General features: G+C 37.1%; 2 protein-coding genes across 2 annotated transcripts in view; one reads left to right on the forward strand and one right to left on the reverse strand.

Moving 5' to 3' along the window:
- The first annotated feature begins 2,808 nt into the window (after positions 1 to 2,808).
- On the forward strand, positions 2,809 to 55,660 carry LOC131056387 (guanine nucleotide-binding protein subunit gamma 1). The gene is made up of 4 exons (XM_057990757.2): positions 2,809 to 3,552; positions 54,746 to 54,798; positions 54,913 to 54,957; positions 55,114 to 55,660. The coding sequence occupies exons 1-4, from the start codon at positions 3,400 to 3,402 to the stop codon at positions 55,196 to 55,198; spliced, it is 336 nt and encodes a 111-aa protein (XP_057846740.1). The 5' UTR covers positions 2,809 to 3,399; the 3' UTR covers positions 55,199 to 55,660.
- A 15,115-nt stretch (positions 55,661 to 70,775) lies between these two features.
- Positions 70,776 to 72,089, reverse strand: part of LOC131056394 (uncharacterized) — a 2,971-nt gene continuing 1,657 nt past the window's right edge. Inside the window, exon 2 of the mRNA XM_057990765.2 lies at positions 70,776 to 71,369. Within this exon, the coding sequence (XP_057846748.1) occupies positions 71,185 to 71,369 (185 nt within the window). The 3' untranslated portion in view covers positions 70,776 to 71,184. The remainder of the gene's footprint in view (positions 71,370 to 72,089) is intronic.

Genomic DNA, 72,089 nt, shown 5'->3' on the forward strand with positions numbered 1-72,089 from the left:
CCATAGATATGGGGGAATTTTTTTTATAACTATCCATCTAGGAGCCGACAGAGCAAGCACTTCTTCCTGTATAGCTTCCGGGGTCCAAGCTAATGCGCGGAAAGAAGTGTTGCCCATGGTCCAGTATTGTCTTTTGAGGACAACCTCTTGTGCATCGGCGGATTTAAAGAAGATAACAAACAACCCCTTCTGCAACTGCCTACAGAAAGAGATATTGTAACCTAATTTGATATTCCAATAGTTATAAAACCAATCATCCAAAAATTTTCTTGCAGGGCATCTTTCCACATCAACAGCAGCAAAGAAAATGGCAAGGTTTTGTAACCTACTTTTTTCCTTCGCAATCTCACCAAGCATTTCAGTGTTAGGGCATATGGTAAAAGGTCTCAAGGCGTCCAGAGATCCCTTACCTTGTTCAGCCTCTTCATGGTGATGAACAACACTAAACTTAGCCAAAGCAGCGACGACAGAGGAGTTACCCACCGCTTCGAAGAAAGTCTTCGTGTTAGAGGAAGCATTTTGTTTAACAGAGCCGAGGTCATTATTTTTAATTGCAGGGGAGGAGGTGGTGATGGAGTTAATGGGAGTTAACGCAGGTTCTACGGCTTCTGCCGTGGGTATTAAAGGCGGACCTGACATAGCTAATTAAAAATGAATCAGAACGCGCACACCTGTTTTCATCGGGGAGAGAGACCTCGCCGTTCGGGATGCCACGTCGGAGATCAGACCACCTTCGCCTCGCGAAAAAACGCAGAGCAAAACCTTCTTCTTCGCAAAAGATATCAAAAATCCTACGAAATTGTCTTAGTTAAAATCTATCTTAATTTTCTTTTCAATAAACTTTTGAGTAAAATTCTTAAAAAATTATAAGGTTTAAAGAATGATAATGCATAAAATAATTTTTAAATATATATTTTAATTATTATTCAAATATAAAAAGACTATTAAATGTTTCAAATTAATTCATAAGGGTTGGGGGTGTATTATGGATATAGTTAGGGTTTAATTTTTATTAAGGTTAGCGTTAGAATAAAGGTTACAAGTAATATAATTTTAATTAAAAGAGAGTTATGATTCAATTACATTAGGGATAGAATTAAATTAGGATTTGAATTCAATTAAGGTTTGGGCTAGAGTTCAATTAGGGTTAGAGTTCAATTATGGTTAGACTAAGGTTTAAGTTGTAGGTAGTGTTTAATTCTAGAGTTATAGATAAGTTTAGGATTATATTATGATTAGGTTTCAATTATGGTTAGACTAAGGTTTAAGTTGTAGGTAGTGTTTAATTCTAGAGTTATAGATAAGTTTAGGATTATATTATGATTAGGTTTCAATTATGGTAATATTAAAAATTAAAAATTATATCACTCAATATAAATGTCTTCCTTTTAAGTTTTCAAATCGTAATCACAAATTATTATCAATTAATTACAAATTAAAAAAATTCGCACACAGTATAACTATCTTCCTTTCAAAATTCACAGTCAATATGTGTTTTCCTCTTAGACATTATATATATATATATAAAACAAGTGGAGTGCCTTGTTTTTAGTATAGTTTTAATAATAACTATGTTTTAATTTTAATAATGGTTATATTTTAAAAATTATAATAATTAAGATAAAAAAAATTAAAGAAAAACTAATATAAATTAAAGAAATCCTAATAAATTTTTAATTTGACAAAATAAAGTTAAATAATTGAAATAGTTTTAGATTTAAATCTACTTTAAAAACTAAAATATAATAAACAAAAATGTGTAAACAAAACTATATAAAAAATTAAATATTAAGAAAAATTAAAATTAATAATAAATAACATTAATATTGATAGATAATAATTTTATTAAGTCAAATTAATTAAATAAAAATAGTAATAATTTTTTTAATTCATTGTAATTTAAATATAATAAAATATGTATAAAAGTATAATTAATTTTAAACATATTAATTCAAAAAAAGAAAACTGTAACTAAAAATAACAAATCAATTTATTTTATTATAACATAACATTTTTTTAACTTATGTAATTATTATTATAAATATATATCCCTTAAAATTTTATACAATTTGATACTTTTATTATTTGATTTGATTATAGATGTATTTATGTTATTTTCCTCTATAAAATATCTATAATACATATAGCAATATGTGCCGGAGTGAGACCAATAAAGTTAAATTAAATTAAAAAATTAAGGAAAAAGAATAAGCAATAATATCGATTAAATTTTAGTAAAGACTTTTGAAATGAAATGTCGTTTGTTATAGTGAATAAAGAATGTCCATTAAATTTGGTCCGAACACCTTCGGAAAGCTTAAGGAAACAAACATCAAAATTATCCTAAATTTACATATATTTCTAGCTATATAGTTGCCACTAAAACTAATTATTTTGCTAAATTGTACAATTAGACTTTGGTAAATAAAAAGATTGAAAAAATTAAAAGTTAAAATTTATTTGTGATTGGTTCAAATTAATTTTTTTAATACTTAATTAACTGGAAAAACAAAAAACTCATTACAAGAGTATTGCCTAAAGACAAGTACTAATAACAAAAAGAAAGATTTTTTAAAATTTATTTGCCAATACTAGCTGACAAATTATTCATCACAAAGACATAGATTTTTTAAAGATTTACATGCCAATAATAGCTGACAATTCTACATCACCGTCCTATTGAAATGACTAAAATCTACGTAAAAACAAATGCCTTGGAAATGATAAAAAAAAAATACATTGGATACTTAATGGTGACCGTGAAAGCTTAACGGCTGACATCCAAAGGTTTAAACAAGTTTCCATAAAGCAAAAAGCAGCTCAGCCGCCTTACCTCAATGTCGCTGGACATGCTGTGGCCTTCAGATTTGTAACAGTTACCTAGTTAACACAACAACAAGAAGAAGAAATCCATTATAGGAAATAAAATAATGGCAATGAAAAAGACCCCGTGAAAAAGTAGGTAACGAAAAGACTGTAAAAATTAAAAAACAAGAACAGAAACCAAGGCAGAATGCTTTCTTACGTAACGGGCAACTAAATGTCCTTAAATTATTCTTCATTTCTCAGGAATGAAGTGTCCCAGGTAACGATATCTGATGGTAAATTCTCTCATGGGGAGAAAGAAGGTCATGATTTTTCGCTTAACTTCAACCTGAGCGCTTTTTCTGCCATTTTTGCAGCCAATTGTTTTTACTGTTATGTTAATGAGCTGCCACTCTTGAGTGCTCAGATCAGCCTGAAAATTAGTCACTGCAGCTATCTATTGGTGTAAAGAGAAGAATGAGATGGAATTGACATAGCTAGGTTGTAGAAGCTTTATTGAGGTTTATTGCAAACATCATATGAGAATACCCATTTGATTTTTAATTATTTTTGGGTTAGCATTTGTTGATTTTCATGGAGGAGGAAAGAGCTCAGTCTGTGAGTACAGAGTCTCAGAATGGTCAGCAACAGGATTCGAAACCGCCATGTACGGAAACAGACGGACGCGGCAAGCATCGCAAGCAAGTAGAACTGAACAGATTGAATCAGGAGATTCGGTATCTGGAGGTCAGTGTAAAGCTTAGTTTTACCTCATTGTAGTTTTTGCTTGAGTTTAATGGAAAGGCGTGAAGATTTTATCATTAAAATAGTTATTGAATTTCTGGTTTTGGCTAGAATTGGAGGTTACTTTTCTGACCATGCAAAGTGGGGTTTCAGAATTTATCTAATTCAGGGTACCCAATACTGTTGTTTTTGAATGATGAAAGTATAACAATTCCTTCCGTTGATGGTTCGTGTAAGGATTTTGGAAAGTGTTAGTGGTGTTGAACTTGTTAAAGTGTAAGTGGTATTGTAGTTTTTTTTCAGCTGGTAAAGAGCAGGCAATAAATCCTGGCTATCAGAATTTTTCAATGTCTGGCTTTGGATAATCCTTACTGGAAGTATGCCACCTAATTCTAGAGGAATCACCCAAATCTCATAAACAGCAAAAGCCGGAGAGATTCATCTTTGTAAACCCACCAAGATTGTTCTCCCTACCCAATTGAGCAGTTTCAATTGTCATTAGAGCAGATTCACTAATCGTCTATGGCATGAATCACACAAGGAACCATGGTGCATGTACTAATCGCTAGATCATGGCCCTGTTTCATTATAGGTCTGATGCATTTTGTGCGAAAGTGGCAGAATGAAATGGATTATCGTCTAGTTGTGAATATTAGCTAGTATATTTGTTTCCTGTGGTTGTTACAGGCAATGTTGTTTATTTTGAGAAAAAAATTAAATCTATGGGAATTCATTCACACGTTGAGTGACAAAGAGAACTACGGGTTCAAACTTTTCGGCATTAGGCCACAGGTGTATGTTGCTTTGTGCAGGTAACTGTGCTGACTCAACTGTTGCATCTAATATCAGAGGATTCATCTAAACCTTGCACACAGTAAAAGTGAAATAATCTGATGTCTGTAAACCCACAAAATTATTTTGCCTACACAATTTGAGCATTGGCTAGTACCCAAATCGACTTGCAAGCTCAGCTTATTTACTCACTAGAGCTTGCCTAATGCAAGTCTTGTTTATCTTTTGGAAATCAAATTCATGACCTCTCAAGGTGCATATGCTTAGGGTTAGATCGTGACCCTATTTCACAATAGGTCAGGTGCATTGTGTGTGGGTAAGTAAAGAAACAAGACGGATAATTGTGTACTTGCATATTATGCTTAGTAGATATATCTTTATGGCATTATGGATTATGCAGTTTCGTTGGAGAAAGCATGCCACACTAAGGGATTTCAATCACATGCCGAGTGACAAAAGTAACCACTAAATCAACTTTAAGTTTATTTGACATTAAGTCCAGGGGTCTATATAAAAAGAAATTATTTTAATGGTCCCAAATGGCAAAAGTAGCTCAATGGGACCCTAAAGTACACCCACCACCAATAGGAAGGAGACAAAAGTGAGTGCCAACTTTTAAAAAGAAACAAGAGTCTATAAGTTACAATCTATAAATATAACAAAAAAAGAACCAAGTGACTGTATTTGAAGTGAGTTCATTGTCACCAGTGCTTGAATGTTAACCATTGATTAGTTTTTACGGCTTAGCATTTTTTACTGTGTCATGCTATATGTGGAAGGAACATGACTTCCTTGTGAATTGACTTTAGCATGTGTGGTTGCCAAATGGAAATTGCTGCCTTCTAAACCGTTATTTCATATTTCTCTAGCTGTTGAACTTTAGTGGGAACGTGATTTCTTTGTAGCCATTATAAGAAAGCTAATTACTAGACCATTCAACCTTTCTGGAGGGTTTTCAGTAACTGAATTCATGACATTTGATTGGCAATGTGGGTCTATTAATCGGATCAGGATAATCCAAAATTTTCTTAGCTTTATATTGGGAGCTCATAATGTCAGGTCAAAAAACAGTGCATGGTAACCACTAGTTTCATTTTGGTTGATTTTGTGCATAAAACTTAGTAATTTCTATAGTATCACTTAGGATATGGTGTCTGCTAAGTACAAAACCAGCCTTGTTATCAATTTTGGTTTTATAATTGTTAAATTTGGGTCATATGACATATTGCTAATTGGCTCATGAGGGGCTAGTTAGAATTGTCGAGTTATAGGATGCTAGACTAATCGCTGGCTGGGATGTTCCACTGGACCCACTTTGTCTCAGTCTCTCAACCTAGTAGAATTGGTCTCCTAGGTCGCACGTTGCTGAAATGTTCTATCCGGTTGGGGTCATTACTTCCCAACGTAAGGGTATAATTCTCAACCATAGGGCGTTAGATGCTCATAGAAGCGTGTCATAAAGACACAGCCGCAGTCCCCTATGGCTTCATCGAACTTGACTAAAGGTTGCTAACTCCTTCCGGTAGTGAGCACGCCTCGAGGCCGCCGTAGCGGGGACGCCCTTACAGTCAACCCTTGGACTGCCCCTGGTCTGCAATGATCCTCCCTAATTTAGTAGCTGCGGGTCCCCTCTCCATGCCCGCGATGAACAAACCAAAGCCACCCCAAGGGAAATTTCTGGAGCGCAAGAGCTCTATCCCTGTGCTCAGCTTCTTGTTGTTAAGTTAGTAATTGTAATGTGAACTAGCTTTTGTGTCTTCATATTGAATGCAAGTCCTCCTTGAGAGAATTTTTCATCTATTTGACTTTCATAAGTTATCAAACTAATTCTTGCCACTTATTTATAATCAGAAGCAGAAAATGAAAATTTCAAGGATTTATCTGATATAACCGTGCTTTTTTGAAATGCTTTAGTCACAGTCATTTTGATGTGTTTTCATCTTGAATTCATACTTATTATCCAGAGTCTCTTTGGTATTCCTGTGTATGGCCTTGTTGGAAGGAATGTAGAATATTACTAAGCCATAGTTTTTATCTTACATTTGTCACTTTTCGTGAGCTTTTACCTTTGTGGGACATTAAATGAAACTGAAGTCAATTCCAGTTAGGATATTCCATCTCTTAATTGTTTGTTTTTATTTGGTTAATTTAATGGGGGTTGGCAATTGGGGCTCCGTGGTCCAAGAAAACACATTAGAAAACCTCATAAATAATCATAAAACGTCATCTATTTGAACTAGAGTTTAAGGTCACCATGAAGCTGGTTCAGCATCACATGGCATAGCAAAAAAGAAAAACTATCATCTTCCCAATCAATATATTGAGGTAACTGAACATTAAAAGAAAAGAGTTTCTAAGATTAGGCAGTAAACCTAAAAGCATAAAACAAATAAACTGAGAGACAAAGAAATCCCCAGGGGCTATCAACAACCCACAGATACCCTGCCAAAGTCTGCAATATCCAGGCCCACACCCTTCTTACAAATACCAAAGAAATTCTCTTCTGAAGCAGGGGCTGTTATTTCCTGCAGCACCATCTCCTTGTGAACTTTCTGGAGAGCTCTTATGATAGGCACTCACCTCCTTTCAGCACCAGAGAGGTAGAGAGTGCCTCAGAGGGTTCCACCTGCTAGGAGGATGATGCACAATTCAGGTGGGCTGGGGATGGGCAATCACCTTTGACATGATTCAAGAAGCAATCTGGGATGAACTTCCTAGAAAGTCATATGAGATTACCTTTAAGGGATGCAAATAATCATTACCTTTGAGGGATGTAAATAATCATTACCTTTGAGGGATTTTAAATAATCAAAGAGTTCCTATATTAATTGCTTGCAAGCCTCTAAATTTGCCTCCAAAAGACTTATCTTTGCATTTAGCCCAGGCATATAATGCTCAAAAATACCATAAATTTAGCACCCACATCCTGTACATTCAGCAGAACGTAGTGAAGGAGTTCAAATGCCTCTCCACATGACTCATCTGCAAAAAATCCTCCCAATAATTTCGTGAAGCTCTGATGCTGGGTGTTTGTGTGAAGGTTGTTTCTTTCCTATAACTGGGCAAACAGATTTCAGGGTTTTTTTAGTCAGAGATGCTGATTATTCCTTCAAATCTTTGGTTGAAACAAAGCTGCTGGCCACAATTGGGGGCTATGGATGAATGCTGTTGATAGAATTGCCTCAAGCAACATGGATGGTAAACAAAACTAACACAGCCAAAAGAGAGAGGGTGGAAGAGAAACATGATCAATCTGGACAGTGTTTTACATTAATGATTAAATCAAGAATTAGGAGAGCCTTGTGCTTGCTGAAGAGCACCTCAAGCAATAAATGATTGCAGTTCTTGGTGTATGTAAAAGATGTTGCTACTACATGTGGAGAAGCATAAAATCCTAGGATACTAAGTTGGGCACTTCCATTTGAAAATAGGGACTTGCCATAAGTGAGGGATTTGAGGAAGGATCTAGGGGGAAGCTTTCTCTCTATGATGATGTCCTGTAGGCCCTTTCAGGATGATTTGGGAGAATGAAGTTTCTAATCCTAGATGATCTAATCCAGGGTTTCCTAAGTAGTTTATTGCCTTATTGCCTTCTCAATAGCAAAGAAGCCAGTGTACCTTCTTAAATTTTGCAACGGAAAGTGCCAATTAATGTAGCCTCCTTTTGTGAATCACCTTCCACAATCAATTTTTCCAGCTTGAGACTCTCTCCACGGCTCTAAATTTCTAATAGCTTCAACCATATTGCTTGAAACAATATCAAGGTTAACTGAGAAGGTACTCAGACAAGAGTCTGGAGAATGTTTCTGTAATGTCCCCTTATGTTAGTTCTGAAGAATTTGGGATAATTACTCAGAAATCAGTGTCCAGAGACTTCTTCTTGTCAAGGACACAAAACCTTATGAACGCTGATGATAAATATTTAACATAATGGTAGTATATCAATTGTGGAACATATGCTCAACATATGTTAATACAAATATTATATAGACTGCAAATAATACTGGACTGATCGAATGTAGTATATCAGCTGTCTCAGATATGACTTTGAAAATTATGTGATGATAGGGTGATCAATCTGCAATATGGCGAGTTCTCTGCTCCTCCGCCGTAGTGATGTGAGATAGGCTATGAGACTCCTTTTGATTCGATGATGGCAAGAATGCTATGAGGCTGTGTCTGCTCACCCTTTGGAGAAATATGTGAATACAGTGGTGTCGTTTCTGATCTCCCACTGGTAGTATTAACTTAATGTCGATGGCTGTTGCTTAGTCCTGTGATTCAAGGAGGAATACAAATAGCAATTCTTCTTCTATTTTCTATCTGATGCCCCTTGAGAGTGAGATTGATTCCATTATATATCTTATGGACCGGATGGTTGAATTTCTCCTTGGGAATGGACACCTCTTTATTCTTCCCTAATCGCACCTTTCTAGATGATCATTAGTTTGTTTACACATATACAATTCCTAATCATTGTTCATTAATTCCACCCTTTAACTACTTACTTATTGATCGGATTTTTGCTTGATGATTAATATACCCTCGATCTGCTGATCCGTCTTCCATTGTGGCGATGATATGTTGCTTCTATATCATCGGGTATGATGAAATAAATGATCGATGCATAAAGGAATTCCCTGTGCTTAGAATCGTGAATATCAATTATGAGATGTATACGTCTACATATAAGTGTTGCCTCCTTTGCAATTTCGTCTCTTCTTAGAGACTTCACGAAATTGACGAATCGCGTCAAATCAGTCGGGTGCTGACAAGGGTGGGAACATCACAGTTTCATTAAAGTCCCTGGCCCACCAGGTAGACCCAAATTGCCATGGAATTCACCATTGAAATTTAGCTTCTGAATGTTAGTTTTCATGATCAGATTATCCACAACAAACAGAAAACTAAAGTTGCACAGTAAAGCATACAAATAGAGAATCACACAACACAAGACTACCCTGGGAAAACCTCCCTCTAGGAGGAAAAACCCAGCAACTACAGATCCTCAGATCTGATTATGTTATATTGAATTTGTAAGTACAATAACAACCCAGCTAGGGCACAATTGGAGCAGACTTATCTGAGACTTAAGTTCTGATCTGAACTTGATGAATTTCCAAAATGATGAAGAGCAGACCCCTAGTTCATGTTCACAGTCTGCAGGAGCAGATTTAGGCAAATATCTTCTACACAAATGTTAGCCCAGCATGAGGAGAGATTCGCTGTCCTTTAGGAAGAATTCGCTGTCTTCTGAAGTGCAGATCAGAATTCGCATCTAGCAGAGGATGATTCCATGAAAATACAATATCTGTTTAAGCCTTGCAAGTGGCTGAGATAATATATGAGGTTCATCCTTTAATTTATCTCTAAGTTGGCCCATTTAACCTTGGGCGCTAAAACCTTTTACATATTACAATGATGGATAGGTCCACACGTTTTACATAGACTTAACTTCGCACAAATATAGGGTCGGCCCTATAAGGAAGCATGAGTTCTTTTATGTTTGGTGTGAGGATATAGAGGGACCAGCCCTATTTGTTTTACACATAAATATAATACAATAGATAGGGCCCTGCCCTATAAGGATTTGGATGATGCCTTAAGGCAATCCGAATCCTATTTAATTTTCTAACCTAGTTACAAAATCAACACTCCCTCTTAACTAGGAAGGAAAATAAATACATAACCAAATTCACATGGACAAATCCATGGCATGAACATTTACAAGTTTTAGGATTAGGGCCCAGCCCTAATTGTTCAATCAATATACAATTCGTGATTTGATCACGCAATTACATTACAATGAACCTTTACATGATCTTTTCTAGAAATGCCTGCAGAGGAAGAAGCCAACGCTTCACACTTTCCTGAGAACCTGCATATAACACCATTATCTTTCATATAACACCATTATCTTTCATTATGCACATCCACAGAGGATGAAAGAGACCTTTCCATATGCACACTTGCAATAATTAATACTCAAAGATATACATAACCATATAACATAAATCATGCACAACCGCAGAGGATACATAAACTTCTCCCAGAGAAGGACAATTTGTCACCTTGCACACAGCAGAGGGTGAACTCACCTTGCACTCCGTAGAGGGTGAGAAATAACCGCCACCTTGCACTCCGCAGAGGGTGGGAAATAACCGCCACCTTGCACTCCGCAGAGGGTGGAAAGAACTGCCACCTTGCACTCCGCAGAGGGTGGACTCACCTTGCACTCCGCAGAGGGTGAGAGAGAACTGCCACCTTGCACTCCGCAGAGGGTGGATGATACACCTAGTGTATCATGGTTAGTATCATCATAAATAAACATTTTGCAATAGACAAGGAATATACATTAGATATATATTATCAATTCCTCTATTAAACCATAATGATTAGAACCCAAGAATGAAATTGAGATATTAAAAGATATCAAGACTCCCTCTAAAACCCTATCTAAATAGAGAATTCATAGACCTGATGATTCATTCTTACTTACGAAGTGGACCCATAGCATCTTAAAAGAGAGAGATGAAAGCTAGACTTTCATAATTAGTCCGATGACAAGATCTGATTGAGGGAGGGCTTCTCAGGTCATGCATGAAAGCTTTCTTCAGAGAGACATAATTTGAAAACATTATCTTCAAGAGTAGACATTAGGTTACCTTAGAGACATGATATGGTAAAACAAAACACAAACCCTCAAAACACAAATTCAAACATATAGATAGAAGTCATTTACCTATATTGGGATCCTAATACACATCCATATATATATACTATCACTATTCAGCCATGAATACATTGAATATATAAGTGATAGCAGGTATATGATAGCAGAAATATATAAGGATGACAGCAAGTATCAAAATAAGGTAAGTTTCAAATCACCTACAACTTCACTTACCTATCTCCCTTGAAATAAATTGAGATTCATCACCTTTGAAGGTTCTAAGATGCTAAGAGGATGAGGAATTCATTGATGCAGATGAAGGACCTTGACTGTGCATGTAATCATCTCAAAACCCTAGCCGTCACACAGAAGTCCAGGCTGTAAATCTGATCATTGCACATGCAAACCTAGGCTCTGATACCATGTTAGTTTTCATGATCAGATTATCCACAATAAACAGAAAACTAAAGTTGCACAGTAAAGCATACAAATAGAGAATTACACAACACAAGACTACCCTGGGAAAACCTCCCTCTAGGAGGAAAAACCCAGTAACTACAGATCCTCAGATCTGATTATGTTATATTGAATTTGTAAGTACAATAACAACCCAGCTAGGGCACAATTGGAGCGACTTATCTGAGACTTAAGTTCTGATCTGAACTTGATGAATTTCCAAAATGATGAAGAGCAGACCCCTAGTTCATGTTCACAGTCTGCAGGAGCAGATTTAGGCAAATATCTTCTACACAAATGTTAGCCCAGCATGAGGAGAGATTCGCTGTCTTCTGAAGTGCAGATCAGAATTCGCATCTAGCAGAGGATGATTCCATGAAAATACAATATCTGTTTAAGCCTTGCAAGTGACTGATATAATATATGAGGTTCATCCTTTAATTTATCTCTAAGTCAGCCCATTTAACCTTGGGCGCTAAAACCTTTTACATATTACAATGATGGATAGGTCCACACGTTTGGAAGCATGAGTCGGCCCTATAATGATGGATAGGTCCACACGTTTTACATAGACTTAACTTCGCACAAATATAGGGTCGGCCCTATAAGGAAGCATGAGTTCTTTTATGTTTGGCGTGAGGATATAAAGGGGCCAGCCCTATTTGTTTTACACATAAATATAATACAATAGATAGGGCCCTGCCCTATAAGGATTCGGATGATGCCTTAAGGCAATCCGAATCCTATTTAATTTTCTAACCTGGTTACAAAATCAACACTGAAATCCCCACTGGGACAGTGAAAAGACAGCTCAATCCTTTTCCCACATTTCAATAAGAAACTTGTATTTTTCTACAACAGATTATTGGAATGGGGGGTTGGTTGGTTTACCATTTTTTTTAAGACCTTAGGGTGTGGTATGGATTAGTCATGTCCATAAATAAATATAGAAAGTGCGGACAAGTAAACAAAACTAACCATAATATCAATGTTATATGCAAGAAATGGAGCATGTTCAGTATTTGTAGTCAAATGCAAGAATTGTGTGCATAAATGTCATATTGATCTTCATTGAAAGTACCCAAATCAGCATTTGGTTCATTAGAGCTAAACAATAGGAGTAGCAGCTACTTAGTTGCATTGTTTTAATGTTATTATCAATGTTCAATGGAAAACTAAACAAAAGCATACTAAAGCAGTATTGATAAATGATAATTCAAAATATTAAATGATTCATTGTTGAGACATGGACCAGCTAGGACTCGAACCTAGGACCTTCCATACGCTGCTAGAGTGCTCTACCACTGAGCTACTAGCCCCTCTTGGACCAGTCCATCGTCGGTCTGGGTGTGGCTTATTTCCAACACCAACACCCCCCCTTAAGCCACACCTCTCGTGTTCTTGGGGCTCTGTTGTGACCATTTCACACATCGCCCCATTTAAAATGGGGACCCCCTCTTTTTGCTCGTTTTTCGCTTGCCTTTCGCTTCGTTTTTTAGGGTTTTGTTAGTCAGTCAATTGTCTGGATTTAGGGTCAAGCCTTAGGGTTTTAATTGGCGTCTTTTCAGGCTAGAATCCAGTCAGTTTTGAGAGCTTTTTGAGCTTCCTCTCGTAGGATGCAATTTTGATAAAATGAATTCGCCAGAGGCTAAGTGAGTTGGTCTATTTTCAATTGGAATTTTGAGTGCAGAGCTTAAATTTGTCTAAGTGTTGATGATGAAATGTGAATTTTTGTCCAATTGAGGAATTCTGACCAAATTTTGAGTTTTTTGATATTTGATCCCGGGCATGGGAAATGACTTATTTTTGCCTTGTGAAGTGATTAAAATCCCGAAATCATGATATTTTGGCCTGTAGGAGCAAAATCGCTCCTGTCCCTCCCTCAGTGAAGGACCGGAGCTCGTTTTCAAAAATCTTACTGTCTTTGCAGAGTCAAGATGAATTTCGAATTGGAAGTGGTAGAGAAAGGCGTGATCTTTCCGTTGAATATAAATTGAAGAATTTCACGAACACGGAAATGCCTCCAGGAGTCAAAATCGCTCCTGTCCCTCAGTGAAGGACCGGAGCTTAAAATCAAATATTGCTTTGTCCTTGCAGGATTTTAACGACTTGATGATTTGAAGAGGTCCAAGGAGATGTGTTCTACCAAATGAATATAACTTGAAGTGTCGTCGTGAAGGAGAATGAACTAAAATGCCAAAATCGCTCCTGTCCCTCTCCAAGGGACCAGGGCGAAGTTCTTTGTAGCTCCTGTCCCTCTCCCAGGGACCAGAGCGAAGTTCTTCATAAGGCATGTTTTTGGCGAAAATCAAGCAAGTTTTACGTTTGAAGGCAAGAAAAGATATGAGTTAAACCCGTTGAAGACAAATTGAAGATTATGAAACGTCAACAAGGGACCCAAATGCTCAAGTTCGCTCCTGTCCCTCAGGCAGGGACCAGAGCGATTTTTGTCATAGATGATTTTCTTGCCAAGTTTGAAGGAATCCCAAGGCATGGATGGATGAAAGGAGTTATGATGAATTCGTTGAAGATAATTTTTGAAGGTGATAAAGCGAAATGAAGCCTACAGGACCTAGATCGCTCCTGTCCCTCTACAAGGGACTAGGGCGATATAATGATTATATTGCCTTTTCTCCAAGTTCAAAACACTCCAAGTACCGGATACAAGGTGGCAAAGGCGTTTCGAAGCATCTCCATCAAGCACAAAGCATCAAAGGTCACCAATATTGAAAGAATTTCATCAAGACACCTAATTCGCTCCTGTCCCTCAGGAAGGGACCAGAGCGATATTTCCATAAAGGCTTAGATTTCGAAAATTTGTCAAGTGTCAAGCAACCAAGGGGATCAAGGGGACTCCATTTTACACAATGATAGCAATTACAAGTTGATGGAAGCAAAGACAAGCTCAAAACCATGAGGTTCGCTCCTGTCCCTCTCCAAGGGACTAGAGCGATATCTATTATATTGGCCAATTCATGCAAAAATCACGTGAGGTTAAGGTTTTGCAAGGTGGTAAAAGGTCCAAGGCATGATTAGAGGATGATGTTCGAAGGCTTCAAACGTTAAACGATCATCAAATTGAACAAAGAGGCTATATCGCTCCTGTCCCTCAGGAAGGGACCAGGGCGATTTTCATAGGATCCTTCATTTTCCTTCAAGTGCATGTCAAGGCAAGTTCACGCGAGATCAAGGACGTCCTTTAAAAGGCAATGAACGAGGAACCAAGGTTGAAAGATAACGCATTTTGGCTAGAGCTTCAAGATCGCTCCTGTCCCTCTCTAAGGGACAAGGGCGATGATCCTTCCAAACATCTAAATGCCTTATAGAAGTCAAGAAAAACAAGTATGGAGTAAAGAAACAATGTTATTATTCACCTTATGATGGAAATTTGAGATCAAAGATGCAAGATTAAGGAGAAAACACTAGGATCGCTCCTGTCCCTCTCCAAGGGACCAGGGCGATATTGGCTAAAACACTTGTTATCCTTTAAAGATCACGTTAAAGCAAAGTTGCACGAGGTTTAAAACATCACTTGGAAGGCGATACAAAGGGGGAGAACGTTAAGATGAGCTTGAAATGGAGAAAGCATGAAGATCGCTCTTGTCCCTCTCCAAGGGACCAGGGCGATGTCACATTAAAAGGGTATTCATTCGCACAAGCAAGACACTCAAGCTCGAAGGACCCAACGAAAATGCCAAGTTCAACGTGGAGATGAAGACTTTGGACGTCAAAAATGCAAGGATCATGACCAAGGTGATGGATCGCTCCTGTCCCTCAGTCAGGGACTAGGGCGATGAGGTTTGTATATTTCATTTTCAAATTTTGGCGCTCAAGCAAATATTTTTGAAATTATTTAAATGCTAGAAAATTCGATAAGTTTGAAAATCCAATTAAAATAGCATTTAATATTTGCGCTTAATATTTATTAATTATTTTTGCCTTTGTAAAAAAAAATCGAATTTGACAACTTAAATAATAAAGGCATTTAATAATTAATTATTAATTAATAAAAAAATCGAGTGGAGCGCTAAGATATGAAGGTCGGCTTTATTTATTTATTTAAAAATCGTTTAAATTGCTTTAGTTTTACCAAAGTCGGCCTATATGGAGGTGAAAGGTGAGCGCTATAAAGAGGGTGGTGAAGATTGTTATTTTCACATTATCATTTTCATCTCTTACATGCGATTTGAGGAAGACAAAGGAGAAATGCGATTTGGAGTATACAAAGCAAAGTGGTGCGAACTTGTCAAGTACATTGGAGATCACGCCAATATTATCCAAGGAGGTGCGAACTTGAAGTTTAAATTGTGCGAACCTGTCAAGCATTGGAGACTATGTCAAGGACATACCAAAGGTGGCGAAATTGCTATTTTGAAGAAAAGATCACGTTGAAGGCCATCTAACGTCAATTTTGCCTAGGCGATTTTTATTCATTTGCATTCTAGAGTTAGCTCTCTCGTGAGGTATGGCGATTTGGTTTTATTGTTTTAAGTTTTAGATCGTCATAGCTTAAATTTTGAATTTTGAATTTTGAATTCCTAGCTCGATCGTTTTTTTAGGAAATGATAACTCAAGGACTTATCATGAAGTTTCCTAAAATATTCTCTAATCTATGTTATTTATTGCAAAATCTAGTTTCTCATTATGAAATGTTGTGTAGGTATGGCAACCCCGAATGCGGGAGCATCCACCAGTCGTTCAGCTCTCATGAAAGAAGATCAGAAGACCGAAGAAGTGGAGACTAAGATCGTGTCGAAGTGGATCAACATTGGGGATACTAACTTGGGTAACTTCAGCACGAAGAAGTTTCGAGAGGTCCCTTACATTGGCAAGCCATCACCTGTCGCCCGGAGAATAATCGAGAGTGGCATCATTAAGGCGGCCGGCTTTCCTCCAGCTGTTCAGTGCCATGAGTTGATGATCGAGTGTGCTCGTCACTATGATCCACAGTCCAGAACGATCGTGTCCAATGAGGGAAACACTTTGGCGTACCTTTCAGAGGAAGCTATAAGTGAAGCTTTCCATCTTCCAAAGCACAGGGACATGATATACAAGAGCATAGAAGGAGCCAGGTCAATGTACGAAGATGATCCAGATGCTTGTCTAAGCATTATCAATAAGAACTGGTTACTTAAAAGCCGTCCCCGTCTAAGCAAGATCCCGAACACACCACACAGGATTGATTTCCAGGAGGAGTACAGAGATTTGATTACAATGCTCAACCGAGTTACAGGAGCCCCTCATGCCTTCTACTTTGAGAAGTGGATGTTCTACTTCATCCAGGTGATTGTTCAGGGAAAGGGGACGATACATTGGGCTAGGATGATTAGCCATTGCTTAGACGTACAGTTGAGGAGACTCAAGGCTACTAAGTCCTTCCACATGAGTTCATACGTCATCTATGCCTTGATCAGGAGTTTTGAGTATGCAGGACTACCTCACAGAGGAGTGATTGGAAGAGGACCCGGCGAAGTCAGAGCTTGTGATTCCTATGCCTACTTGCATCATCCGCCAGGAAGCAACTACAAGTTAGTTAATGATACCTTCACGATGAACATCACAAGGACGTTGCAAGGTGGAATTCACAACAGATTATCTCAGGATGCACAGGAATTCATAAAGAGGTACGGTGCTTGGTTCATTCAGTTTCCGAAGTTCACTTATATTAGAGTGCATGGATGTCCTTTACCTCCATACATGTTGCCGAGATATCCGACAAAGAGAATTGTGTTACTTGAAGTAACAAGGCAGTTGGCAGCATATGCGAAGGCATTCAGACACAGACATCAAAATGGAGTTCCAGTACCTATCATTTTGGGCAATTCAGTTGAGGTATGTCCTAATGCTTTAGCCATGGATGACCCAGAGAAGGAGTTAACCTTGTATTCTTTTTCATCTTTTGCTTTGAGAGAAAGCTTTGATCCACATGGACATTTAGAGGAGACGGTCGGCAGAAAGTTTAGGCATGAGTACCAAATAGAAGATTTTATGATGAATCTCTTAGATGATCTTGAAGTGAAACGGAAAATGCATTCTAGATTGCCTTTGGATTTCATCAGGAAATGCAGGATTTACAGAGTGGCCGACCAAGCACAGGACAGTGGCAGGCATATCCAGTCATCCTATGATCGAGAAAGCAAATCAATAAGGTTAGATTGGAATGAGCCCGAGGTCGTGGATTCAGATGCTTTAATGGCTCCAGTCTTGTCTTGTACTCGGAGATGGGTTGACGTACAGCATCAGAAGTTGAGAGAACAAGGTATAGCTATGACTTTCACTTTGGAAGAGAAACCAGCCGAAGGTGGAGCTAGTGTGAGTGAAGGCAATCCTAATCCTAGAAATTCAGGTGAAGGTAACCTTCGATGTGCCAGTGAGGGCAATCTCCATCCAAGAGGTTCGAAGAGGAAAGAGAGACCTGGAAAAGAGAGAATCTTCCAAGAAGAAACAAGAGGCCAACCGAGATCGTTCATCCGGTACATCTTCTAGACCAGAGAAGAGGACACTTCAAGTGGAAGAATCCATGGAGTCGATGGTACAGAATGACGGGCAGGAAGAAGGATAGGCACAGCAAGGGTCACCAGATGGATCTCTCCAAGATTATGAGTTAGATGAAGATAAAGAAGACAATGAAATAACATCTCCTCCCAGACAAGAAGAAATAGTGCATAAGGAAATTCGAGTTCAAGAGACAAGATCGGCTATCCCAGATTGGTTGAAGGAAAGATTAACCAAGGTGATCGTAGTAGAGGACGAGGACAATGCAATTGATTTAGAGAGCCTTGTTGGACGTTCACACGAAGTAACAGAAAAGAGGAAGGCTACCAAGATGTCCAAGATGATTCGAGATGAGACTGGATCCAGAAAACTGCAGATAGCTACACCGGCAGTAGACAAATATGAAGGTGAGATCCTAGCAGAGGAATATGATATACAGACATTTGAGCTAGGACCATCCACAGCAGAGCAGACATTGGATGATGCTACCGACTCATTTGAAGCATTAAAAGACAAGCTTAGAGAAGAAATGGAGAAGAATAGAAAGCTTGAGAGAGAGGTCGGTGCATGGAGGACATATTTCAGTCACATCAATGAACCTTTGGGACGTCAGGATCCAGCTAGGTCCCCAGTGCAAGCACTTCCACTTCAATCAATCAATGAGGCAGAAAGATTCAGGAATATGGTCCAACGTACAAGTAATTGGATGGAATTTGTAACAAGGATGATGAAGATTATTCATCAAGCTATCCAGGTTCTTGAGATAATCCACAATTTGATGATAACAGTAGCCGCATTTGCCCATACCAAAGATGTTGTCATTCCTGTCTTGAAAGTAATTAGACACACATCAAGGAAGGTCTTAGCGCAAGAGAAAATCATGGATGGAGGACCTCACAGTTTGCTTCAGTGGTCAACCTTACTCCATATGAAGAGTGTTCTCTTCGAGGACATCAGTACTAAATGTAGCCAAGTTGAGGAGGTGATCAATCCTATCCAGGACAGAGTATTTGAGGTACTTCGTACCATTCTTGGCAGAAGGATCGAGGTCGAGACAGATGTGGATATGCAGGAATTAGAGGATAGAATCAAGGTCATCTTTTGCAAGGACGCTAATGTTACAGATGAGCAATATGATCAGATGTTTGCCACCATGCTCTTGATTGAAAGAACAAAGGAACTTGAATCTTCATGGGACGCAGCTCTTCTAGATGCATTCGATCAAGTCATCCATTTGGAAGAAAGTATGAAGAATCCTCCCGAGATTCCAATTGCAGAGATCGAAGGAATCGTATCAAGATTCATTGCATATGCTAAAAAAGAGAATTGGAAAGGGAATAAGATTCTAGATGAGAGGTTGTTATAGATGACATGGCATCTTATTTGTCATTGGTTTATGTCTCCTAGGTTTTTGTGCCAAATTTAATATTTGGCTATGCATTTAATATTGTTCAGTAAAAAGGAGGCCATTTGTAACAAATCCTAATTAGGGTTTAGGTGTCATGATCTTGACCGTTGATCTACTTTCAATCTGGACCTTTCATTGTAATTGAGGATGCTATTTATACCCTCATTTTTTCATTTCATTTGTAATAGAGTAACTAGAGTAATAGAGAAGAGAGATAGCTAAGAGATTAGAAGTTAGAAGCAATTTTATTTTGTAGCAAGATTGAGTTTTGAGGAAAGGAATTCAAGCAATTGTTGTATATGATGACTTGGAAATCAATGAAATATTGAAGTTATGGTGTTTTGTTGCAACTTTCTTGGTTATCTTCATGGTTGTTCAATTTACTTGAATCATGCTCAATCAAAGTAGTGTGTTAGTTTGAAGGACATTGTGTGAGACTTGATCTTTGGTAGGATTCACTTTCCATACCACTAGCTTCTTGCTGATTGTAGGAACGCCTTGCGTGGTCGACTGGATATACTTGAATCACTTTACCTTCAATCATTATTGCATCTTGGATATGTACCTTCGTGGTAGTGTCTTTGATCTTTGATGTATTGAAAATCATTTTGTTACCTTAGAAGATCGCACTAATTTCAATTGAGTTGTTATCTTATGGCAAAATTGAAGTTGGTTGAATCTTGCCAAGTCTTGTTCACACGAAGTCATTCTTAGGGTTAGATTAGATTAGACCTCTTTCAAACCCTACTCTTTTGTTATTTTTTGAAAATTTCTTTAGTTTAGCAAATCTTGAACTTTCGGAAGCGTAAGACCCCTTGAGGAAACAACAAATCACATCATACCGCTGGAAGCTTGTCCACACGTAGAGACCCTACTAACTAGAACCTTGGAGTCATCCTAACTGATCCTTTATGCGAATCTTCAGCAGTTAGAGGCTTTTTTTCAAGAGAGGATAAGATGCCTTTAGGTATTTTATTCTGTGTATGATGGTGTACAAAATACACGTCAACAGGCTCCTAGCCTGGACCTGGCTCTGATACCATGTTGAGACATGGACCAGCTAGGACTCAAACCTAGGACCTTCCATATGCTGTTGGAGTGCTCTACCTCTGAGCTACTGGCCACTCTTGGACCAGTCCATCGTTGGTCCGGGTGTGGCTTATTTCCAACACCAACATTCATGACATATGATATATCTCATAAGTTTATATCGTTTTTTCAAAAGAGAAATTATACAATGGTTCTTTAAGGTTTGGCGATTTTTTTAATAAAAATTTGAGGCCTCAATTTGGAATGTTTTCCAGAATTTTTTTTAATTGTTTTTTTTTGAAAAAAAAATTGTAGTCTCTGCATTTTTTTTGAGGATTTTTTGAAGGTATTTGGTATTGTTTTGAAAAATCACGACCGTTTTTTATAGTGGTTTTTTTTGCACGACCTGCATTATGTTGTGTTTTCTATGTCCGACCTAGCTTGTTTTTTGGTTTTTTTTTGCTAACGGTGTTTTGTAGGAAGCCCTTTTTTTTTTCCTGCAATGTGCGGATGGATTTTGGGTGCAATTTCAACTTGTGTACCCTAGGACTTTTTCTGCCTCTATTCATTGTGCCGTTTTTGGTAGGTTGGCAGTTTGGCGATGGCTCTGGAGGTTTTAGCCTGCGTTTTTGGGGTTTTTGCAAACCCACGAGAGCTGCAATTTGCAGCAAATTGTGATGTATTTGCATGCCTCAAATCCATGAATAAGGTTTGATTCGTGGTGGCTCTGGTTTCTCCATGCATTTTTGCAACCTAGGGTTTTGTGGGTCCTCTTCAACGTAGTGAGACTTCTGTATTCTAGGTTTTTTCACTTTTTTTTCCAAAAAAATGTGGTGTTTTTTTTTGGTTTTTATAATTTTTTCCTCAAATTATATCTGGGGTTTTATAAGTTTTTCAAAGGAATGAAACTCTTATTTTAAGGTGTAAATATGTATGTATTTTTGTTTGTTTTCATGGTACGAAGTTTCAACTGTTGTGTGATTGATGCAATGTAAAATAGTAAGTTTGGATGTAGAACATCAAGACAACAATCGCCTTGGTTGAGAATCTTTACCGTATCAAAGCGTATTGTTGTAAGGATTGCATAGGCAATTTTTCCAAGGGGTTGTATGGAATTTTCTATGAAAAATCAAGACTTGGTTTTAGAGGATACCACAAGTTATTGTTTTGCCTTGGTTGAAACTCTTCATGATATCAAAGTTTACTATTATAAGATTGCATAGGCAATTTTTTATCCAAGTACCGCATGGAATACTCGTAAGGGAAATTAAGATTAGTTTAAGGATATCGCAAGTTATTGTTGGTGGAAATCACACCCAAAGCAAGAGAAAAAAAAGCAACTTTTTTTATTGCAAGGGTGTTTGAAGGCACCAAGAACAAAAATAGGAGATTTTTGAGGAAAACGTTAAAAAACAGAATATAATTTTTGAGGAAAAAATTACAAAAATCCAGAAAAACACCACATTTTTTTGGAAAAAACGTTAAAAGCCCATAATACAAAAGTCTCAGTATACTGAAGAGGATCCACAAAACTCTAGGTTGCAGAAATGCATGGAGAAACCAGAGCTGCCACAAATCAAACTCTATTCATGGATTTGAGGCACATAAATACTTTGCGATTTGCTGCAAATTTCAGCTCCTGTGGGTTTGCAAAAAACCCCAAAAACTCGGGCTAAAACCTTCAGAGCCATCACCAAACTTCCAGCCTGCCAAAAACGGTGCAGTGAATAGACGTAGAAAAAACGCTAGGTTGCGCGAGTTGAAATCGCTCCCAAATCCGTCTGCACATTGTAGAAAAAAAGGGCTCCTACAAAATGCGGATTAAAACAAAATGCCGCCCAACAGAAAACGAACCAGATCGCGCCAAAAACAACCAAAAACAAGCTGGGTTGGGCCTAGAAAACATAGCAGAATGCAGGTCGTGCGAAAAAAAACCACTACGAAAAATGGTCATGATTTTTCAAAACGATACCAAATACCTTAAGAAAACCCTTGAATAAAATGCTGAGACTACGACGTTTTTTTTTTCATAAGAAGAGAATTAAAAAAAATTTCTGGAAAAATATTACAGATAGAGGCCTCAAATTTTTATTAAAAAAATTCGCCAAACCTTAAAGAACCCCATCAACTTGCTTTGATACCATGTAATAGTAATTCTATAATTTCTCTTTTGAAAACAATAAAAAATTTAAAGAAATATATATAATTGTAAAACCAAATACATTTGATAGTATGATATTTCATCATTGATCACGAAATGCCAAAATGGTAGTGATAAAGATAAAATATTAAATGCCAACTGATAGTTTAGAATTTCAATATTCTGTCATATGCCATATAATATATATCAACTGCCCTTCAAAATGCCAAAATGAGAAAAGAGAGAGTGAAGAGAGAAAAATCATCTTTGTATTGGGCAAAATAATGCTTTTAGGGATTTTGGATGCAAAAAGGAAGTTAAAAAAAATCTGTTTTTGTTACTTTTTAGCACTCAGCACCTTTGTGTAGCCTGGGCATACCCTTGGGCAAACCCATACCTAGATGTACTACCCCTGGGTGAACCCATACCTAGACGTGCTTGGTATGGGTGCAGGAGGCCTTAAGGGCGTACTTGGTAACTTCGAAAAATCATCTTTGTATTGGGCAAAATAATGCTTTTAGGGATTTTGGATGCAAAAAGGAAGTTAAAAAAAATCTGTTTTTGTTACTTTTTAGCACTCAGCACCTTTGTGTACCCTGGGCATACCCTTGGGCAAACCCATACCTAGATGTACTACCCTTGGGTGAACCCATACCTAGACGTACTTGGTATGGGTGCAGGAGGCCTTAAGGGCATACTTGGTAACCTAGATAAAAATGTTAAAAAATGACAAAATTCAAATGCAGTCCTTGAGTGGATGTCAAATCTTATCAACTATGATGTTTCTCTTTGTTGATTGTTGTTACCCTAAGGAAAAATTCAATCTGCATACCTTTTTTTTGTCAAAGTTGTTGCCAAATGATCCTCATGTGGTTTCAATATGTTAGCACCCATAGTATTCCTAGTCAGCTTGCAATGTTTGTTTTGTCCTGGTCACTTAAACAACTTTTGCAGGGGTGGACTGGTGTGATGATTAACAATTTTCATCAAACAAAGGACCTTCAAAATAAGAAAATGATGAGCTCCTCATTGATTGTGGATGTAGCCAAGGCATCAAATCTGGATCAGCAAGCTTCAAATCATGGCAAGGAGATTTCCATTTGATCTTGAAAGGTGGCTGAAACTTGTTGACAGTTTGCCTAACATACAAGGGAGAACTTGGGTGAATCAGTGAAGTGGCCACCATTTCCTAGTGGGATAGCCAGCCCAAAAATGAGCCAGAAGGTGATAGAGACACTCACAAACTGTGTGAATTGTTAAGGATGAGTTATAAAGTCTGATTGCCCTTCTTGGGTGATGTACATGAAAGTTCCGACAAGGATGTGGTTATTGGTTTAGTGATTTGTTCCTAGGACAAATGTGAATGTTTCAAGTTAAGTGGAGCACCATTTTCAGCTGGCAAAATCCAGTCAAAACTGCAACAAGGAAGTGGCAATATCATTATGAAATTGTGCCCATGGAAGATGAGTAAATGATCAATGAGTTTAAACACTGTTTCCAAGTAGCAAGGCTAGTAAAAAATGGTGCTAGAGATTGCAAGGAAGTTAGAGATTGACACCATATTAAAAGGCATGAAAAGCTTTCAAACTTGGCTCTAAAATTAGGTCATAGCACCAGTCCAAAGTTCTGCCAAATACTGGCAACATGATTAGTGAAATGTGTCAGCAGCAAGGAAGGGGTTTTTTAATGTCATGAAAGCATGCTTTTGAGTGGCAATAGCCATGTAAAACTCTGCTTACCTTATAACCCTTTTCAGCCAGTACTACAAGCAGTGCATAATGTTTTGACAGCAAATAACAGTTCAGTGCCATGAAAAAATGTTTTCTAGCCTTGACCCATGGTTGCAGCTCAAAAAAGATTGTTTTCCCTCCATGTTCACAGGTATATTGCTCGATGGTCAACTCTTTATGACAAGAGTTTTAGCTTCTTTAAGTAATTGTTGGAACAGTTTCAAGATAGTTCTACAACTGCCTTCTGAGGTCATGGTAGTTAGATATTTTCATCACATCTAAGAATTCAATAGGTTCAGCACCCAGTAGTGTAGTGATATAAGATGTTTGTGCTGCAATTTGCTTGTTCATCATGGTGCCGAACTGGAAGATTTAAATCAAATTTTCACTAAGGTTGAAAGTCAAGTATCAGAGTGTCAAAATTGGCAAGAAGTGTCGTTCAAGTCAAGTTAGGAGCTTTCAACTATTTTTATTGGCTCTAGGGAATAGTTTGCTCAGCTTAGAATGTTCAAGCAAATTTGGAGGTCAAAGCTATTTTATATTTCAAAAATCATGGAAGTGGCGAAAGTTGCTATTTTTCTATAGGGATAGAGATGAGAATATTATATTGATATTTTTATTCTTTAAAGCTACCTCTTGAGAGCTTATAAATAAGTACCTTGTGCATATAATTTCTAATAATAATGGATGCCAAACTTATGTTGCAAAAAGTTGTTAGTGAAATTATTTTATTTTCATGGACGTTAATGAATATTTGTGGAAGTCAAGCTTACGTTGCAAAAGATATCATTGTAAGTGTGATTGCATGTTTTTAATTTCTTGAAGACAAAGATAGACTGTTTTGAGTCAAACTTTGTATTGGAGAAATCTGTCTATTGAAATTGTAGCTTTGAATGTGGTAATGCTTTCCTTTTTCCTTCATGAAATGTGATGTCACTTGTCTAAATCTTTTTTGTTGATGTAGATTGGTTGGTTGTTGATTTAATAAATAGTCAACATTCATCGATGTTTTCCTTCAAATATTTGTCTGTGATGCTGCACTAGTCCCTACTCTAGCTGGCAGGAAGTTGTTTCCATTTGAGCTTTGAATTAGTCTATCCTTAAATTTGAAAATCTTGCTGCAGATCTTGATTGTTGATAGTTTGGTTCTTGGATTTGGAGCAAAACCATAATCAATTAGATATTAATGCAAAACCTCGTTGAAATCTTGTGCAATATGCATACTTGTAAATTCTATTTATGGTTGTAGGTTATAGATCTTAGGGAACTTCCTCCTATGATTTGAAGAATGGTCCTATTAATGTGTTCTATTTTCTGTTGTTTGGCAACAAACAAATTGACATTCTAATAGGTTTTGGTGACTTTGGTAGGGAATGAGATAGAAGAAGCTGAGCTTGCAAGCAGAAAATCTTATTGCCTTTAGTTGAAATTTTGCCATCCTGGTTGATAAGGTATACATCAGATCACGAAGGAAGGCAGGGCTTCCTGTTTTTGCTTTTTAAATGCCTTACCAAGTGCATTCAGGTGAAGGTTTTATTCATATTTGTAGGAAATCTAGATCTCGATAAATAATTATTTAAAGTAATGGGTAACAACACCCATGACAATGATCTAGCTCCACTTCCATTCCTATAGGGAGCCACTATCAGTCCCCTGGTGCTTGTAACTCAACATGATTTTCCATCAAGTCCAAGGAATTTTTTTTTCTAAAATGTCATGGTTATGACACAAATCATCTAGTTGAGTATATCTTAGCATACATCACAACTTGTGGCATTATAGGGTTGGTACATGAAGATGTGTTCAAACTTCAATCTTTTTGTTGAAACCCTACTTGGACCAGCAACAAAATGGTTGATCATGTGCCTACAGTTTCCATCATCAATAGAGGACAGTTATGTTCTATTTGCCCAACTCTTCAAAGCAAGGAGGATAATGTCTAATGATGAACCCATGAGGGAGTTTGTTGCACAATTCAACTGACTTGTTGAGAGAATCAATAGTAATTGGTATAAGTTTTCCATGGTTCAGTTTGAAAAGATTGCTTCTGGATATCCTCTGTATGTTTTTCTGATCGACGTTCCAGATTGCACTCAGTGATCCATCATCAGGAAGAGGAAAGTGAAGGTTAAGGATGCAGACATGGTCTTAAAAAGGAGTAGGGGGGTAGGGCCCAGAGAACAACGAAAAGGACCTCAATATTAAACATTAATCAATAGGGATACTATTATTCTCTTTTCCTTATGTATCTTTTTATTTAACAATAATCATTATTTTACAAACTTGTTTAAAACTTTAAAGTAATTTCTCTGAACTTCTATTTTAACCATTAGAGATATTTTAGTAGAACAAGTAAATGTTTACTAATAATTTGTTTTTTCTTCACTTTTTCTTCCTTTTCTCATTATTTCATATTGAGGTCCTTTTTGTTGTTCTCCAGGCCCTTCTCCCTGCTTCATCTTTTTAAGACCATGCCTACATCCTTAACCTTCACTTTCCTCTTCCTGATGATGGATCACTGAGTGTGATCCGATACGTTGATCAGAAAAACATACTCAGCAAACCCAGAAGCAATGTTTTCAGAGTCGACAGTACTTTAAGGCCTTCTGCACAAATCTATTTGAGCTTCTTCTTTGAGCTTCTTCATTAATGATATTCCATCATTGATTGCATTCTTGATCAAAACTTGTGAAATTGATGAGCTAGATGAAGCCCAAATACGAGCAGTCAGCCTCAAGCCTATGGTTCCAACTTCCATTGATCTTTTGTTGTAGAGTGTGGTGATCAATAAAACTAACATGAAAAGGCAATTTCAGAAGAAAATCCAGCACAACTGTAGTGGAGACATCTTCAAAGGAACAATAAAAATAATCACATCAGAATGCCTCCTCAGCTTGAAATGCTTGCCATGCAATAAGTGATCACAATGCTAAACATTGTTTGGAGATGCATGACATGATCCAGCTCTTGGCAGCTACCAGGGCAGATTACTGAAGGTTTTACCTCATATAATATTCCAGTTTAAGCTGCCTTGAAAGAGAATTTACAATGCTAACAAATTTAAATTGGAAAACTGTAAGGCAATTTTTTTGTAAATTATTTCATCATGTCCACCCATGATTGACAACTTGTGAATTGACAAATTTCACTTGCAAGATGACATTACGCTGCTGCATTTTTGTCCTTGGAATATACTCTGGCAGCTATGACCCACTTCTGGTGGACTTTCTAAGCAAATTGTGGAGTATTTGATCTGCTTTAGCTGCTGGGTTCTAGAGTATTCAGCTTTTAGTTGCTTTTGTAGTGTCATGCAGACTCATGGACATTTTGCAGATTTATTCTCAGATGTTTCTCTGGAATCTTTCAGAAAGATTTTTCTCTGGAATCTTTCTCTTCTAATAGGACTGGGGTTTCTCTACTCTAGGCTGACCCCTTCTTTTTCCTTGTCATATAGTCTTTCAGTTTTTTTATTATTTTAGTTATCTTTCAGTTGTGGCTGTTGTTTATAACTAGGTAAGAGGGTTCGGATTGCCTTAAGGCAACATCCGAACCCTCATAGGACTGGGTCCTATCCATAAGGCAACGTGCCCCTCACATAGGACTGGGTCCTATCCATAAGGCAACGTGCCCCCCACATAGGACTGGGTCCTATCCTAAAAGGTAACGTGCCCCAAGGATAAGCCCAGCGCTATCCTAAATACCCCACGCTATAACAATTATTGGCGCCCAAATTAAAGGAGGCTGACTTGCAATAAAACAAAGTTAAAGATGCATATAAAGATAAGACACCTTGCAAGTCAACATAATGAATTCATCATTCAGCGAAATAGCTCTGCAATTGAAGGAGCGAAATAAAGGAGGAACAAATATAGGAGAAGATTGGGCGAACTTGTTCAAGAAGGCATTTGGTATTCCTTGATGAAGACTTGGTGTATTTAGAAGGGCAAATCTGATATGATCAGATCTGAAGAGTCAAGCTAAGTATTGTATTTTTGCAATTAAGAGAGTATATAATCTGACCTGTGGGTCTTTAATGCTGGGTTTTTCCTCCTTGGAGGTTTTCCCAGGGTATTTGCGTTTGTCTCTTGTTTACTTGTTTCATTTCTGAGTTTACTGAATTATGGTGTAATAAAATATTACAAATATGATAAAAGACATAAACCTGATTACTGATCTAGGGCACAAAATTAACATGGTATTAGAGCTAGGTTATACTAACCCTCAGATTTCAGTAAGCTCTTACCTTCAGGTTTCTGTTCGTCCTTTATTAAATGACAGGGGAGAAGTTAGAGGGCATCATCGAGTTCTCATCAGGGAGTCATTTTTAATTCATTGTGGAGATTCGAGTGAAGAACCTCCTTTCAGATTTTCAGATCTCTGGAATGCAAAGTGTATACTGTGTAGTTATTACCTTCTGAGTTGTTGATTTTCAGAATTGGTCTAAACTCTAGATTGCTGACTGTGCTAATAAACTCTAGATTGCTGACTGTGCTAAGGCACATCAAGAGGAGATTGCGAATTATGGCTCTTGAAGATAGACTGCAAAGATAGTTTCTTTTGGGGAAGCCTTCGGTTCCAGTGTCAATGTTATCTAAAACGTCAACAGGTGCATTTTCCTTAATTCTTTATTAACTTCGTGATGAGAGACTTTATGCCTTCGGTTCCAGTGTCAATGTTATCTAAAACGTCAACAGGTGCATTTTCCTTAATTCTTTATTAACTTCGTGATGAGAGACTTTATAATAATTGAAGGTTAAGTATTCCTGTTAAATAACTTTGTCAATTTGTTTACATGGGGTTCTTTGTCAAGTTGTAATTGTTGATAAAATTAAATGTTAAATTGGCCTTAAGGCCTTCAACATTTAATTATATATTAGTTAAGTCATAAACCGATTATAAGTGAATCGGCTTATTAGAAACCATCAGGACTCTTGAGAGTAAAGAGTTACAACTTCTCAGGAAGTCGTTTAGTATTATATATCAATATGATACGATGTCATTTGAACAAAGATTGATCATTAATTAATAGATGCAGCGAATGTAACAGGAGTTCAATCAAGTTCCTACAGCAATAAAGATAGAGTCGTGGTTCAACCATACATTAATCAAATCTACAGTTCAATCAGAATTCGTCTAGGATTGGAGACAGTCTGTAACACACGGAAGGATAAATAAATCAAATAATTATCTGTGCATACATCCATGATAGATTGAACCACATTCATCATCAGTGGTATACACTCAAGGGAAAGTGAACATTGACTATTCTTTGCTTGTTGTCTAGTCACTTTCGTGGGAACTTTGGAATAGTAAAACAGCATAAACTGTATGCTCTCTGATAAAATTAAAAAAAACTATATTCCTCCGTCTGATCACAAAATCAACAGCAAGTTGATGAGGTTGTTGTCTTTGACCATGAGCATGAGAGGAAAAAGGCAACAAGAACATTTGAAGGAGGTCTATGACAGACAATATATGCAATGAACAAGAATGTAATGTTCCCATATAGAAATATAATAAATGCCCTCTCACCTGCCATACAAAAGAAGATAGTCAAATTTATTTTTTAATCAGTAATACATGAAACAAGATAGATGTTAATTCTGATCCATAAATTTAACAGTAATAATAAGGGTTTCATTTGGGTTTTTGTATACTTAGTTTTGTAAAACCCTTGTTGGTTTGTGTGAAAGGAAAATGATATTCTCTTTGAATTAACCCGTGTTGGGCCAATCATGTTTTGAGGTTCCCTGTGACAGGTGTTTATCCTTGTAGGTCTGCAAGCAAGTTTGTGCTTGTGTTATCCCGAGTTAACATCCTTAGATCATCCCTGTTGCATTTGAGCTCATTAAATGTTGTGACAAATGCAGTGTCAGTTATTTGTTAAAATAACTGCATGACAGGTTGCTTTCAGTTAAATGGTTATGATGATGCTCTTTCCTACATAGTAAAAGTTAGAATGTATTGTTGATTTCCTAGGATGTTCAATAACATTTATTGGCAATCTTCTTGTATAATCTCTTGATGGAATTTATCCCCATCTTATCTCAACAATTGTGCTATGGGTCCACCTCATTGAAAGATAGATGGACAATATCCTTGAGATTAATATGAAAGATTGATTGTGCAGGAGGAGCACCTCCTTCTGAGTTGGTATACTCTAACCCATGTTGATTGATTACCTTTTATTATGAGTTTGAGCATGTAATTCTGTTCTTGAGTCAAGCATTTTCAATCTCATCATAGAGTATGATTTCCTATCCGGGAGTACAGGAAATTGATTGGATCTTTTAGTGGCTTGGAATGCTTCTGAAACAGGGCATACTAAATCTTCAAGAGAAATTATTGGGATGAGCATACACTCAAAGGAAGTTCAAGTACTTTGGAAGCTGTGATTAGACACAACTGCTGCTGAGAGGGAGTTCCAGCTATTTTGGTATATCTTAAGGGGTTATGAGATTCAGGTGTGCAGATTGAAGAAGGCCCTGTATGGCCGCAAACAGGACTCTCGTGCTTGGTATGAAAGAATACTTGTTAAGTTTAGAATTTTGTAAAATGATGTTGACTCTACCTTAAGTCATCCAATGATGAAATGCTAATTATAGTTCGATATGTGTAAAGATGTAAGATGTAAGAAAGAACTAGCTTCAGAATTTGAAATGAAGGACTTAGGTTTGAATGTATTATTTTCTAGGTCTAGAAGTATGGCAAAGGTCTAACGAAATTTTCTAAGTCAAGGAAAGTATACTATTGATATTTTGAAAAGATTTAGAATGATGAAGTGTAATCTAACTTAAAGAAGTTAAGTGTTTTTGCAGCTAACTTGGATTTTGTAGATCCATCAGAGTACAGGCAGTTGATTGGATCACTGATGTATCTAGTTAACACTAAACCAGACATATGTCTTGTAGTGAATGCTCTCAGTCAGTTTATGAGCTTGCCCAAACATGTTTATCGTGTTGCAGCCAAGCACATCCCAAGATACTTGCAAGGCACAGTTGATTATGGACTGAAGCTGCTTAAGTCCAGATTAGTCAAGAAGTGTTACAGACAAGGAAAACTCTTCAAGCATTCACCCACTGCGATCTCTTGGACCTACTGGGACAGTCTTCAGTGGCATTAAGTAGATAAATACATTGTTGCAAGTGTTGCATCAAGAGAAGCAGTGTGGTTTCTCAAAATTCTTGTTGTGCTATTTTGATTTATTATCAGGGTTATATATTGATGCCTAACAATTCAATGTTTTATGGCAGGTCAATCTTGTGTTGCAGATGTTCTCTTGAAGCTTGAGAGAGACTTGGAGCTGTGGAGAACATCGCCTTGGTTGAGAGGGAGTCTCAACCTCTGTGATACATTGTGTTGTATCATCCTCTGCGAGTGATGAAAAGTGGATCCAGTCTATACTTGTGTGCGAGCTGGAAGACTATGTTATGTAGTTCCATTCTATGCTTGTGTGCAAGATGGAAGACTACAATATTCTGATTATGTCTATTCCATTTCTTGCTTGTGTGCAAGATGGAAGATTATGGTGTTACATTCTTCTTTGAGAGAAGATTGAGGCAGTACAAGGTGGACATTATGGAATACTTGCTCTGATACTCTCTCAGGAGTATTTGAAGTTGTCAGCTAAGTTCGGATTACAACTTAAACATTGTATGTATTACTTAGGGTTGGGCCCTAATCTTGTAACCTGGTTGTAAGATTATCACTTCATTCGGGATATGGTGCAAAGAGGCACCATTCAGCTAAATTATATTAGCACAGATGAACAGGTTGCAGATACTCTTACCAAACCCTTATCCAGAGTGAAGTTCGAATACTTCAAGAGACAAACTTGGTATTGTGGAAAGTGAAACCTTGGTTGAGAGGGAGTTTCAATCTCAGTGACTCTACCTGCAGCATTTTGATCATTCTTTGCTTGTGTGCAAGAATGAGAAGTATCCAATCTATGCTTGTATGATAGATGGAATATTGTAATTATGTAAAGACCCACTTGTGTATTACATTTTCTATGCTTGTGTGCTAGAACCATCCTATGCTTGTGTGCTAGGTGGAAGATGTAATTCTATGCTTGTGTGCTAGATGGAACTCTAAAGGTTCAGAGTGTGTATTCTCTTCTTCCCTAGTTAAGAGGGAGTGTTGTTTATAACTAGGTAAGAGGGTTCGGATTGCCGTAAGGCAACATCCGAACCCTCATAGGACTGGGTCCTATCCATAAGGCAACGTGCCCCCCACATAGGACTGGGTCCTATCCATAAGGCAACGTGCCCCCCACATAGGACTGGGTCCTATCCTAAAAGGTAACGTGCCCCAAGGATAAGCCCAACCCTATCCTAAATACCCCACGCTATAACAATTATTGGCGCCCAAATTAAAGGAGGCCGACTTGCAATAAAACAAAGTTAAAGATGCATATAAAGATAAGACACCTTGCAAGTCAACATAATGAATTCATCATTCAGCGAAATAGCTCTGCAATTGAAGGAGCGAAATAAAGGAGGAACAAATATAGGAGAAGATTGGGCGAACCTGTTCAAGAAGGCATTTGGTATTCCTTGATGAAGACTTGGTGTATTTAGAAGGGCAAATCTGATATGATCAGATCTGAAGAGTCAAGCTAAGTATTGTATTTGTGCAATTAAGAGAGTATATAATCTGACCTGTGGGTCTTTAATGCTGGGTTTTTCCTCCTTGGAGGTTTTCCCAGGGTATTTGTGTTTGTCTCTTGTTTACTTGTTTCATTTATGAGTTTACTGAATTATGGTGTAATAAAATATTACAAATATGATAAAAGACATAAACCTGATTACTGATCTAGGGCACAAAATTAATAGTGGCTTGGAGCCTCTTTTTGGTTCTTTGTTGCTTCTGCCTCTAGTTGTATTTCTGAGTTTGATTGAGTCATTTGTGGACGTTGTTGTGATGTTTTCACACATCGCCCCATCACAAATGGGTACTTCTCTTTTTTGCTCTTAGTCTTAGGTTTTGCTAGGTTAGTGTGTTGAGTCCGATCCTTTGAGTGATTGAGTTTGAGTTGATAGCTCATCTAGAGACTTGAGAGTTGGCTATTTGCATCTCTTTGACATGGATCAAGTGCAGATTTTGTTTGGATAGGGTATTTCCCTTTGGACTGATTACCTTTAGTTTGATTTGAAAGGATGACTTAGGGCATTTTATTACTCCACCCTTTGCTTGGACGCATCTTTTGGACAATCTGTCCCATGACCAAGGATATCAGCGAATAAGGGGCCTTTGTGTTCATTTTGATTTCATCTCCTTGAGAGTTTTTGAAAGGCAAACTTTCGTTGGCCAGGACTGATTACATCTCAGCCCGTCCCTTGTCCTTGCAAAAGTGCGACTTAAGCATCATACCCAAGTCAGATCAGCGACTTAAGGTTTTCAATCCGTCCCTCCTCTTGCCAAAAGTGCGACTTAAGGAATTTGATTCTGTCCTTGATCAAAGAAACGTGCAACTTGAGAAGTTCAACCCATCCCTTGATCAATGAAATGTGCGACCTAAAGAATTGATCCATCCTTTGTCCAACCAAATCAGCGACTTAAGGAATTTGAATCCGTCCTTACCTTAGTGAAATCAGCAACTTAAGGATGAGAAGATGTCCTTACCCCGGGCAAATGTGCAACTTAAGGTTTCAAGGCATCCTTATACAAGTGAAATGTGCGACTTAAGCAAACAGAGCATCCCTACCTCTCTCAAACTAGTGACTTAAGGACATCAGCCTGTCCTTACATCACAACCAAATCGGCTACTTAAGGTAGCCTGTCCTTACATCACAACCAAATCGGCTACTTAAGGTATCAAGGTGTCCCTTGATTGCACAAAAGTGCGACTTAAGAGATTAAACTCATCCTTGGACCATGCAAATGAGCAAGTTGGATATTAGCCCGTCCTTGGACACATGAAAAGTGCGACTTAAGGACTTGGGAACTTCCTTGGCTAAGACAAGACATGTCTTAGGCAATGCCACCCCCCATGGCATGCGATTTGATGAATATGACTTGCAAAAGATATATTTGATTTGAGTGCTCCTTTGAACGGACCCTTGCAAACCAATGCAGATCAGACCTGTCTCAGACCTGAAAATTATCAAATCAGGCATGGGAAAATGAGAAATCAGACATAACTCAGGCTTGAGACACAAAATCAGACTTAAAATCAGATGTTTCTATGATCAGAAAATTCATTTCCAGAGTTAGAGAAGATAGTAGGAAGCTTGATTAAGTACTTTTTGCAATGTTTGATTCAAGTTATGTTTGTTTCCAGGTTTAATGCAAGTAGGATGAACATGCAAAGCAAGTGATGAAGATCAGCTCCAAAATGAAGGCTTATCAGCTCACATACAACATCAAGATTTCACCACATGAGCAAAGACAAGGGCCCATGGGAGACATAACACTTCAAGTCTCAGGCTCATACAAGGTAGCTGATGGGATCACCAAGCACAAGGCACTACAATGCAAAGGGGCAGGTCAAACTTCACAATCAGGATGCAACCACACAAAGCAGTGCAATGTGGTGAAGGTCATCACAACAAGAGAAATGTCAAGATTAGCATAAGGATGGCGAAGGCAAAGAACATGATCAGCATGATGATACGCTAGCACACTTCAATTGCAATAAATGATAGGACATACATAAAAGGCTTCACCAGCAGGTAGAAGGATACAAGGGAGCTGCTTGAAGGAAAGGATTTCATAGAAGGAATAATGGAGATCAATGCATTCAAGGCAAGAAGGACTGATTAAGTATAAGCATCACAAGGTCTACATCAAATGCAACACTAAGGCGGAGTTCCCAAAGAAGAGATGAAAGGTGAAATGATCAAGAAGAGATATGCCTCATTCATTTACAACTACAACTTGTGATGACTTACAAAGAACAAGCTGAGGTGACGCCTTGTCATCACTTATCCAATCACATTATTTCAAGCTAAGGTGTCTTTTGTGACCATTTCACACATCACCTCATCAAAGATGAGGATCCCCCCTTTTTTTTTCGCTTTCCAGCAGCATGAGTCAATTGATGAAATGGCTAGCAATCCAATTTAGGCTCTGAATCAAGAGTCTTTCCTTAGGATATGATCAATGAACTCATTTGCAAGTTAGAAAGTCTTAGGGTTTGAAATGGTATGAATTAGGGTTTTGGGTTGATATAGGTCAAAATAAGGAAGAGTCATTAAAAATTGCTTTCAAGGATGGATAAATTGTTAAATCTCATGTCCTAGGTTAAATTCAGGTTTTGATGTAAAAAATTGGACAGGTGCATGCATTTGCTCCAAAAGATTATGAAGTATTTGCTAAACAAGAAGGTTTTTATTCAAACAAACCTTAGAAGGCCGTCCTAGTTGATTAGATGCAATTGATCCTCCAAGTGCTGCCACCTTAAGCCAAATAAGCAAATTCATGTGAGTCAGAGGGTTTCAATCATCAAGACAATCACCGATTAGCAATGGGAGAATTGACACTTTGGTGAATGAAGGCAAGTGAAATTCAATCTTACAAATGACTCCTGTGCAAATAAAGTTTCAAAAAACCGATTCACTTAATGGAGTAAGGTTATCAAAAGTTGATCAATTGATCATCTGCTGCAAATAAACCTTGGAATAGCAATTTGACTAAGGAACGAATGACCTTGCAAAAGCCGCTAACTTTAGATGTGGATTTGATAAGATAGGAAAGTGCGAATGAATGCAAAAACGCTGATCCACTTTGAGGGAACAAAGTGAGTGAATTTGGATTGCTCAAATCAATTCGGTACAAATGGAGGCAAAATTTCCGCCCTTCAAGCTGAGGTTTCATGAAATGAAAATGGTGCAAATAGAAAACGAAATGATCTTGGTACCAATGGACCTCAAATTTCCGCCATTCCAAATCTGGATTTCACAAAGTAAAATGAGATGAACAAGATGCAAAATGAATTTGGTACAAATGGAGGTGAAAATTCCGACCCATTAGGATTGAGATTAATAAAATGAAGGAGGTACGAAAGAAATGAGAAACGAGTTTGGTGCATACAAATCTCAAAATTCCGCTCCATTCAAGTTTGAGATTGAGAAATTAATATGATGCGGATGAAACATGTAATGAATTTGGTACAAATGGAATACAAAATCAATGAGGTACAAATGAAGGTAAAAATCCTACCCTATAAAATTTGAGATTGATGAAATGAAGACAATGCGAATGAAACTTGAATTGAATTTGATACAAAGGGACCTCAAAATTCCACCTCATCAAGTTTTAATTTTATAAAAAAAAAGAGGTATGAACAAAATGCAGAATGAGTGAGGTACAAACGAAGCTTGAAATGCTGCCCATTAGAGTTTAGATTTGATGAAGTGATAATTGTACGAATGAAATATAAGACGATTTTGGTGCAAATGAAAGGCAAAATCCCGATTTTCCTAAAATGATTAACATTTGATCACATTAAAATCAAAATATGCAAATACCGATTTGATGTTGCAAGTGCGAATAACAAAGAAAATGCCAACTAGTTTAGTACAATTAGAAGCATGAATTTTTATCTCCCTTGAACAACAAATATAACATTTTATTTGAAATGATGTAAATCGTCTGTCAGAAGGGCTACACTGAAAACCATGAGCAACCAAGTACTGATCAATCTTGATGTACCACACTCGAGGAGCCTATTTGAGTCCATAGAGTGCTTTCATGACTCTACATACTTGATGTTTTTTGCCGACAACCTTGAAACCAAGACGTTGCATCATGTAGATTTCTTCCTGCAACTCATCGTTGAGAAAGGTACTCTTAACATCCATTTGATGGACTTTCCATCCAAATTGAGCTGCAATAGCGAGAAGAAGACGAATTTTACTCATCTTGGTAGGAGCAAAAGTCTTCTCATAATCAATGCCTTCTCGCTATGTGAATCCTCAAGCAACCAATCCGGCCTTGTATTTATCCAAGGTACCATCTACATGATACTTGACCATACACACCCATTTGGAGCTAATGGGCTTCTTCCTTGGAGGAAGATCAAAATGAACCCATATGTTGTTCTGCAGAAGGCTCTTGTATTCTGTGTCCATTACTTGTTCCCACTCTGGAATCCGTTTTGCCTCTGCATATGTCGGAGGCTCATAAATACTATGAATGTTGGCCATGAGAGCAAAGTTGACTATATTTTGCTGCTTGCTCGTGTTTCTGGAAGATCTGCCCTCAATGAGCTCATCCGGATGAAGATCGTTGATGGTCTTAGCCCACCATTTAGGCCAGAGAGTAGAAGAACTAACATCAGATGTAGGAGGAATAATTGGAACTGGAGGTGGAACAGGATCTAGAAGAGGTGGAAGATTAGCATCATCTAGAGGAAATTCAGGTAGTGCATCATCAAATTCCGAATCTACATCATCCCTCCCATTAGGTGAACCAAATGGAAGACAGATACCTAAATCAGAACCTTTTAAAGGTTGATCCTCAGAATTCTGCTCAGATGAGGAAAGCTGAAATGGTCCTCGTTCTGCATCAAAGACAACATTGGGACTGAAGATAAGATTATTAGTGTCTACATTAATCAGTCAGTAAGCCTTGTGGTTGTCACTATACCCTGTAAACATAAACTTCTGACTCTTGGAATCCAACTTGGAGCGCTTGGCATTTGGAATCCAAACATATGCTAAAGAGCCAAAAACTTTCAAATGACTGATCCTGGGTTTGAGACCAATCCAAGCTTCCTCAAGAGTCTTCCCCTTAACAGCATGTGTGGGAGACCGATTAAGAAGATAGATTGCAGTGTATACTGCTTCTGCCCAATATTTCGTAGGAACATTTCTGTGTTCCAACATTGATCTAGCCATTTCTATTATGGCGCGGTTGCAACGTTCTACAATGCCGTTTTGTTGAGGAGTGTACGGTGTGGTTAATTGACGTTTTATGCCATGTGTATCACAGAAAGTGGAGAAAGCAGTAGAACAAAACTTCCCCCCATTATCAAACGTAAGAGTAATAATAGAACAACCAGACTCTTTTTCTACTAAGGCCTTAAATTTTTGAAATACTGGAAACACATCTGATTTCTGTCTAAGCAAGTACACCAACATTTTATGACTGAAATCATCAACAAAAAGCAAGAAATACCTGCACCAAGTAACAAAAGGTGTATTCATTGGACCACATTAATTAGTGTGGACTAACTATAGTACCTTAGGGGCTCGCCATGAGTCACCATCCTTGAATGGTGTCTTGTGTTGCTTCCTAGCCTGACAAGCTTCACAAACTCTACTGATTTTGAGTTTGAATTTCAGGTAGGCCATGTACTAAATCTTCCTGAACAAGCTGAGCAAGGTAGTGAATGTTCAGGGGACCATATCGTTGATGCCAGAGATCACTGATAGAGGAGGATTTAGCTGCAAAAGCATGCTCAAGAGAATCACTCGTATCCACAAGTCTGTAAAGACCACGATCCTCAATGCAAACAACTACAGTTGTACGAGATGCACGATCAACAATCGAACACTTATGTGCACTGAATATCACAAGCAGCTGAGGAGAGTGCTACATAATCTCGGTCACGGAGAGAAGGTTCAGTTCCATGCCAGGAACGTAGCATACATTGAGGAATATAAGATTCCTCCCTCCAGACTGTATTTGAACGTTGCCCTTGCCGACAATGGTATACTCTTCACCTCCTCCAAAAATGACTGAATCAGTATAGGGAGAGAAGTCTGTGAACCAATCATGCCTGTGAGTGAAATGCCGAGAAGCACCAGAATCTATATACTAGGCAGAAGACTTCACATGGTCTGTAGGTCTTTTAGCCATGATGGAGTAAAAGGTAGACTCTTTCTGCTTTATGTGCTCAGTGACATTGGCTTTAGGTTGAGACCCTCCTTGCTTCCGTTGTTCGAAAGCCAAACGATTGCGACAATCCTTGATCATGTCGCCATATTTATGATAGTAGTTGCATTGAACCTTCTTCTTCGAACCATCCTGAGACTGACTGGAGCCCTTCTGCTGAGATGACTGTGATTTGCCTTTATCCTTGTGAAAGGATTGGGCTGCAAAGGCTTGTTCTGAGGAGGACCAACTGGCACTGCTGCCAAACTGTTGTTTCCAACGATCTTGCTACAGAAGTTTGGTGCACAACTCCGGAAATTTCAGATCAACATTTGTTGAAGTAATGTTGAGAGTTTCAATGAAGTGCTCATAGGATTTTGGCTGACTCTTCAATATCCTCTTCCTCCATTTTCTGACCAGCAGTTTCAAGCTGATCTCGAATGTCCTTAATCTTCGTGAGATGCTCCTGTAAGGACATACGTTTATCCATCATGATGGAGAACAACTGGTTCTTTAGGAAGAACGCTCGACTCTTGTCGGACATCTCATGCAATTCCTTTGGGTGCTTCTAGATTTCTGATGCTGACTTGCCAGAGGGAATCTAAGGCAAGTGGTCATCTGTGACAAAGAGCTTGAGGAGCATGACAACTTCTCAATTCCGGTCATTAAACTTGTTTTGATTTGGTCCAACTGTGGTAGGACGAGACTCTTTTCCCGTTGAATCTCTAACTGCCTTCCAACATTAAGTTGGTCAATGAAGCCATCTTGCACGCTTCCCAATGCACCAAAAACAAAAATCAAAGAAGAGGCAATATCACGCAATTTGAGTCATGAATCCCAATGCAAAAAACAAAGGAAGATAAAGGTACACACTTTAAAAATAGATGAAATGCGGTTGGCACGAATCTTGAGAATTTTTTTTTGGTAGACCCAAAAAATTCTAGCGACCCAAAAAAGTTCTTGAAAATCCCACAAAGAATATGTAGTTTAAATCTTGATCCGACCAAAAAATAAGAGGATTTCGAAGAAACCCTAGTCAGTTGAAATTTGAAAACCCAGATCACAGATATCTTGTCAAAAAATTGCAGAGAAGCTGCGGAAAAATGCTGAAAAAATTGCTTCGAACTTCGCATGAGCCACAAAATAGAAATTGTGCGGATTGAAAATGAGGATTTTTGAAAAGATCTTGTCACGATTTTTCCTTCCGTTTTAAAAAAAAACAGAAATTGCACCCAGCAAAAAATACGATTTTCAAAAGAAAATTTCTGTCCAGAAATTAGCCAAATGCAGAAAAGAAATCTGAAGCACAGGAAACAAGTTAAAAGAATGCCACAAAAAACTCAATTGGAAGTGAAAATTGACGTGAAAAAATGCGGATCGACGCCACCATAAAACACAAAAAATCGCGTTGGTTAGCAAGAGTCACGCGAAGAAAACCCACGTCTGCAAACTAGAAAAAAAACCCGAAAAAACTTTGCGTTGCGTTTGCAAGCATGAACAAAGGTTGCGCGGGAATCTCAAATAGGTTTGTCAAAATTTTTTTTTCAAAAAAAAAAAAACATTGTTTTTAAAAAACTGATAAAGAGTTCTTTCGAAATCTTAAAAAGACGAATTTTTCATTCTTCAAGCTCTGATACCATATTATGAACAAGTAATTGGTAAAAACTTGAATGAATTATTTACAAAGATCAAAAGATCTTATAGAATTTACAAATACGATGTCTCTAAATAAGAATCAATCTTAAAAATAGAAAGAATCTAATATTACAACATATTTACATAATTGACCATTAATAATAAGAATATATCATATTATAACAAAAGTTATCTTGTTTGTAGGTAAGTGTCAAGAGCAAAGAATGGATGAAATAGCAGGAAAGCTCAAATGAAGAACGAATTCAAAAGCGTACTCTTCAAAACTAAGCTCACCTCCAGATGGCGGGAGATTGGTGATACCAATTTTGGGCACACGGATATGGATGGCTTTTGGGATCGGGTGTTTAGGAATGGCAAATATAACACTTAAAAATGGCGAAGAAGCTTACAAGGAATGGCATCTCTCATATAGCTTGCTTTCCACCGACAGTCCAATGTAGCGAGCTGATCCTCGAATGTGCTAGGCATTACAACCTCGAGCAGAGGCAAATTGTAGCACCGGATGGAAGAAAGATAGCATATCTCACAGAGTTATCAATGGCAGAGGTATTTAATGTACCTATATATGAAAAGATGCTTTACAAGAGCAAGGATGATGCATTAGCCTTATATGAAAGCAAACCCGAAGTGTGTGATGACATCCTCAACAAGAATTGGATCATAGAACCGAGAAAAAGTCACAAAAGGTTACCAAAGAAGACACTTCTCAAATCAGACTTCAAGGAAGGTTTAGCTGAACTTGTGATGATTCTAAATAGAGTCATGGGATCACCTGAAGCTACATCATATGAACCTTGGATGTGGTACTACATAGAAGAGGTCACTAAGGGAGCTAACGTCATCAAGTGGGCAAGGTTAGTAAGTGACACAATTTGCATGAACAATTGAAGAATGTGGAACAAACGAGAACTTTCTCTTTGAGTTCATATTTGGTATTCATTTTGGCTAAGGGATTGAATTGTAGAGCACCACTTGGGCCAGCTGAGGGTCAAATGTTATCATATGATGCATATCCACAATTACATTTGAACAATAGTATTGCTCACTATAGAAGAGTGAATGATGCCTTTACCATGCACGTTGCAAGAACAGGCACTCATATTAGGTTATCTAAGGAGTCTATGAAATTAATAAAGAAATATGGTTTTTTGGTATACCCAATTCCCATAATTCACTTATTTGAGAATACAAGGATGCTCCTCTTATGCCTACCGTCTTCCTAGATATCCTACTGATAGAGTGGTGTTACTAGAAGTATCTAGGCAATTATTAGAATTTGATGCAATTGAGAAGAGAAAGAAGAAAGCTAAAACCACCTTCCCAATTATGGTAGGAAAATCACTCGAAACATGCTCTACCCTTTCAGTAGCACACAAGGATCAGAAGAAGAGCTACAATACTACAATCTTAGGACTCATACCTCAAGAAGCAATTTTGATCCTTATCACATCATCGGAACAGTAAATAAAGAAAGATTTCATCATTTCATGCATGTTGAAGACCATTGGGCTACTGCGGCTGATGATTTTGAGGTAAGAGAAAAGGCATATTCAAGACTATCTCTTAAGTTGATCAGACACACAAAAGTGTTGCAAGTACCAGATCAGATTGAAGAGGATGAAGAAGTGATATTGTCGCATTATAAAAAGGAGAAAGACAAGCCTCTTTCATCATTAGATTGGTTTGCTCCTGAATTCACTCAACCAGAAGTAATCAATCAAATAGTGCTAGACAACACTAAAAAGTGGATACTTTATCAAGCTGATAAGCTAAGAGCAAAAGACGTCACTTTGACATATGATCGAATGGATAATGAAGAGCCATCATCCTACAAATATGAGAATTCAGAGGAGTCTTGAGGATGAAAGCACGAGAAATGAAACAAACACCCAAGAGGAAAGAAATCAGCAAGACATTGCTGAAAGTTCACAAACCCAAAAAAAGGGAGTGAATAATGATCCAGCTCAGCGAAAGAAACAGAAGTCAGCAAGTACTCCATCCACTACTAGCACTCCTTCCGAGAGGGAAGTAGATATTTTTGTAGACATGAATGCAACTTCAAAAGGAAAGTACATCCCACAAGAAGATGAGGGAGTCACTTAGAATATACAAGACAAAAGAAGTGTCAATGAGTCTAGTGATACCAATCAGTGAGATAATGAAGAAGTTAATTCACCACCTTGTAAAGAAGAGCCTACTTATGATCAGCAAATCAATACAGTTGGAAGTACAAGGCATGGATGTTGATGATCATAATCAAGAACCTCATGAAGACACATTCACAACTTACGAAGGAAATCAGCAACAATCTGGATTAGACGAGGTAGATGATCAAAACAACCAAGTCCCCAAATGGTTGAAAGAAAGAACGAAGAAGAAAACAGTGACAATAGTTGATGAGATAAGAGATGTGGATACTTTGCTTGCAAGAGTAGAATAGAATAAGGAAAAGAAGCCTAAGAAATACTCTAGGATTGTGAATGATGCTTCTAGTTCTTGAGTGGTGCAAATGGTTATTCCCAAATTTGACAAACCACGGGATCAGATTACAATAGAAGATTATGATATAAGGGAAATAGACATTGGTCCGGTCACTCGAATTCAAGTAGTTGAAGAATTCAGGGGATCGACCTCTATTATGGAAGAACAGTTGAGGATAGAGGTCAGAAAGAAGAAACAATTGAAGGAGAAAACAAGCAATTGATAGATTATATCCATCACATGTCATCTTGGCAAGAAGAAGATACACATCTCCCACCTCAAATACTCTCCAAAGAAGCAGTCGAAGGAGTAGAAGAAACAAGAATGATAGCACAAACTACCAAAACATGGATTGAGAATGCTTTCCAACAAGCTAGTGCATTTACTCATGAATTCATGCAAACCTATGACAGAGTCACCACATTCTTATGCAGGATCCAAAACATCATGGAAATGCGGGAAGATTTTCAATACATTCGAGATAAGACTATACCACGTTTGCAAGCATTGAATGAAGTTCCTTAACAGATGTTAATAGATGGTGGAGTGATGGAGGCTAAAGCATTATATGACTTCAATAGATGGTATTTTGATGACAAGGAAAGAAACTCTTGATAAGACAACAGGTGATTGTGTCAAGATGGAAGAAATACTTAAGGGAATTCAAGATCAATTCATCATCTCAGGTAGGGAAGTCTTTATACAAGAGATGCTCAATGAGGATGGTTTCCGTGTTGACGAATTGCGTAACAAGGTAAAGTCTACCTTCTTCCCAGCCACAGGGTTCTCAGATGCTATATTGAGTGGAGTGTGTTCATTCATGGTCTTCATGGGAGTATTTCAAAAACAGGATGTAGAATGACAAAAAGTCTTTGACACTTGTGTTGGCACATTGGAGGTCATTGAGTTCAAACTTGATAACTTGCCTAGCCTGTCCATGGAAGAGCTCAATGCAGTAATGTCCATGTTCGTTGCATTCACCATCAAAGAGAAGGATCAAGGGAATGAGCTTCTAGAAGAAAATTTGTTGTGATCCCATGTGATGATAGTGTCCTCAAAGTTTGTGCCAGAAAGATGTTGAATTTCTATGTAATGTCCCTTACTAGGTTTAGGCCTGTTTTTACCATGATTTATCTATTTCTATATATTTTGACTTTAAAACTAACCCAAGTCAGTGTCAAATCATTCTTAACATGAATCAAATCAGTGATAACATAATCTTTTCTTGATATTGAATTGATAATTCAATCTAACTCAGTTTCATATTTATTTTGTTCATTCAAATTACTATTTATATATATATATATATATTCAGATAATATCACACTATATGTTTTGCTGCAGAGTAATTATTTATAAAATATCATTTGACTGATCAACCTTTGCATGTATATATATATATATATCAAATTATATTTCCTAACACAAAATACTAGCACTGCCATTTACTAAAACACTAATCATTATTCTACCAAGTACCTGTAGTGGTAGACAGATCTGACATGGTCTCTCCCTGTATGTGAAGTTAAGTATGAGATATAATCTATATTAGTATTACTTTTAAATATTACTATTAAATCCTTCATAACAAATATTATCAGGCTATATATATCAAGCATATTCCTGTACATACCACCAAGTCCCAAGATATTACTGTCTGGAACTTAATAACAGTCTGATCTGATCTGGATGTCTTGCGGACTACTAATACCCCTCCATGATTGATAATTGAAGATGATTAATACTGCCCTTTTTCTGACTCCCTTCCATATTCCTCTATATATCCCCCTCATGTACCTTTCAAGAGGGAGAAGTTACATCGTTTCATTTCGATAAGACACGTTTCCTTCCCAACATGTCATTTCATACCAATTGATTTATTATTCCAAAGGTGCCGATTAGTCTCCTCTTCATATTTGTTCATTCATTAGCGGAATTAATTCTAATATTCATGGTGGCATGAAGAAATTGTATTTCCCATTCTTACTATGTGTATCGGTCTCACCAAAGTGACACATTTATCTCATCATCCGAATAATTATATCAAACACTCAATATGTTCGGCTCCTCAATTACTTAATATCAATTCCTCAATGTCTATTCCCAATACTTATTTTTGCATCAAATAATACTATAGGCTCACTAGAATCTGTAATGGAACATACTTGTCTTCGAAAATATGGCTTTCACCTATAGCCGATCGACTTGCTAAATATTGATATCTTATAGAATATCAAATTGGGTCTCTTCGACAATACGGATTCCTCTAAACTTCGCACTACATAATTAACTCCTATGAATACTCCACCCACTTTTAGGTGTCCTTCACATTTGTTCTATTCAAGTCGTCATTCTTTAATGTCGATAATAATATATATGTTCTGCCTTTATATATAATCGATACGATTGTTATATAATTAAGGAATGCCACTATACGTTGAATGGTCTTTTATCTCGGTAGATATCTTCATTTCTACAATTATTCATTTCTGCTTAATGAATTGTAAGTTATCTTTAAATATAATACAAGGAGCTTATTAAAGTTGTTCAGTGCTATAGACTTATCATTTGGATGGGGACATCACATTCTATTGGTTAAATTTGAAATTGGTTGGTTGGCTAACCCTAATTAGGGTTTTAATCTTAGCCATTCATTTCAGGGCAATCTTGGCCCCCTATTTTATTTTGGAGCTCTCTATAATCTGCCATTTTTCATTTTGTAATGTATGAGATAGACTTGAACAATTGTTGCTATTTTGCTACTGGATTAATAAAGACATTGAAATGTGTTGTTTTCTATTCAATCTTTGGAGCATTTGCATGGTTATTCATCTTCTCAATTCAAATTTGAATTTGTTTTAATTATCTTAGTTGAATGATAGAACGTTGTGTATGATTCATGGTGAAACTCCAATATCCATACCACTAGCGATTTGCTGATTGTAAGTTTGCCTTGCATGGTCAACTGGAATTCTTGAATGAGCTTAAGTTCAATTATTATTCAATCATTGATATGCATTCAAATAATGATGTTTATGTTTGGTAGTAATTCGAAAATCATTTAATTTCCTTAGAAGATTGCATTAGCCTTTGTGGAGTTCTTGTATGTCAAAGCAAAGACTAGTAGAGTTTCATTGAAATTGTTCTTTGTCCTCACATTCTTAGGAGTAGTTTAGTATCCCTCAAACCCTTTAACTTTTGCATTTTTTTAATCATCCATTAGTAATAGAAAGAGAGCTATATTGTAAATCATTCGAAAAACATTCCTTGAAACTAAGTAATATCTCTTAAGAACCCCAACAATCACATCAACCAATTGAGCTATCTACATGTCAAGATCTTACTATAAAACCTTGTAGTCATCTTGGTTGATCATTCAATTTAGCATCCAAGAAGATTTTGATCAAGAGAGGATAGAATACATTTGGTATTTTATTTTGTGTTCGATTGTGCTAAAAAACACATCATCAACGTCCAAATTCAATGTACCTAGCTCATCCATCAAAGAGATAACTGCTACATGTGGGCACAAAAGTTCGAATCACCTACCATTGTCATCTATCGGTCAATTATTCAAGGAAGGACACGTGTCCATTTTATTGTAATTTTATCATTGGTCAAGCATTAAATGCTCTGTAATGGGTTTAACAAACCCTAATTAGGGTTTCTATCGTTTGATCTTGGCCATTGATTATGAATGAGCCACTCAATTGCAATGTGAGCACTATATAAAGCTCCACTCTTTCATTTGTAATGGTTAATAGGGAGTAGTCAATAGTCTACAATTAGTAATTAGAGTAGAGTAGTAAGTGAAGACAAAAATTGTTGTGAAGACATTGTTGCAAAAGGCATGTCAACTTCATTGAAGATATGGTGAAATTGATATGTTGATTCGACAATTTTCATGGTCTCTACTTCTCATCTGATTTTCAATGTTGTTTAGATGAATGGAAGAACTTTTAGTATGATCAATGGTGAAATTCGTACTTCCATACTATTAACACCTTGCCAATGGTAAAGTGCCTTGCGTAGTCAACTAGAGCCATCTTAGCCAAGCTTAACTTCAATTATTGCTTCTTTATTGATATGCATCAACTTGATGGTGTCCATGCTTGTGGTGATTTGAAAATCATAAAGCTATCCTTAGAAGATCGCACTAGCCTTGTGGAGATGTTCGTTGCATGTCAAAGCAAGACTTAGTTGAGTTCCACCAAAGATTGTCCATTGCTCTTGCATTCCTAGATTAGACTAGCTTCTCTTAAACCTCATCCTTTTACCTTTTTTTTTTCAAAAGTTAAGTGAAATCTCACGTTCCAGCAACATTCAAACATTCAAACATTCAATGTAAGTCCACCTTGTGATTCTAGCAATATCACTTTAAACTACTGAGTCTATCCAAGAGCACGTCAAGACCTGACATTCAAGAACCTTAGAATCATCCCACTTGATCATGCAGCTTAGCATATGGGAGTCTTTGTTCAAGAGAGGATAGAATACTTAGTATTTTATTCTGTGTTGCATAGTGCGTAAAAACACCATCAACAGACATTAAATCTGATTTCTTTCTTTAATTTTGTTATTGTTTTAGTACTTGTGGCATTTAAGTACAACTAAAAGGATCTCAAGTCAGCTATAGAGAGGATTATGGTGTTTATTCTTTTTAATTTGGGATCTGTATTCTGTTTTGAAGTTTGTGAGTTCGTTTAAAGCTGTTGGTAAGCATCAAGGATGCCCTTTATTCCTAATGGGAAAATTACACGAGTTCTTGAACTCAATGGGTCAGTGGGACACATCATTTATGAGTTATTTGGAAAAACTGACAATGGCATCTGTAGAGGGTGAAGGCATATTTGGTGTAAACATTAGGGAAAGGAAATGAAGTTTGTAGCATTGATGAAGAACAGCAAAGTTGTCAGGGAGGAACAAAGAGGCGAGGGAAAATTACCCCCTTTAGCTCTCTTGCTTCAGCCTCAAATTTATTTGAAATGAGGTTACAAACAGATGTTATGTCTAGAAGGGACGAGGAAGAGAAATTGTCTCATAAGAGGTGAATTCTGTGACATTGGCACATACCCCTTTTGGGCAGGAGGGCAAGGCCAAAAGGTGGCCGATACAATTGTAGCAAGGTATTTTTATGAGAACAAGATTTCATGGAGTGTGGCTCACTTCCCTCAATATCAGGATACGATTTCTACCATTAATAGTGATCATCTTGTATACAGCCCAGACCAAAAGTTTTTGAGAATTTTCATATTCTCATTCTCCTTATGCACTCTTACATACATCTTGATGATGGATCATAGAATGTAATCCGAAATGTTGATGCAAAAAAATCTCACACAATCAAACCTAGAAGCAGCAAATCATCAATTTTTGTATTGCCTTCATTGATAAGGAGAAGACCCACCTGGAGAATGAACTGGCAATATCAAGTTGACAGGGTCTGTCAATGGGTGTAGAATTGTACTGGATAGTTGGATTAATACCCAAAACTGTCACATCTTGAATGTAGTAATGACTTCTAAAGCCAGTCCTCATTCCTTAAGGACAGTTTATTGTTTGTGGCAAGGGAACATGTAGTTATTAGAGGAAAAAAAAGTTATTAATTTATTGCCATTGAGGAGGTGGAAGTATCAAATGTTGTCAAAAATTATATATGCAGTGTCAGTTTTGCAAAGGAACTAGTTTGTTCATTATGACAAAAATACAAGGATATATTTTGCATACCATTCTATGTGCATGCATTGAATAAAGTATTAAAAAACATTAACAAATCTGATTGTATCATTAAGCTGATTGAAAATGAAAGGAAAAATGATATGTTCATAGGTACTCATCACTAGTCACAAGCCATTTATTGGAGATTTACCAAGAGGGGATTCCTTAAATTTATTGATCTTTTACAATGCTTCTGGATTCTCAAATGGGCAATATGTTCCACTGCAGTTTGTAATGCTTGGGCAGCCTGGAAGCAATCTTCAACAAGGGTTGTAATTTTTGTGAGATTGTTGATAAACGCTAACATGATGTGAATTTTGTGGTTGATTCTGTGAGCCTGTTTGTGAGATGGTTTGTGGATGTAAATAGGTTGTGCAAGGGGGAAATTTAGGCAAGCATTGGCTTTACATGGGAAACCAAAATATAAGACATAGCAGGGATCCTTAAAAATATACCTTAGTAAAGGCCACCAAACATTGTGGAAGAAATGATGTATGAAGAAGTGAGCTAATATATTGATTTTAATGGTAAGATGATTTTGTTACCAACTCTTTTGTAATAACAGGGATATTGATGACAAATGAATTCTTTGCAGTGGAGAAGAATATTCATGGCATTGGAGAAGATGCATCTATTATCAATAGACAATGTTTACAAATTTTTCATTGACATGCCATGTTTCACAAAGTTAAAGTCCTATATGATAGGTGTGCTCAGAAGAATACAACAAATTAGTTACAGCTCCAAGAAGGGAATGCTCTTGAATTGTAGATATTAGTTATATTGGTCATTTTCACAAGCACTCATATCTTCTGTTTGTGAGAGAAAGTGGAATACTTACAGTTTCATTCATTGATTGAAGAGGAACCAGTTTGGGTCAAATAAGCCAAAGGACCATATATATACTCACAATACCTATTCACTTTTGTTGGGTATATAACCAACATACTTGCATGACCCTTAAGAAAATTGGGATCAATTTACAACTAGCACAGCTGTGTTATGCATGGACAATGATGAGGGTGAACCAAATTGTCATGACCCCGATAAACTCATAATGAATATAATAAAGACAGCAATCTACATTCAAGGACAGCAGTTATAGAATAAAGAACAGTGAGTGCAAAGAAGTGATCATAAAATGAAGATAAAGCAGTGATGATGAAGGAGTAATTAGACAATGAAGACAGCAATCTTAATAGCAATTTAAGGTGGTGATCTGGAAAGGTTAAGATATAATTAAAATAAATATGAAGTACATGGAAGAGACACGATTCTTGGAATACGTAAAGGAATTGCTTAAGGGACACAACCCCCATGCAAGTTAAGAAGATATAAGATGAGGAAAGGATCATTCCAAGGGGGGGAACAATTCAAGGGAAAGAAGCATTGAAGAGGAACATAACAAAAATAAGTATTTAAACTGCAAACAAGCAACTGAATAAAATAAGAGAATTAGACAGAAAATCAATGGATTTTAACTGACTATCTGATCTGAGTGTCTTAACTGATTATTTTATTTCAGAATTACGAAGGGAAAGTCAGCAGACTATGAAAGGTGCTTGGTATGATGCTTGATAATCTTTATCATGTTGATTCATTCATCATTAAATAATGCATAGTATTTAACATATCATTTCTAATGTTATCATTCCTACTATTATTGTTAATATATATAGGTGCATAATTAATTATCATAAAGATTCCTCTAAAGCTTTCATCCAATCTGCCATCCCATTATGGAGGGGAGAAAGTACATATGGGGGATGCAAGTAGCTAGGGATCCATTCAGGTAGCTAGGCCTCCAAGTGGGGCTGGGAGGCCAAATAGCGGGTGTCATTCCGTTCTCCTGGGTTTGATGTAACAGCTTGAGGTGCCTTGTATGATCTCCCAAGGAGCTCCATAATGTGGATGGGTTGTTTGTCAAAACTTGATATAGAATACATATAAGGGATGCAAGTAGCACAAAGTTCCATTCAAGTAGAGCAACCTTGAGTGGGGCTGGGAGGCGGAATGGCGAGTGCCATTCCATGCTCCTGGGCTTGATGTATAGGCTCGAGGCGCCTAATATGATATTCTAGGGACTCCATAATTTAGATGGTGTTGATTTTTGTTTGTCATTGATGTCAAGGTTCTGAGATTAAGTTTAATGTGTGCTTTTTCTGTCTGCACACTTTCTTGTTTACTTAACAATTTATCACTTAAGACTGACTTGTACAATTGAGCCTGTTTGTTGACTACTCTGTGTGTACAGAATTTGTCTCTGAAAGTGCAATCTTTTGTGTGGAATGAATCTCAAAGTAAAATGTCTTCTTATATCAAGCTGTTGATTTTGTTTTGGTAGCTCTGTGTTTTTATTCGTCGCTTCTATCTCTTTGTTGAATTCACTGCTGAGGTAGCACGAACTTTCTCCTGTGTGCTTTGTTCGGTTTTGGCTGTATTGTGAGGATTGTAACTGGTATCAAACTTTTAGGAGTATGTGGCAGTCTTTACACAGCTTATTATGTGGCGTTTTTGTTATCTTTGGAGTTACGGTAGTCTCTTTGAGCTGCTTTTGGGCAAAAGACGAGTTATGTTATTGATTTTTCTGAGTGCATCTATCTACCGGTTGGTATTGTGGTTTTGGCATGGATTTTTAAATTGATTCGAACCACTGCCTGCATGAGTTGGTTTTGTTTTCTTATTTGCAGAGTCGGTGGTTGCAGCTTGTTTGATATGTTCAGATAATGTCTTCATCAGATGCGATGTGCATCCTATGTTACGTGGTGGTTGTGGAGTTTTGGTTCTCTGCCATTCTTGACATCTGCTGAATGAGTTTTGTCGTTTTGAGTGGTTTCTTTCCTGTGGGTGTCTGAAGATTCATGCAGCTATCATGTGCGTTTTTTTTGGTAGAAACGTTTTTCCTGTGTTACCTCTGGAGAAAATCATTTGCTCTGAAATTCTTCTGGTCGACAAAGCACATATTTGGACGACTTTTCTTTGTCAGGTGGATGGCTGTCAAATTAATTGTTGACACCTGTTAATTACTTTGTATGCATTCAAGAGTATATTTTTTTTCAGGGTATTCTTGAAATCGTTTTTCTTGGAGACAGGCATGATAAGTTTTTTTTTGTAAGTGTGTATAAGGGTGTGTTGCGGTGTTGTGAAGTTGAGAATTTTACTTCAAATATCATGTTGAATTTGATAGTGTGGTTTTGATATTTGAAAAAGAACCTTCAATAATAGGTTTGATTTTCTGGTTCAGAAAATGGTTGGGTTTGACTGGTCTGAAAAATGTGTTCCACCAGGCGAGATTGTGTGTGTAGTCGATTATTATCATTTTGATGTGGATAGAAATGCAAAGAGTTAGAGCTTAGTTTTTTTTTTGTTTGTTAAGTGTATCGAGCTAAAATTTCTGAATGCACATTTATGCTAGAGAAATCTGCATTTGTTCAGACTGTGATTTTACATGTTTTTCTTAAGCCTGTAAGTGCAGAGACTTGTAAGTTAGAAGAGGAGCCTAAAGATTTAAAATCAGGAGCTGTGAGTCTGATTACATCTGTGCTGCAAAACTCCAGGAATATGATTCTTTTCAGTTGAAGTACTGTGACCAACAGAAGATTTCAAATGTGCCGAGACTTAGTTTGTCAGTGTATTAAGTTGTATGAGTTTCACTTATATCTGAGTGAAACATTGAGCTTGCAGAGTCATTAAATTTCTTCTATCATCTCTTTGTATGTTTTGAGTTGGTGCTCTTTCAGGTTGAAGCCTTTGTATCGAGTTGGTGTTCTATTTCTGAGTTGTAGCTCAGTTTTGTATTGGGGTTGGAGCGAGCCCTTTTGTTACAGTGCCGTGGTTTTTTACCCAGTTGGGTTTTCCATGAGATAAACCTTGTATTCTTCATGTGTTAAATATTTCACCTCTTCTTTTTAGTTCTATTTGATTGATAATATTACTAAGATACTGATTAACCCCCCCCCCCCCACCTCTCCCCCTCCCTCTCTCAGTATCTTTAATTTGATTCTCAGATGGATTGTTAGGGAAAGTATTATTGAATCTCACATGCACATTATGTAATTTATAATGATGATTAAGATAATGTTCCTAACCTTAATAGGAAGGATCGATTTTATATCTAACATGATGGAGGGGTTTCAATCAGGATCTAATTGGTAAATGATATCTCTAATTCATTTCTTACCTTACTCAGAATTGTGATTTTAGGGCAAAAACTAGGGTATTTACAGAAGGGGACTTTACAAATGGTATCAAAGCCTTGATCCTGCTAGCCTATAGGGTAAAGATGAAAGCATTTTAATTTTTAGTCAATAAGGAGGATCTAAAAATACGTATTTTGTGTATGCTGTGTCTGCATATATCCATGTGTATACTTTGTGTTTTTATGTGTATGCTCTGTGTTTGGTTCTTACTTGATGTGTTTCCAGTACGTCTCATCATGAAATTTGTATTTTTGGTTGATCTAGAATATGAGAATAACTAGAGTGGACCAAAAAGATATGAATTGCAATTGAAGTCATAAATGTGTGTCATGTTTCTAAATCCTCATCTTAATAAGTTCTCACCTTTGAGAGATATCCACAATATTGCACAAACATTGGGACAACCTAATCAGTTACAAAGTGATGCATGGGGGTCTGTTGTTATGAGTTGGTTCAAAATTGCAATTAAAGTTGCACAATTATACCATAAGTTGATTTGGATAAGCAAATTTAGGGACGAACGGACTGTCATGACCCCGATAAAGTCATAATGAATATAATAACAGTACTCTTTGTGAAAATTGTCTTAATAAGACTTCATAAATTTTGAACAAATAAAGACAGCAATTGTGATTTTAGGGCAAAAACTAGGGCATTTACAAAAGTAGACATTACACAAATGGTCTCATCAAGTCTAATTCCAGTTCGATTTCCACTAAATGCAATTCAGATAGAGGTCAAGAGAAATAAATGTTTGGAGAGCCTCTTAATATGGGATATAAAGGATGCAGGATCATCCAATGAGGGAGACGGGCCCAAATTTGATGTGTGAATTTAACCATTTTGCCCCCTTCGAATTTAAACAATTCCCTCGTTACTTGAAAAGAATATATCGTCAACATTCTTTAGTTCTAAATATCAATCAAAATCTTTTCAATTACATGCAAAAACAACATGTTTTCCCCTTAATATCATACATACTTAGACAGTTCATGGCTACTATAATCATATGATCAAGTGCTCATTAACTGCAACACATATCTTTCTCCATATGCATGTACCTTATTGCAAAATTTGCATCAAATGTGATTTTATTTGGGATCAATTGCAGTTCTTGTCAATTGATTAGGGAACAAATGTTAGGCTTATAAATAAGGTTTTCAATTCAATTCCGGCACATTGGTTGATACTTTATGTGCTTGTCAACTTTAGTTTCAATATAATGTCTTGTTTTCTGTCTCTTTTCCCTTGTGTGTTGTTTTGACCAAGGAATTTGTGGGCAAAAAATTAGATTGGTTGTTGAATCTGAATGACACATTTGTCCATATATGAACTTGATATTTCCTATGTATATGAGTCAAGAAATTCAAGTTTGTGTACATAAATATGCCGCAAGAAGTGAAAGATTCAAAGTGATCAAGTTGTGTAGGGTCAGCTTCTAACAATACAATTTTTTAGGTCTTGTTGTATATTGGAAGAATGCTGTTCTACTTCTAGATATAGAACCAGAAAGTATTTCCAGAATTCATTGTTTTAAAGTTGGTTCTTTTGGATTAATGTTTTCAACTGACTTGAGCATTGAATTATTCACACATGCAGGAAGAATTAGAAGAACTGGATAAAACTGACAAAGCTACATCACCTTGCAAGGAGTATGTGATTCATGACTTACTTGCTAGTTCTGATTCAGATTCCAGATTTACATCATTTGCTTCAATTTCCTATGTGAAATCATTGAATGATAGATTTTTGGTTTCTTCTTGCAGAATGGTTCAGATGATTGAGAGCACACCAGATCCTCTTCTTCCTATGTAAGAACTTGTATTTCCATGAGCATTATGGCGTTATATATAACAATTCACTAATATGGGAAAATGGAAAATCTAAATTTACTTGTTTTACCTGGAAGTTCATTGCAAAAAGAACTGAGATTTATGAATATGGCAATTATCTTACTTTGTTTGCAGCACCAAAGGCCCATCAAACCCAATATGGGATCGATGGTTTGAGGGACCAGTAGAGTCTGATTCCTGCAGATGTTGGATATTTTGAAGCTTACCTAAGTTTGGACCATGGAATTCCCTTCATTTGATTATGGAACCATTGCAGGAGATTTGTCTAATTGAGAGTTTATTTTGAGCATTGATTGAGAGTTGCTTCCGTGCATCTACCTGATTTCTTTACCCAGTTTTCTTGTGCCAAAAAATCAAGATGATACCACCTTGAGGCATCAATGTTGTCAGGACATAAATTTCTTCCTTTTCATGCTTCCCTCATGTAATATCAGGTATCTGAGAAATAACAATACAGGGAATCAAACTATTGCTGAGTTGCCTCTTGCTAATCAATTGGAAATTCATTGATATTCTCAAATTGCCTCATCATAATAAAATGCTCTCATACTCATCTTGTAGGGGGAATATGTTGTTTCTATTAGTTTTGTTGAACATGCTGTAGCTTTTACACTGCAGAATGGCTTATTATATCTGAATCAACAATGCTTTCTTTTTTCTATGTACAACTCTATGACAATGTACAACATATGCACAACCTTGTGCTATGTTTAGCGCAAACAAAAATTACACCGCTACAATGCTAACAATATAAACCATTGCAGGCATTATTACAAACAAAGCTATATGTCAATACAGCTTAATATACAAAAATAATTTTGGATACTTTATTTGCAACCGAATATAAAAACTTTACTAATTTCTGAAAGCAACACAATGAACTCTGAAACAACACTTATGAAATTGCTATTCCTCTTACAAAATGGAAACATGCTGTAAGTTCAGTAGTACCATGAGGTTACAGCATGATCAATTGAATAGGATAATCGGACCTCAAAATTTGCTGCTGGTCTTATGAAAGGTTGAACTGTTGAGACTAAACTGGGGCTGCAAGTTTAGGACAAACTCACCGTTGAAGCTTGATGAAAACCTTTATGGTGAGAATTCTGAAACCTGTAGGTGCTACTTGCAGTCTCCCCATTCAGGTCCAGGAAGTCCTTTATTGGCTGTAACATTGAACTGGAAGTTGCTGATTTCCGTTGCAAACCGATCTGCTATGCTGAAGCTTAAGCAAGTATTGAAACTAATTGCTATCTGGATATGGAAGGATGGAACTAGGTAAATGCTGATGCTGATTGCTAACTGAACTATACTGAAACAGCTAAACTGGGCTATGCTGGAGTCTTTAACCTGTGTGCGGTTCCTAAAGTGGAATCACCAACTAGAAGGCTGAGGGTTTTCGTCCCCAGTTTCCCTTTTGAGATGCTCAAAGGTTTCTATCCTTGAATCTCTAGCAACCCTCAGGGTTTCCATCCTGGGACTGTCTGAATAAGTGCTCAAATGAGGTTACAAGAGAAAGAAGATGATTTGAATCCTTTCTTGTTACCCACTGCTGGTTTAAATAGGGTCATTTGTTCCTAGGGCCACCGCCTCCTCAACTCAAGAATTTGTTTTTGCTGCAAACATACAAAAATCAGATCTTTCTTAACCAAGTTGAGGTGACCAACTTTTTTTTTTAATTTCTTCTTTATTTAATTTTATGATATCTGCAATATTTTAATGGTGACATGACACCATATTAATCTAGAAATCCCATTTGCACCCTAACCCTATCTTAATGACAACCCGATAAAATTCTAAGCTTATCTCCAAGCTTGAGAAACTTGTCTTTACCAAGTGGTTTGGTCATTATATCAGCAATTTGCTATGTTGTAAGATAATAATAAAGACAAATTGTTTTAGTATCGACCAATTGGTAAATGTAATGGTATTCAATATGTTTGGTTTTGGCATGGTAGATTGGATTTTTCAACATTTTGAGAATACTTTTGTTGTATAAAAAATTAAAAAAATTGTGTCATCGTTGTTTGGTGCAATGTCCCAATTTTTTGGAGTCAGAATAATTAATTAATCTAATTAATTAAGTTGTCCCAATTAATGATATTTCTTAAGGATAGCTTAATTGATTATTTTAATTAAAAGTATTAAGTTAATTATTTATAAAGTTATCAAATAAATAAAAATTAAAAGGTAACTTTATATGTAATTTATTTAATGAAGTGACTTAAATTAATATTATATCGTAAAAGTCACCTAAGTGAAATAATATTCTTTCTAGAAGCTTCTTGAAAGGTTGGAGAAAAAGTGTAAATAGAAGGGTCAGCTAGACATTTGATCATCCAGAATTTGATATTTGATTTGATGTTATTGTATGGAGAAGGAACCAGTTTGGGTTTCTGCCATTATTGAGCCTTTGGGAATGGAAACTCTCATAGGTTAAGCAATTTTGAGGCTGTGAAACTATCAGTTGAGATTATTGCAGATTGGAGAGGATATCTCAGCCCTTTATTGTATGGAGAAGGAACCAGTTTGGATTTCTACCATTATTGAGCCTTTGGGAATGGAAACTCTCATAGGTTAAGCAATTTTGAGGCTGTGAAACTATCAGCTGAGATTATTGCAGATTGGAGAGGATATCTCAGTCCTTTCATTGGAGCTTGGTTGGTGGCCAAGGGCCAATTTTTGCCAGGGTTCGATTTGAGAGATCTTTGGAGGCACTTTGATGCTAGAGAATCAGCTTGGTGGGAAGGATCATTTGCAGATTTAGAGTTTCTTCATAATTGATTTGGAGTGGCGATTTACATTCATTGTCAGCTTATTGATTGTATTGACACCTTTCATTGAAGGGCGAATTTGGAGAGCATCAGGTGTGATACAGATTTCAGTCTTCACATGAGCCACATTGAGGAAGTCGAATTAATTCTAGGAGGCCTCTAAGGGCAGTGACTTCACTCTCTAAGTCAGAGCGCTCCATCCTTGAAGTCTTTACATTGGTTTACATGCTAGAAGAGGGTGTGAAGAGCCACACATTATTTAATATCAGCAAAATACTTAAAACGGGCGGCAGAAGAAAGTTCGATTTGGTTTGCTCATTTGTTTACTTTCAGCATAGGCGATCATTCTCACCAGGTTTGGCATGTTGTTTTGCATCCATATCAGATTGTTGAACAAATCATTCATGACTACCAATGTACTCAGAAATTCAGTGATTGCATAACCAGGTGTTTGACATCTCATTGCATTGTAGTCAGTCATTGTATTATGCTGGTTGAGCATAATAAGCAGAGTTGTAACAAGTCCATTTTACACCAGCAATGAAAGGTTATTAAGGAAGTCTTGCATGTCAATTGTTTGATAAAATGCCTTGCAGCTGTAGGTGATTATTGGCATATGAAGATTGCACATGAACTGTTTGTTTGAATGTCAATAGTCTATAGTTATTCCTTGAAGTGTTTTCACTCACTTAGGGATTATGCTAAGTGTTTGATATTACGTCAAGTAGCTGTAGTAATAAATTCTCAGTCACTTATATGCATGTGAGAGTTGAAATCAGTTGGCATATCATTGCTATTATCAATCTCGCATCTCTAGAAACAGATCGAACATCGATTGCAGCACACTTTTCAACACAGTATTATCAGATTGTATAATCAGACCAGCAAGCTTGAAGTTGCATATGAAGTGTTTGACAATATTCCTTGAGGTGTTTTTCATATCAGAATAGTCAAGGGATATTACATTCGGTCAAGTTGAAGATTATCCAATATCCTTTGTAACCACATTGACGTAGCCTATTTCGATGACTACCTTGTATGTTGAACCTTGCTCTGCTAGGAAATTACTCATACACCAAAAGTGAACACATAACTTGTTAAAGACTTCCTTGCATCAACTGATCCAGCCCAATTGGAGTGAGTCAACAAATCCTTGATATAGAATTCAAAGTCGAGGGATGATTTGATATAGAAAAGGGCTTGTTTTGCAGATTGCCAATGTTCCTCTTCAGTTTGAGACATAATTGAGAAATACAACTTGCTGCAAAGCATAGAACCAATTGGGTGGTAGGAATATAAATCAATCTAATTACCATTTGTCGATATATTGATTCATTGACTAGTGGCTAATTGAGAGATTTATCTCAACTTACATTCAATTGTTCTAAATAACTAGGCCTAGATCTATTATTTAAAAAACAAAGCAAATATTAGACTTATTTTGACATAAGGGGTGGGTTAATAATTACTTTTTTTAAAACCAAAATCTCCAAGATACCTAAATTTTCAAAAATACTACGCGTCAGCAGCTTGTCAAGTCCATACAAGGATTTTACCAACCAGCAAACCAAATATTATTTTTCAAGAACTTGGAACCCTTGCAACTAAGCCATGAGACAATTTTTAACATCCATTTTATATAGCTTTCATCCAATTTGAGTAGCATAGGAGATAGTCAATTGAGAGGTTACCATCTTTATAGTAGGGGCAAAGGCCTCTTTATAGTCTACTTTCTCCTATGCAATGCAGACTTCCTCCTCCAATTGTCTATCCAAGAAAACACCTTTAACATCCATTTGATATGGCTTTTCCAATTTGAGTAGCAATGGAGATGTTCATACGAAAGGTCACCATCTTTAAGGTAGGGGCAAAGGTCTTTAGTCTACTTCTTCCTCCTATGCATATCCTTGCTGACAAGATGAGCTTTGTACTTGTCCAAAGTACCATCTGATTTACACTTGACTTTATAAATCCATTTACAGTCAATGGATTTCTTCCCTCGGAGCAACATTGAGAACATCCAAGTTTTGTTTTCCATCAAGGCATTATATCAAAATTTACTTGCTTACCACCTTACACATGTTCTTTGATCATGTGGATCAACTTTTCTTTGCAATCTTTATCATGATATAGTGCCATTTCGGTCTCTTTTGTTGGCCCTTCTAATGTTGCTGTAAAATCTGAGAATAACTTTCCTCCTTTTCACTGGCTTTCTGATCTTCCTGTGAAGATTAAGATTGCTCATTGTTTGCTCAACAAAATAGCCAACTTGGAATTTGACTTAATGTTTTTGGTATACTTTCAATGGTAGAACATGGTCCAGAATTAGGAACAACTGCCCATACTATACTATATGTAGAATTACCATTAACTCAATAGAATGATATTTTCTCATCTATAACATCTTTATTAATCATGATTTGGTTGTAGAGATGTTAAGTAGTTTCTAAGCTATAGGTTGCTCATTGTAGCCAACAAACATATACATTTTTCCTTTTTGCTTTTAAATTACTTCTTGTTTCCTTAAGAATATTCAAAGGCAATACAATTGAAAACTCATAAATCACTTAGAGAAGGTTTTTTATTTGACTGTGGTTCCTTGGTAACATGCTACAAGGCTTTACAATGACTTTTGATAAGGATGTAGACTGTTGTATTCACAAATTTCACCTAATATTTATGTGGCACATTCCAATAATCCACCATGCACTTTATCATTTCCATTATTATCATTTTCTTCCTTTCCATTACCCCATTTTGTTGTAGACTGTACAAAGTCTTATGCTACCTATGTATATCTTCCTTTTTGTAGAATTCCTTGAGTTGTTTTGAAAGAAACTCACTTTCATTATCAGATCTAAGTGCATTGATGTAAGGAAGTTAAGTAGCGGAAACAACTTCCTACACTAACCTTGAGAGGAGGGTAATGCAAAACTTTTTCAGATCGTTACAACAGTTACAGAAAAATAGAAATAGATATAATAGCATTCATACCACAACACAGTGATTTACGTGGGGAAAACCCTTTCGGGAGAAAAACCCCACACTCCAAAAGCAGCTCAATATTTTATTCAGCAATCAAAAACAAATTACAACATACTTGCAGAGCAAGCTCTTCGCAGGAGTACCACTAATCAGAGATTCAGAGGCAACTCAATAGCCATAAGACTCTTACACACAACCTCTATCTCACACACCTCATAAATAGGAGATACAATACAAGAAACCGTCAAACGGTATTACAAAACCATGGGCTAAAACCACCCAATAAGGTGTAGCCGACCTTATCTCCCTTCTAGATACCCTATGACATGTTAAGGCACACATCAACACGTGTCGCTCCCTTTTACAGCTCATTTATGTATCCGATACAAATTATTTTTCCTATTTCAGGAGTACAAACTTCTGGAGGCCATAACTTGAGAACCGGGTGTCCGATTGACGAACCGTTTGAAGCGCCGGAAAGCTCGCGAAGTGCTTTATCACCACATAACTTGTTGCGCCAGTTACGGCCACTTTTCAGGGCGTTTCAGAGCCTCTAAAGCCCCCAAAATTAAGTTTAAACATTTTATCGCACCCCTCCAAGACGAAAACTTTAATATCTTCAAAACTAGCTGTGACCTTGCGACGCAACTTTACCGGAATGCTTATCTAGCCAACCAGAAGCTTCAGGGAGAGTTTCGCACCATTTCGTGCTCAAATAAAAACTTACTATAAATAGTAACCTCGCATAAATGCAAGGTTGAGACACCATTTTTGCCAACAAATCTCCCACTTGTCGAACACCTTGCAGGAGCGGAAGGGAATGTCAACACAATGAATCAATTGCTAGGGGCCATAAGGCCCATAGACTCTGAACACCATCTGAACTTCTCTGTGCTCACAGCCTTAGTTTAAGCATTTGCAACATTCATCAAAGTTTCCACCTTAACCAACTTCACCCTACCATCTTCGACCATATCTCTAACAAAATGATACTGAATATCAATATGTTTGGTCCGGGCATGAAATGTCGGGTTCTTAGCTAGGCTAATTGCACTCTGACTGTCACAGTAAATTGTCACTGTACCTTGTTTTATTCCAATATCCGAACACAGTCTCTTAAGCCAAATGGCCTCTTTACAAGCATGAGTAGCTGCCATATACTCTGCTTCAGTAGTGGATAAAGCAACCACAGCCTGTCGCTTACTCATCCAACTAATTGCACCACCAAACAAAGTAAACACATAAGCACTGGTGGATCTTCTGCTATCAATATCACCTGCCCAATCTGAACCCACATAACCATGGATATAAAGGGAAGTCATGTCTCCAACTGAATTACCATGATAACACAAAGAATACTCTGAAGTACCCTTCAAATATCTGAAGACTCTTTTGACTGCATCCCAATGAACTCTACCAGGATTAGACATATATCTAGAAAGTACTCCCACTGCTTGGGCAATGTCTGGTTTAGTACAGACCATAGCATACATCAAGCTTCCAACCGCACTCTGGTAAGGCACTCTGCTCATGTCTTCCATCTCCAATGGGGATGTAGGACAATCTAAAACAGATAGTTTCGTTCCAACTGTAAAAGGAACACTCAATGGTCTACAATTCTGCATGTTGAACCTCTATAACACTGAATTCACATACTTACTCTGGCCTAGCCATAGCTTTCTGTTCACCCTATCTCTTCTAATTTCCATCCCAAGAATGTGCTTTGCTGCACCAAGATCTTTCATTTCAAATTTAGCAGTGAGCTGAGACTTTAGTTCTGAAATCGTACCTTTCCCTTTACCAATGAATAACATATCATCAACATACAATGCAATGAATAAGAAATGATCACCATTAGATTTATAATAAACACAGTGATCTGATTTAGAACGTTCAAATCCCAAACTCAACACATATGTATCAAATTTCTGGTACCACATCCTAGGACTTTGTTTGAGGCCATACAAAGATTTCTTCAACTTACAGACCAAATTACTTTTGCCTTTCACCACATAGTGCTCCGGCTGTGTCATATAAATATCTTCTTCCAAATCACCATGAAGGAAAGCAGTTTTCACATCCATTTGCTCAACCTCTAAATCATAAGCAGTAGCAATAGAAAGCAAAAATCTAATGGACGTCATTTTTGCAATAGGAGAAAATATCTCACCGTAATCAACACCCTCAACCTGAGAGTAGCCTTTTGCAACCAACCTTGCTTTATACTTCTCAATGCTTCCATCTGAACCAATCTTTTTCTTGAACACCCATTTACAACCAACAGGTTTTCGTCCTTTAGGCAATGGTACAAGATCCCATGTATCATTCTTTTTCAAAGCTGCCATTTCTTCCTCCATAGCAATCTTCCAGGATTCTGCATCATTCATACCTAATGCCTCTTCTACAGATTTCGGTTCATCCACACTAGTATTCAGAGCAAAAATACATCTCCAATCATTAGGTGAATACCTTTCAGGTGGTTGTCTATGTCTTGTAGACCTTCGAACAAGCTGAGTTGGAGGTTCTTTCTCCTCTTCTGAAGATTTAGAGCTAGACGAGCTCTCCTCAACTTCTTGCCTATCTAGGGGTCTCGATTCAACTCTTTCAGGTGTAGAAGGAAGTTGAATCACATCTTCTTTTTTAGTCTGTTCTGGCTGCAATATAACAGGAGGAGACTTAATTTCTCTAAAAATAACACTTCTACTGTGAATTACCTTTTGTGCAACAGGGTCCCAAAGCTTGCATCCTTTCACACCATAACTATACCCGATGAAGATACATTTCACAGCCTTGTTCTCCAACTTTGTTCGCTTCTCCTTTGGCACATGTGCATATGCCTCGCAACCAAAAACTCTAAGATGTCTCAATGAAGGCTTGTGACCTGACCATGCTTCCATAGGCGTTTTATCAACAAGAGCTGATGTAGGAGACCTGTTAATCAGGTAGCAAGCAGTGGCAACAGCTTCAACCCAAAACTTTTGTTCGAGACTAGCACCACTCAACATACTCCTAGCCTTCTCCATCAGTGTCTTGTTCATTCTTTCTGCAACTCCATTCTGTTGTGGAGAATACGGAGTTGTCTTCTGCCTGTTAATTCCACAGTCTTTACAAAATCTGTCAAAATCATTAGAGCAAAACTCACCGCCATTATCAGTTCTCAAACATTTTATTTTCTTTCCAGTCTGCAACTCAACCATTGCTTTAAATTCTTTAAAACGACTAAAAACTTCAGATATACTCTTTAGAAAATAAAACCATGTCCTTCTACTAAAATCATCAATAAATGAAACATAATATGTGGATTTTCCAATCGAAGAGACATCTACTGGACCAAACACATCAGAATGGATAAAATCCAAAACACCACAAGTTTTATGAGAACTCGAGTAAAACTGAAAGCGGTTTTGTTTTCCATAAATGCAATGCTCACAGAAATCAAAGTCAAGATTACAATCATTCAAACCTTCAACAAGGTTTTTATTTTTCAAAGTCCGTAGACCCTTTTCTCCAATGTGGCCAAGTCTCTGGTGCCATAACATAGTCTTCTCTGCAGGTAACTTTGCTTCAGACGAAAGAGCACCCTTAGGTACCCAAAAACCATTTCCATCTGCTGAAGGTGAAACCTTCAAATCTTCCAGTGAAGTATCCGTAGATTTACTTTTTACAGAAGTGCTATTACACTCAACAGTGTATGCTTCAAGCTTATACAAAGTGCCAAACCTAACACCTCTAGCAACTACCATAGCACCCTTAATCATCTTACATCCTGCTTCAGAAAAGACTACATGCACACCCACATCTATCAGTTTGCTCACAGATAACAGGTTTCGTTTTAATCCAGGGATATGCAGCACACCATTAATCCTTTTTATTCTACCATCAGAAAACCTGATTCTAACTTTACCTCGACCAACAATGTCTAGAGGTGAATCATCACCCAAGTACACCTTACCTCCATTAAATCCTTCATATTCAGAAAACCAATCTCTATTGGAAGTCATATGAAAAGATGCACCCGAGTCAATTAGCCAGGCATCATTACCTGCATGAGTCGCCAAAGCCGCAATAAATGTATCGCCATCTTCCTTGTCGGACTCAGAATCAGAATCGAACTTTTTCTTTTTCTTTTTCTTCTTTATTTCTTTGCAGTCCTTACGGATGTGACCCGGTTTACCGCAGTTCCAGCAAATGACTTTGGACTTTCCAGGAGATTTCGATCTCCCTTTGGATTTGGACTTGTCGCGCTTCTCATTCTTCTTGCCTTTCTCCTTAGGTCTTCCACGAACGGTTAGGGCTTCCTTTGAACTGATGGATACCTTCCTTCGCATCTCTTCACCGAGTAGGGCACCCACCACGTCTTCAGATTTCAAAACAACAGAAGTACTACCGATAGCCATAACAAGAGAATCCCACGAATCAGGCAAAGAACAAAGCAAGATCTGACATTTCTCCTCCTCGTCCATCTTAACACCGACGGATACTAATTGAGCCACCAACATATTGAATGCTTCCAGGTGGTCTGCAATTCGTCCACCCTCTTCCATCTTCAAGGAATACAATTTCTTTCTTAAGAAAATTTGATTTAATAAAGATTTCACTTGATACATCTCACCAAGCTTAGTCCATAGCTTCTTTGCAGAGTTCTCTTCATGGACATTGATTAGAACAGAGTCTACCAGGCACAGTCTGATTAGACCCTTGGCTTTTCGGTCCATAACATCATACTGAGCTGCCGCAGTAGGATCTGAGGGCCTTTGGACATTCGTATCAACAGCATCCCAAAGATCTCGATCTATTAGCAGATCTTCCATCTTCAGCTTCCACATCTCAAAATTACTTCCATTAAATTTCTCCACCTCTATTCTCCCTGATGAACTCGCCATCTGAATATTCCTGCAACAAGATCAAAAAGTGTCTTCTGCACAAGCTCCCACTCAAATCTGGATTAGTTCAAAAAACCCAACTGCCCACAATTGAAACCAAAGGTGATCAGGCTCTGATACCACTTGTAAGGAAGTTAAGTAGCGGAAACAACTTCCTACACTAACCTTGAGAGGAGGGTAATGCAAAACTTTTTCAGATTGTAACAATAGTTACAGAAAAATAGAAATAGATATAATAGCATTCATACCACAACACAGTGATTTACGTGGGGAAAACCCTTTCGGGAGAAAAACCCCACACTCCAAAAGCAGCTCAATATTTTATTCAGCAATCAAAAACAGATTACAACATACTTGCAGAGCAAGCTCTTCGTAGGAGTACCACTAATCAGAGATTTAGAGGCAACTCAATAGCCATAAGACTCTTACAAACAACCTCTATCTCACACACCTCATAAATAGGAGATACAATACAAGAAACCGTCAAACGGTATTACAAAACCATGGGCTAAAACCACCCAATAAGGTGTAGCCGACCTTATCTCCCTTCTAGATGCCCTATGACATGTTAAGGCACACATCAACACGTGTCGCTCCCTTTTACAGCTCATTTATGTATCCGATACAAATTATTTTTCTTATTTCAGGAGTACAAACTTCCGGAGGCCTTAACTTGAGAACCAGGTGTCCGATTGACGAACCGTTTGAAGCGTCGGAAAGCTCGCGAAGTTCTCTATCACCTCATAACCCGCTGCGCCGGTTACGGCCACTTTTCAGGGCGTTTCGGAGCCTCTAAAGCCCCCAAAATTAAGTTTAAACATTTTATCGCACCTCTCCAAGACGAAAACTTTAATATCTTCAAAACTAGCTGTGACCTTGCGACGCAACTTTACCGGAATGCTTATCTAGCCAACCAGAAGCTTCAGGGAGAGTTTCGCACCATTTCGTGCTCAAATGAAAACTTACTATAAATAGTAACCTCGCATAAATGCAAGGTTGAGACACCATTTTTCCCAACAATTGACTTGTTTACTTTGTTGCTTTTCAACCAAGGATTTCCAAGCTTTAAAGTTAAAAAAACAATCAATCTTATTTTTCCAAAATAAATTGACAATTTTTAGAAAATAACTCCTTTAGTGCCAAATTGACACCTTGTACATACATCACCAATTCTTGTAGCATTTAGTTACTTGAAGAGTAGCTACCATACATTTGTTTCCTTGAAACTTTGCACAAAGACTAGTGTTAGTAGCATCACTAATACAAAGTAGGTTTTGTTGACTTGGTGGTCAGCACCTCCTTCGAGGTTCGCAACATGGCTTAACCGCCTCCCGTGGATCTGGGTAAGTCTAGTGTTTGTAGTGGGCGTTGATAGCTCGAGCTTTTGACGCAACGACAAACATACCTACAATTGGTATCAGAGCCTTAGGTTACAGGTTTGAATCCCGAGAGGTCTCCTTCATTCTGTCAGTGTGGAACCCTCAGTTGGTGTTGAGGGGGAGATTGTTGACTTGGTGGTCAGCACCTCCTTCGGGGTTCGCAACATGGCTTAATCGCCTCCCATGGATCTGGGTAAGGCTGGCGTTTGTAGCGGGTGTTGATAGCTCAAGCTTTTGGCGCAATGGCAAACATACCTACAGGGTTTTGTTCATGTTGCAATCAGTTATGGTACATTTGTTTCCTTGAAAATTTACACAAAGACGACATTTTTTAGCAATCTCGCTAACAGAAAGCAGATTTTAGTTCATGCTAGGGACACATTGAACATCCATAAATTCATAATTGACAACATTGTTCAACATAACCCTAAAATATCCACACCTCTAACAAAATAAGTCTAACCATTACGTAAAGAAACAGTTTCTCTACTATTCTTGTCCTCCACAAAATCTACACACCAATCGTTGTGACATGCAGAGCATCAAAATGCTCTTCAATTGAAGTACTGGGCTGTTGACTCAATAGATGAGTTGTGGGATGTCAAAAATGCAAAATCATTTGTTGCTCCTTCATACTCCCATCCCCCAACAATGTTTGCATATTGTCACCTCCTTTTTTCTGCTTGCAAGATCTTTTGCTTCTAACAATCTATTTTGAATTATCCCAACTCTTTACAATGGTAACACTACTTCTTGGATATCTTTGATGAATTATTGCCTTTTGAAGATTCATCTAATGAACTAGTTACTTTATTTAAAATGCCTTTGTTTTTAATTTGTGTATTGAATGCACTTTTGTGGTGTTTGAAGTTGTTGCTTTTGATTCTTCTTGCCTTCATTCCTTTATTAAGATAACTCTTGACAATTTGTCAAAATCAAAAGTTCTTGAGTCTCTACAATCAAGTGCATGTACTCAACAAAGGAATCAAATGACGATGGCAAACTTTGCATGATCAAAGAAATCATATCCTGATCCTGATCATCTCTTGGATTTTTAATGGCCGTGAATTAATCATTGAGACCCGTTAGTTGCAAAACATAGTTAGAAATAGAGCCACTTCCATGCAATTTAGTGGAAAACAAAAGATTTTTCAAATATAAAAGCTCTCCCAGCTTTTGATGCATGATATTTAGTTTTTCGATTTTCCCAAAGTGTAGTCACATTAATGTCATTTCAAACCTTTGGCATTAGTGCATCTGCAACAAACAAGCTTTAGAAGCATATAAGCATTAAAGCTTCTGAATTGGGTAAAAGCAATGTCTAGATTCCTACCATTTTAGGGCACTACACTAGATATTGATTCTATGGAAACAATTAAATTGGGAGACTTTACACCACACTATATGCAATGTGGCAAACTTTAAGAGATGTTTTAATGGTCTGTAAGATATTGTGTTCCATGATGTTTGGATATGGGGATGATAGGATGGCAGGGGATGTGTTTTAGGATTTTTCAAATATAAAGCTCTTCTAGCTTTTGATGCTTGATATTTAGTTTTGATATTTTCCCAAAATGTAACCTGCATTAGTGGCACTTCAAATCCCTAGAATCAGTGCATCTGTGACATACAAATTTAGAAGCATCACGGGATGTGTTTTGGGATTTTTCAAATATAAAGCTTTTCTACTTTCGATGCTTGATATTTAGTTTTGAGATTTTCTCAAGTGTAACCTGCATTAGTGGGCACTTCAAATCTCTAGAATCAGTGCATCTGCGGCATACAACGTTAGAAGCACTGAAACTCTTGAGAATTGGGTAAAAGCAATGATTAAATTTCTACCATTTTAGGACACCACACTAGAATTTGGGTTTACGAAAACAGTTAAATTGGGAGACTTGTTAGAGTTGAAACAAATTCAATTTACAAGGATGTTTTAGACCCTAATAAGCGCAATGTGGCAGAAGTTCAAGAGAAAATTTTAAATGGTTTGAAAGATATCTACGTTCCATGGCATTTTGGGGATGGGGATGGTGGGAAGGCAAGCCATTTTCTGGGGATGGTGGTGGAACGGCAGTAATGTGTGTTTGTTTGTGCACACAATTTTTTACGAGTTCAACAGTCCATAATGCCAAAATTGAGACAGCAATAAACATATAATGACAGCAGTGACATCAGTATATGTCAAGACTGTAACAGCTGTACATATCTTCTTGACCTATATGTCCACGTAAACTGCCTCCTCAACTGAAAGTGTGTAGCATTCTATGAAGTTCATTAATTTGTATCTGGAAAAATGGTTCAACATAAAGTCTCCAATTCTGCATGGATCTGTGTTTTGTAGGTGTGAACTGCCAACTCAACAGAAAATGTGTATCATTTTTTGTAACAGGTTATTAAACGTGAAAACTGCAGGTTCAGGTTTAGGTTCAATGTTCAGGGTCTATAAAGCAATCATTACTGAATATACCAAAATTATTTAATTTAAAAAAAAAATTATGTGTCTCATTTTTTCCCACCATACTAGGGATGTTACTGATTTCTCCGAGGGTAGCAAATGGCAGGGGTGTGTTTCCTACCCTTCTCTGTGTCTCTGAAACTTTTCTGGTTGAGGGCAGGGTCAAAAGGCATAGTGTGGATACATAGCTTATTGTATAATCAGGTAGTGGATACATAGCTTATTGTATAATCAGGAGAATCAACGATATTTCCTATATTCTACAGTAAGACTACAAAGAAAGCAATACCTACAACCTATGTACAACCGTGTGCCATCTATAGCACAAGCAAAATCTATACCTCTGCAATATCAAACAATTGTAGGCATTATTACAAACATAATGACATGAATCTGATGGTTGCTTGTTCTGTCTGAAGTTTGAACGATTAACTATTTCTTCAGAAGTCAACATTTATCTTAAAGCTTTATTTGTTAAGGAATCCTGATAATTCATCAATAACGCATTTCTCAAATTTTCGTCCATTCTTATTGAGAACTAGTTTGGAAGATGATTACCACTGGTAATCATAAATGAATTAGATGGCCGTTATAAGTAAAATGAAAATATATTTGCTATTGCTTATTGCTTTTCACATGTATTTGGATATCAAAAATATTTATCACATTTTGCCTATCTTACTTATTGCTTTTCACATGTATTTGGATATCAAAAATATTTATCACATTTTGCCCATCTTTCTTAGTGCTTTTCACATGTATTTGGACTCCCATATTGAGGAATCATACGATGCTAATGGTTTTTTGAAGCAAAAATTATCTCATGCAATTTCAGTTTGAGAAAGCAATAAAACTGTTAGAATATGCAATGTTTGGTAATTTTTTGTAAGTAAACTATCTGTGGCTTTTGTGAATGTTGCCTTGGATGTGTTAAAATTTCTTTTTGTTCTATAGAATGCTTGAAAATGAGATGATAATTGTCTAGATCCTTAAATACCCCCATCAAATAAGGAAATGTTCCTTACATATTAACAATGGCATGAAAAATTGTCATGTAATTCTTCCAAGGCATTCAATTTTCTTTCCTCTAAAATCTAGATGGTAGTGCAAACTGGAAAAATATATGCTGGGCCATATGTTTAAGATTCATGGCCATCAGAGTGAACACATTTTAGGTCTCTTGGTGAGATGATATAAGACTACATGCAAATGATTACATTGCCTTTTTTTTTGAGCTGTGTAGTGTTTTTGATAATATGTGTATTTTTTTGAATTATGTGTAGTGTTACATTGGGCATAAAAGGAATAACATAATCTTTGTTTTACATATATTGGGTTAGAATCTGACTTTGATAATTAGCCTGAGATGATTCTTTAGTTCTTACATGCCAATATGTTGAATGCTACACAACTATTAAAGAAAGTTGAGTTTTGATGAAATTTAGTGCTCAAAAGTCGACTTCTTCTTGAGGAATTATCCTTAAAAATTATATTATACAAGTCACAGCAAATCTGAGTGTTTGCCTCAGACTGAGTGATATTTGAAATTTTGCCCTTAGAAAGGATTTTCTGTAACTATTGTTTGTACTAGTAAAATGAAATAACTTTTCTCCAATTTATTCTTTACTGAATGCTTGTGGCCAAAGAATTTCAAAAAGCTAAAATGGTTATTAATCTTATGTCAAGATTAATAACTCTCTTCTATATTAGCGACTATTCTGGATCCTTTCCTTAGTCATGCTAACGTTATTCAATTGTTTGAAATCCACAGAACCGCCTGCACTCAATGGTTTATTTTCTTCCAAATCATCACCGATGTTTGAACTTCTGATCTTAGTCATCACTGTTTCATGATGTTTGGCTAGAGCAAAATCACCATGTGGTGCTCCACCTAATGTAAAAGAAGAAAAAAATGTCAGCTTTTAAAAGAAATAAATGCAGATTTTTGTGTAAACTTAGCATAAATGACTGTTGCTTTACAACTATATAAGCGAGACATAAAATCGCAAAAATATAACAAGAATATGGTGGAAGGAGCTGAAGTTAACATAGAAGTGAGTAATATGAAGGTGAGCTACACCTATTAAGTAAACAATTACTCACACAGAGTAACAGCATCAAGTCATAAATTATTATAAAAATTAGGGTCGCTTGCAAAATATAATCTAACTAGTGAACTACCATACCAAAAAATGGAGAGGAAACACACGGCAAATTTTACTGCTATTAAACACTTTTACCGAGGAAAAGACTTTGCAAACAGTAACTTTGACATGAAAAGGTCACTTGACAAAGTATAAATACAAAAACATTAATTTAAAGTTAACGAAAGAAGGGAAGGTAATGAAGGTTTAAAAAAATGAGTATGTACATTAGTACTAATGAAGGGAGCTCAGTGAGTTGCCGAAACCACTCATTCAAGAGTATTACATTTGATTTGGTTAGCAGTAACTTTGTCATTTTTAAGGAAAGAAAATCTTCCTATGATACATTTAGCAAATTATTGCTCCAAAAAGACAAGAAGTTTGTGCTCAAGTAGTGATTAATTTTCTAAACAAGGTAAAAATAATGAGTTTTATGCTGATCAAATTTCTAAATAATGTTTAGTCTC

Source organism: Cryptomeria japonica, chromosome 7 (assembly GCF_030272615.1).
Source record: "Cryptomeria japonica chromosome 7, Sugi_1.0, whole genome shotgun sequence".
Classification (NCBI taxonomy): Eukaryota; Viridiplantae; Streptophyta; class Pinopsida; order Cupressales; family Cupressaceae; genus Cryptomeria; species Cryptomeria japonica.

Coding starts and splice junctions, on each gene's coding strand:
- LOC131056387 (XM_057990757.2), top strand. CDS start 3,400: ATGGAGGAGGAAAGAGCTCAGTCTGTGAGTACAGAGTCTCAGAATGGT. Junction 54,799..54,912: donor GCTACATCACCTTGCAAGGA/GTATGTGATTCA, acceptor TTCTTCTTGCAG/AATGGTTCAGATGATTGAGA. Junction 54,958..55,113: donor CCAGATCCTCTTCTTCCTAT/GTAAGAACTTGT, acceptor CTTTGTTTGCAG/CACCAAAGGCCCATCAAACC.